This window comes from Cupressus sempervirens, chromosome 3 (assembly GCF_028749045.1).
Source record: "Cupressus sempervirens isolate cs-2001-9-10 chromosome 3, ASM2874904v1, whole genome shotgun sequence".
In the NCBI taxonomy this organism is placed as follows: domain Eukaryota; kingdom Viridiplantae; phylum Streptophyta; class Pinopsida; order Cupressales; family Cupressaceae; genus Cupressus; species Cupressus sempervirens.
This window is the reverse complement of record NC_143120.1, coordinates 797,354,937-797,427,025: the sequence shown is the minus strand read 5'-3', so window position 1 is coordinate 797,427,025 and position 72,089 is coordinate 797,354,937. Positions and strand designations below refer to the sequence as shown.

At 34.2% G+C, this 72,089-nt stretch overlaps 1 pseudogene; it reads left to right on the top strand.

Moving 5' to 3' along the window:
• The first annotated feature begins 38,038 nt into the window (after positions 1-38,038).
• Positions 38,039-55,795, top strand: LOC149569197 (uncharacterized; annotated as a pseudogene).
• Positions 55,796-72,089: the final 16,294 nt, after the last annotated feature.

Below are 72,089 nucleotides of genomic sequence, written 5' to 3'. Positions count from 1 at the left end.
CATGAAGTGCGAAGATTGTTGTCAAAACTTTGTGGAAATATCAGCTTATTCTCTCTCCTGAGTGACCAAAGTTATGAGCAATCTTATGATTCCTCAGATTGTGGCCAAGAGTATGGAGAAACATCATCAATTGTTCTTCTAGCAGTAAGTGCATCATATTTTTGATGCTTCCTTCTTACCTAAGAATATCAGCTAGATGAAAGAAGGCTTGTTTACTCATTCAAATTTGATCATGACAATCAGTCTCATTCAAATAGATAATACATTTATAAAATGGAATCTCACCTCTTTTTTGCTAACATATTTCTCTTCTACCTTCTTATGCAGTCACTACTATAGATGCAACAAAGGCTGCAAGGCCAACTAGAAGAGCACAAATGACTCTTCTCTTCCTAGCAATGTGCCCTAGAATTTTTTTAATCTTTCATTAGATCCATTAGTAACCTAAAACCATTGTAGAGACACATTTCATTAGATCCATGGATTTGGTAAAATATGATGATGAACAACTTTTTGAATATATGTCTATTCATTAGAAGAAACATAAATAGATCTAAGAAGATGATAAAGACCTATACAATGAATAAGATTAGACATAATAGAGATAAACAAAAATCAGAAATAATGACTATTTCCTGGGCAATAAAAGACACATTGTGAAGATAGATGAATGGTGATTATTGATATGGTCAAAAACTGATTCAAGAAAATACAGAGAGAACAAATTGTAAATTTCAACACACCATGAAGTAAAGAGTGCTAGCATACGCTAAAAGAAAGTAATCAACTAGGACATCAAAAAATGTTCAATGAGAAAGAGGCATGTAACTATTACACTATGCAATAAAAGGCATATTCTAAAACTAGGATGAGTGGTGATTATTGATATGGTCAAAAAATAATGCTAGCAAATACAGTGAGAACAAATTGTAAATTTCCACACACCATGAATTCAAGAGTTTTAGCAAGCATAATAATATAATTCTCCATTCCAAAAAATAAACTAGATCGATAAGATCAAGCACATAAATCATGCATCTCATAATCCAGTAATAATGTAGGCTAAAATCAAAACCTTTTGAATGTAGAAATCAATCAAATTAATTTTATATTTGATGGGAACACAACCCAAGAACAGAATGGAAACAACAGAAAAGGGAAATTATATTAATTGAGAAAATAAGCTAGTATAACCAGTACAGGAAAATAAACTTCAAAACATGCCCTAAGGGCTTACAATAGCATAAATTTGGAGATAATTTCTCCTTATGGTACCTCCTCTCAAACTCCACTCTGAATTGCCTTTTACAATGCCAAAAATCTCCTTAAATAGACCCCGGAGGGTTAAGGACTTGGAGTACATTCTAGAAAGTGCTAGTAGGCATCCACCGACGAAATAGAAGGTTCCGGAAGCTGCGTTAGAAGTCGGTGCAAATCTAGAAGAATCCAGAAACGGTAACCAAACTTCCAGGAGGCAGAACTTTTGAACCGTAGCTCCGATTGACGAATCGTTTACATTTTTAGAAAGCTCTCAAAGTGCTCTATAGCCCTATGGACAAGCTTTTCTCATCCCCCATTTTTGGACCCTTTTTGAGGTCATTTAATGCCCCAAACCTGACTTTGAAGCATTCTTAGGAGGTCTCCAAAACTCGAAAAACTGCAATAACTTTCAAATCGTGGGGCCTATTGACCTGATTCTTTATTTGGAATGCTCTAAATCATGATTACATTCATCTGGCCAATTCACACCTTCTAGTTTATCGAAATGATGGCCCAAATAAATGCTCCTATTTTTTTGGGATTTTCAAATGCACCGATAGTTGAACTATGAGAGTTGAAACCTTTATTTGAGCCAAATGGGTATCCAAAAATGTAAAGATATGAAATAGAAACTAAGTCTAAGTATATTTTTTTTTGGGTGACACAGGATTGCCCTTATACCTCTAGATGCTCTTGCATCAATATTTATTTATTTTGCATTGAAATGGAAATGAAAGGATATTTACAGATACTATTATCACATCAGAGTTTGATATATCTCAACAAGAATAGTAACTATTTACTAGGCAATAAAAGACACATTGTGAAAGTAGGATGAATGGTGATTACTGATATGGTCAAAAACTGATTCGAGAAAATATAGAGAGAAAAAATTGTAAATTTCAACATACCATTAAGTAAAGAGTGCTAGCATATGCTAAAAGAAAGTAACAGATCGAGACATCAAAAAATCTTCAATGAGAAAGAGGCATGTAACTCTTACACTGCGTAATAAAAGGCACATGCTAAAACTAGGATGAGTGGTGATTACTGATATGGTCAGAAACTAATGCTAGCAAATACAATGAGAACAAATTGTAAATTTCCATGCACCATGAATTCAAGAGTTTTAGCAAGCATAATAATATGATTCTCCATTCCAAAAAAAAACTAGATCAATAAGATCAAGCACATAAATCATGCATCTCATAATCCAGTAATAATGTAGGCTAAAATCGAAACCTTTTGAATGTAGAAATTAATCAAATTAATTTTATATTTATTTATTTTTCATTGAAATGGGAATGAAAGGCTATTTAGAGATACTATTATCATATCAGAGTTTGATATATCTCAACATGAATTTTACCTCGTAAGACCCCCAATGTGAAGGAAAAAATAGTCACTTTGGTAATAGCAATGCACCTTGAATATACTTCTTCATTGATGGAAATATGCCTCTAATGATTGTCTTGTGCCATATTCCTTAGACACATCTAATATTCATTTCATAATTTCAGCCATAACTTTGTTATGCTGTCAGAAAACACAATCATTCCTGCCTGTTACTACAACAAGTATACTTCTTTCTATTCATATCAATGATCATATTCCCTTTTTTCCCTAGAATTACTTATTCAACCATATTTCCGTTTCATCTTTAGCTATTCTTAGGAAGCTAGATCTTGAAGATTGAAGCTAGATCTAGAAATATCATCTACTAACCATAAATGGATGGCTAACATAGCATAAAACTCTACAGAATGTAACGCTTACTCAGGAAAATGAGCATTCCCATGAAGCCTTTACTAGAGAGAGAAAAAATAATTATTAAAACTCTTGCTTGATGTATAATTAAAATGTTAACATTCATGTCTCTTTGTAAAACAATACATTGAAATTGCTTCTAATTATTAAAACTCTTGCTTGATGTATAATGAAAATGTTAACATTCACGTCTCTTTGTAAAACAATACATTGAAATTGCTTCCAATTTCAAAAAGCTATGCTTATACCTTTCAAAATAGTTGTGTGACAATATTTATAAAAGTGTATGTAAAACTTTCAGACTTGATGAAAAATGCATAACTTTTATAAAATTGTGTTTTGGCATTTCAAAATATTGCAGTGCCAATATTTACAGAACTTTGTTTAAAGCTTCCAAACTATTAGAAAGGAAAAATATATAAATTTACTCTCAAGAGACATGTTCAAACCTTTTGAAACTAGATGTGAAGAAGGAAAACTACATAAATCTACTAGAAAACTATGTTCAAACCTTTCAAATTGCAGCCAACAATATTTATAAAACTATATTTAAGCCTTTGAACCTAGATGAAAAATAAAATACATAAACTAATCATTATAAAGCCATGTTGAAAAACTTCAAACTAGCATAGTGACACTATTTATCAAATTGTGCTTAAATATTTCAATCTAGATGGAAAATACATAAACTTACTAGAAAATAGTGCTTAAACATTTCAAAGTAGGGCAGTAATAGCTTACTTGGACACTTGAGGAACAATGCAACAATGATGAGATGTCTTAAGAGGAGAACACTAGGGTTTGAACTCGTGACCAGAACAAATGGACAATGATTGTGTAGAAGTGCACAAGGAGAAACAACATATATAAGTAGTGCAGATTGATGAGTAGTGAAAATAACCTCGGTGAAATGTGCAAAGGCAGGGTAAGCACAAGAAAGAAGCCATAGAAAATTACTGAATCTACATTAGAAGGCTCCTCTGTAAGCAATGCATATGCCTTTGCGTAGCTCCTCACAACTAAAAATAGCAACACCATGATGAACAAAAAAAGGAGTGCCTCATATTTAGAGAAAAATCTATAAAAAAATATAAACCCTAGCAAAATACAATCGTACCTGTTTGTAGAGCAACACAACAACGTTGAGAAACCAGAGAAAATGGAGAGCAAAATGTTTGGCAGAGATAAAATGGATCTGCAAACAACAACATTGAGAAACCAGAGAAAATGGAGAGCAAAATGTTTGGCAAAGATAAAATGGAGTGCAAATAGCAATATAATTTGGCAAACAACAAGTTTGAGCGCCAAAAAAATAAGGTCTGTCAGACATAAAAAAATGTTTCTTTTGTATTAATTTGCAATGCTCATTTTTCAAAAAATTGAAATTAAAATAGGTATTTGAGCAATACCAACTATTTGGAAGGAATACTGAATCCTCAAATTGGGGGATAAATGAGGATACAAAATTCTAATTTTCTTGTATTCCAATTCTCATTTCATCGACCCAAATAGTGGATTACAATTTTTTTAGAGTTTGCAATTCTAATTCTAGTTGATATCCACAAACCAAATGAGCCCTAAGGGTTTTTTATGCCCAAGTCAAGTGGGAGGCAAAAAAAGGTGCTTTTCATAGTTATTAAATGCATGCTAAACTTTAATGTTTTCCCATTTCTCCTTGCCTAGCCCACTTGTCATGTCAAGTCTAGCATAGGGGCACGTGAGAGGTACATTTGCAGACCTTGGAGGCCCTACCAATGCCTAGCATGGTAGGGAAGAGAATTAGGAGCTCAGATTTAAAGTTTTATAAGTGTGGGTAAAGGTAAGAGACATAGGATACTTTAGATATTGTATATATATATATTTTTTATTTTTTTTCTTAAAAATAAAACAAGGATATTAAAAGAATCCCAAGAGAATATTCTCTGTTCTCATTTTTTTTTTTCAATACAAACTCCAAAGAGCTTTTTCTCTAAGAATGATAAAATTTTCTCAAGTCCCTTTATTTTTTGCTAAGTGTTGGATTTTTTTAAATACAATTAAATATATATGGTAAGGGGGATTTTTTTTTTATAGTTGGATTATAACATAGAGTTTAATGTTATGTTGATACAATAACGTAGGATTATTTCCCCTTCCAATCAAATATGAAAAATGCGAGATGAAATTTCATTCATGTAATTTTAAATTTTCTTAACATAATTCGAAATCAAATTGCATAACTTATATCTACCGTCATTTTTATACAGGAATAAAATTTTCACTATAATGTAAAGCAACATTTTAAACAACCATGTGTTGCATTTCCAATTAGAGATCAAAATTACAATGGAAGAACTTACTGAAACACATTTTAATAATATAATGAAACTTCTCTTAAGAAAGGAACTATCATTTTTATTAACAAACCGATTCAGAGACTCTATCAAGAAAGAACTAGGGAAGAAAATCTGACATCATGGTCATTTTGACATAAGTTTCACAATGAATTTTACAATAGGATCACTATCCTAAGGAGAAGTCTCCCAACACAATTTAATTGAAATAAAAACTTTGAATTTATGCTTGGCTCCATATCAAGGTAGCCACTACAAATCTGCAAATTTTATCAAGGTAACCATGGAGAAAACGAAACTAACTGGGAGACAAACAAATTTAACATGAAGACACATTGAACCCATTTACTCCCAACCCAGGTTTTTACAATAGGTTCATGATTGAACCAAACTAGGGAGAAGGTGGATTTTTTCAGATAGGAGAAGTCAGTCATAATACCATAACAGATGGCCTTTCAAGGCTATAATCATAAGAACTTTTGTTCTTTCATTTCTCAATTTCCAAACTACAAAACATGGTTTGTACTGATGAGTAGGGTTTTATAACACCCTACTCTCTCCCTCTCCTCATCATGAGGAGAGACTCTGCACTCTCAGAGTCCAACTGAAGCCCTCCTTTTGTACATGGCCACTTCTACCCTATTCGAGGGTGAGTAATGCCAACATAACCCTTACAATTCCCTCAAAAATCAAATGTAAAACATGAAGAAAAATATTTAAAGAAATCCCATTACAATCCCATCCCTAACATGTTCATCATACACACGAACACGCATATGCAAAAACCTACTTAAGAACTAAAACACGACATGAAGCTATGAAGTTGAAGGATTCCTACCTTCACAATAAGGTTATGGAAAAATAAAATTTGAGAAGAGCTTTCCTTCCTTGTCCTTCAATCCTGAGTTTACTCTCTAAATCTAGAGGTTGGGTGAACACTCTTCCACCCTCAAATCTGCCACTAAATAGGCTCCCAACTCAATCACTTACAAAATGCAATAACTCCCCCACTTGAGTAAGGTTTCTAGAGTCTTCTAACTTAACCTCACCACTAAAGCAAACTTCAAGGTGGAGTATAGCTTGACAACTCATGGTAAAACTCCAATTTTCGCACTAAAGCAAAAATGGGATATTTGGGTGCTCATAAAAGTAAACAAAAGGGGCTATACGGTGGAAAATGCCCCCAACCCATACATATACCCCCTAGGTAGTTAGTCTTCATAATTTTTGGCCTCTAGGACTATTTAGGGACCTATTAAATTGCTTGAAATATTTGGACCTTCTAAAAACCTTAAGAATGCAATTTTATCACTAAACCATGATTAGGGTAATTAATCTTGATTACTAATTGATTAGTATTAGGTCACTGACCTAGTCCAACTCAAATTTTTAGGTTGCTCGGTTAACCCTAATTATCATGTTGAAATGCATATACGAATCACGAGTGTTAAGTGACAATATAAAATTACTATTACAAAACATTAACACTTAATGATTACAAAATGATACACACATTCAATTTATGATACAAAAGAAATATGAAAAAATGGGGCCTACATCTTTCATTAGACTCAGCCCTAGTTTTCACAAACTATACATAGGGCCAAGTTCTAATTCTCTGTTAGATTTCCTGGCTAATAATCCTACACACTCATTTCACACATCAATAGCTCAAGAAAAATCACATGCATATATATAAAACTGATCAGGAAAATCACATAAATTAAAACATCAATCTTTCATATAAATAATTGTTTATCTTGTTTCTGCTCATATACTTAACCATAAAAAATTGCATAATCAAGGTGTTAATCATAGTCCTAATTTTGCATTCCCTTACTATACTACATCATCAATATACATGTTCATAAAACATTAAATACATAATTAAACATCTCAAAGTAAAACATCACACGACATAAAATAACATAATAATGTCCAATCTATCTGACAATGTCTCGAAATATTGAGTCATGAAGTATCAAAATAACAATGTATCAGTTGTAATATGATGGGTTGGGGTGAGGCCTCACAGGGAATATGCCCCCTCATGGAAGTCACGTGAGCCTTGGAAAGCCACATTTTGGGAAGGGGAAAAGGTTAGGTGATAGGGTGGGTGCTAGGAAAAAAGGTTAGATAGTATAGTATTTAGTTTAATTTTTTTTAAAGTGGTTTTGTGTAATGGTTAAGTTAGTAAAGTAAGAGTGACATGTAGTAGTTAGGCATTTGGGATTTAGTAATTTAAATTGGTATGATTGTGATTAGTGGTAAGGAAAGGTTAAGGGTAGATAATTTGGTGAATATTATTTAGTTAGTAGGATATGTTAGTACTTAGTTAGAATTTAAGATCAGTCTAGCTAATGGATAGCTAGAGTTAGCTTAGTTGGTATTTACTATTTAAGTTTAGTATATTAAATTTTAAATTGATTTTAGATTGTCCATTGATAATCAACAATGTTTATTACGATTTAATTAGTAGATAAAAATAAAATAGTAGTAGTATTTATAATTAAAGTAATTCATATTTTTCAATAATCTAGCTAGTAGTACATAGTTAGGTTAATATGGTTAGAATTTAATTAAATGATAAAGTGTAAGAGTCCATTTAGAAAAAAATTATATATATATATATATATATGTGTGTGTGTGTGTGTGTGTGTGTGTGTGTGTGTGTGTGTGTATATATATATACACACACACACACACACATGATAAGAGATATATAGTGTAAGATAACCAAAATAAATAGCACAAATATGCATATCTACACATTCTAGATTTCCAAGTTTATGAACCCTTAAAGACTTGGTGCTTCATATCTATAAGCATAACGTTTACTTATAGGTTAGGATGTGAAATTAAAAATAATACCTCATAATATTATCTAGCTTGTATTTTATCACTTTAACTTTAACAAATGTAAGCATTGTGAAATCTTATTGATCTCCATTGAATTTTGGAGACTAAAGTTCCAAATGAAATAAATCCTCCTACACCAACATCAACTAAAAAAATTTATATATCCCCAACTATATCATGGGATACTATCATTATACCCATGATACTTATGACCTGGTTGAAATGTTAATGCTTCTTAACTATTGTTAAGCATTACCTTCAACTTAATGATCGAATATATATGTTACCCTAATGTACTTAATCGTATCTCCAAAAACATGAGTTGATATATTTTAAACATCTTATAGTTTGATAGAGTATTCATAACATTCGTAGATATATATGTGATTTTCTATGGTTTACCTTTCAAAAAAAAATTTAACTTATGTTTTTGCCCTGCAATTTTTGGGCATGACAACATAGAATAACCTGAAGGATTTGTTGATCCAAACAACAAGAACATGGTATGTAGATTACACAAATCTTTATATGGTTTAAAGCAAGGCCCAAGAGCATGGTATGAAAGGCTTCACAATTATCTTGTGAAGATTGGTTTTGAGAAGGCTGATGATAACAAAAATTTGTATCTAAAGACAGAAGGAGGTAAAGGAATTTTACTAGCTGATTTTTTTGTTGATGATATCATGTTTGGAGGACAAAATGCATTGTGTAAAACATTTGCAAATGAAATGAAGAAAGAATTTGAGATGTCTATGTTTGGAGAGATAAAGTTCTTTGTTGGTTTGCAAGTATATTAGATGAAATATGGTATTTACATCACTCAGTCTAAGTATGTAAAGGAAATATTGAAAACTTTTGGTATGGAGGATTCAAAACTTGTTAGCACTCCTATGGTGACAGGACATAAACTTTTAAAAACTGATGATTTTTTTAAAGTGAATCAAACATTGTACATTTCTATGATTAGCAAGTTGCAATATGTAGTACATAGCATACCTAACATTGCATTAGCTATTGGGATTGTTGCAAGGTTTTTTGCAAATCCTAAGGAGAATCATTTGATGGTTGTTAAGAGAATTATGAGGAATCTAAAAGGAACATAATATTATGGTCTATACTACAAGAAGAATGATAAGTTTGAATTGGGAGCCTATATAGATGTTGATTGGACTAGAAACATTGATGATAGAAAAAGTACAAGTGGAGGAGCATTTTTCTTAGGAAAGAGATTGGTCACCCGGACCAATAAGAAACAAAATTGTATATCTCAATTTACTATTGAAGCTGAATATGTAGCTACTAAAGTAAATTGTACAAATTTGGTATGGATCAAACAGTCACTCAAGGGAATGAAACAAGAAATTACTAAACCTGTGGTACTTTATTGTGATAATACAAGTGCTATAAATATATCAAAGAGCCCTATGATGCACACATTTCCGTTAAGTATCATTACTTGAGATAATTGGTTTGAGACAAAGAAGTGAGAATGGAATATATGAATACAAAAGAACAAATAGCTAATATATTCACAAAAGCTTTACCTAAGGATGCACATGAATATCTTAGAGGTAAACTAGGGGTGATACCCCTATCCATAGCTACTTGAGAAGTGAGAGTAGTGCCTTCCATCAACTGAGATAAATGTTATACCTTACAACTTGGTGCAATGGATTTTCATTTAGGAGCTTCTTGAAGTAATGAAGGAGATAAATTAGAAGATTTATAGTCACATGCAAAGTGATGGAGGGAGAACCCAAATTGATTATATTTGCATGAAAAGATGATAAGTCCTTGGCATTAGTGTCAAAGAGGGAGATATAAGTAAGAAATAAGGAGAGATACTCTAAAGAGGGATATATAAGGTTAAGAGAGATATAAGTCATAGGGAGAAGATACATTGAAAGAGATAGAGGGAACAATTTCAAAGATATTAATTTTCTTTTTGGTATTGTTGTTGATATTGGTTTTTCATTAATGCCAAAGAGGGAGATTATTAAAAAGAGATTGTTTAAAGTATTGTTGTCAATGATGTCAAACCCACTACTTGCTGGTGACAATTTCTTTTTGGTTTGAATGATATCATTTGTTTGATTGATGAAGAGGAATTGAAAAGAGAAGATAATAGTAGAACCTAGAGAAAGGTTGAGTTATTTAGTGTATAAAAGGAGCACTAAGACTGAGTAAGACATTATAATATTATGTATTCTTGATATAATTAAGGCTAAAGTGAATGGTTACTTTTGCTAAGCCAAGAAGAGGTGTTTTCAAAAAGGTGTCTACCAAGCCTGGCTAAGAAAATAGTGCAAGCCAAGCAAAAAATAGTAGAAGTCGAGTGAAAATCAATAGGTGCCAAGAAAAGAAGAGAAATAATAGAATCTGAGTGGAAGTTGGTATATATCGAGTAAAGTTTAGTTGATGTCGAGCATCAATAAACTTTAGTTTGTGCTAAGTGAACTAGTGTTGGTTGAGTGACAGCATACTATAAGTATTGAGTGATAGCAAAAAGTGTTAAATATGTAAAGATTTGTTGAATATGATCTGACTAATTTTGTATCTTGAATTATGTAAAGTGTGTTGAAGATAACTATGATGAGCTAGTGGCACAGAATTCAAGGTAAATTATTTTGAGGTGAATTGAAGGAAGATTGTAGAAGAAGTTTCTAGAGGGACTAAAATGAAAAAGTGGGTAGATTCATTGAATCTTACCTAACCCTAAAATGGACCTGTGGTTAAGCAAAAAAAGATATAAATTCTTTATTTATAGAGATAGCAGGCCATAAGCAAAGATTGTCTTGTGTGAGAATCTAAGGAAGACAAGAAGTCTAGGGTATTGCTATTAGAAATAGTAGTCCACTAATATAATTGAGAGGGGGGTGTGAATTAGTTATATAAGAATCTAAAACATTTAACCTTTTAAACAATCTCAATCATTCAATCAAAGTAAATTGTAATCATAAATAGATGTGCATACACAATTACACCAGATTTGTTAACTACAGAAACCCTTGATCAAAGGGAAAACCTCAGTGGGAATGATGCCCACAAAATGATGTACTAATATGAATAGTCCTTGCTAGAGAATGGACCCTATTAGGAGTCTATTACAACACCTAGTATAAAGAGTCCTTGTTAGGAGACCTTGAATCCCTGTTAAGAGATTCCAACACTATTAGGAGTTGTAGAAGGTAGCTGAACCCACTATCCAAATAGCTTTAGGATCAGATCAACGAACCCACTATCCAATTGATCTCAGTACAATTCCTTTTGAAATAATAGATGTGAGACAATCTTTTGTTTCTACCTTTTTCTAGTATGTCAGACTTCTTCACCTTCATATCATGCAATCAGATCTGGAACTTAGTATCCATCAATGGTAACCCTTAAGGTCACTTACACGCATTAGCAAATCACTCTGCTCTACCTACTTCATAATTTTCAATTCTTCTCTACTTCTCAATCTCAATCTTGATATCTAAAACTCGAAAAACATCTTTCCTTTATACCACACTCAATATTAAATCCTTGAGTCGGCTTCACATTTTATCATATGTTAATTAAATGAAATGCACATTTAATTAATGTTGTCAGCTCATAGTTATACCCAAACTTTCACACATGTGACTTCTGTACCTATGCACTCGTTAACATCATTAGTGATCAGTGTACTACCTTCAATTAACTGTGCAACCCTTCATTCCACATACAATGCACTATATCAATTATACAATAGAAACTATTTTTCCAATGCTCTATTTCCATGTGGTTCTCTATAAATCATTAATATTTTCCATACTTTCTCAATTTAGGTTATGTGCACTTTTTCATGTGTCCAATACATACTATAGTATGTGTTGGTAGCTGTACATAAATAGATACGTAATGTAATGTCCTTAATACAAAGATCATAGTTTGTTGCTTTGTCAGTCTTTACAAACTCATTACTATGTTATCATCAATGAAAAACACAGTCATAACAATGTTTTGCAATGCTCCCCCATAGCATCAGCATTCATGTTAACAATCTCCCCCTTTGGCATTGATGGCAACATAGATGAAAAACATCTAGTTACAAGAATACCAATAAGTCTCTTCATTAATAAGATCTTGCTCCATGCAAATCATTTATTGCAACACTTCTCCCCCATAGTACAAACTCTCTCAAATATTTTTCATGTCACTATCTCCCCCATTGACATCAATGTCAAAGATAGTACATAAGTGGTTCAATTATTTGAACATATAATAATCTATCAGCATGACCACAAGCCAATCTATTGCTTTACAACTTTTTCATATATCTCTATAAACAATGCAAGTGTCTAAAGACACTATTGCATACCAATTACCTACTACCAAGAGTCCTTTTCTGACTCTATTCATCATATATACTCCCCCATTGAGGAAGCATCAACATTCAGTCCAGTCTAATAATGGTGTTATATACCTTGGACTAATGCACTTTTGCATCTTCTATTCTAAACTAGGTAGGGGCATAATCCCAAGAATACCTCTTAGGTACTCAAATGTATCCTTAGTAAGGCCTTTGTGAAAATGTCTACAATCTATTCCTTAGTGTTAATGTATTCCAATCTTATTTCTTTCTCAACAACTTTCTCTCTCAAAACATGATATTTAATGGCAATGTGTTTAGTCTTAGAATGCAAAATAGGATTCTTAGACATGTTAACTGTACTTTTTTTATCATAGTAAATGATAACAGGTTCTCTAATTGTAATTCCAATATTCTTCATCATCTACTTCATCCATATGACTTGATTATAGTTGTTTTCTACTGCAACATACTCTGCATCTGTTTGTGAGGTACAATCTTGCTTCTTTCTGAGCCAAGAAACTAATCTTCCTCCAAGGAAGAGTGCTCCTCCACTAGTGCTTTTTCTATCATCCCTATCTCCAGCCTAATTATCATCTGTATAAGTGCAAAGAGTAAAATAATTGCTTCTGTCATACCAAATGCCATAATCTAATGTCCCTTTTAGATATTTAAATATCCTCTTTATTGTTGCATAGTGATATTCTTTAGGGTCAGCTTGAAATCTTGCCACAATTCCAACTGCATTAGCTATATCTTGTCTGCTATGAGTTAGATACTACAATCCTCCAATCATAGATTTGTACTTCTTCTATTCAACAATAGGTGTCTCATCCTTGCTTGATAACTTGTGACCAGTTACCATAGGAGTTCCAATAGGTTTACAATCTTCTAGACTAAATCTTTTCAGAAAATCTTGTAAATACTTTGTCTATGAAATAAAGATACCTTCTTTGTTCTAAACAATTTGCAATCCTAAGAAACATTTCATTTCTCCTATCATGCTCATTTCAAACTCATTCTTCATGTCTTCTGAGAATTTTTTGTTGGCTCCATCATTTCCTCCAAAAATGATGTCATCAATGAATACAATGATTATTAACAAACCATTTTCTATTTCTTTTAAGTATAAGTTACTATCTATTGATCCTTTAGAAAATCCAAGCTTTGTTAAGTATTTATCCAATCTTGCATACCAGGTGCTAGGTGCTTGCTTTAATCCATACAAGGCTTTCTTTAATTTGCAAACCATATCCTTCTCTTTTGTCAAAGGAAAACCTTTTATTTTCTCAATATAAGCTTCTTCTTCAAGTTCTCCATTCAAGAATGCCGACTTAACATTCATCTGATATACCTTAAAATTCTTATTTGTTGCATATGCCAGGAACATTCTAATTGCTTTCATCCTTGCTACAGGTGCATATGTTTCCACATAATCAATTCCTTCTTGTTGAGAGTAGCCTTTGCATACAAGTCTTACTTTATTCCTTATTACTTCTCCTTCTTCATTCATTTTATTTCTAAATACCCATTCTGTGCCAATCACTTTTTTGTCCTTTGGTCTAGGAACTAATTCCCATGTGTCATTTTTAATTATCTATTGAAGTTCCTCATCCATTGCTTTTATCTAATGATCATCTTTGATTGCTTCATCTATGCTCTTTGGTTCTACTTGAGATATTAGACATAGTTCTTCATGAATTATGCTTCATGTCATTACCCCCTTTTCTTTACTTCCTATTATTTGATGAGCAAGATGATTTCTTATCAAATTCTTGTTTGGGGTAGGAATTGCTACTTCAACTCTTATTTTAGGTACTATTACTACTTCAGTTTGTACATTATTCTACAAATAATTTTTAGTTTTGAGAAATAGTTCATTACCTCTATTGGTCATCCTAGAATAGTCATCTCCATCAGAGTTATAATCTATCATCTTTTCCTTAGTGCCAAACTTTTCATCAATTTTAACATTTGCGCACTCTACTATAGTTTTTGTTCTATAGTTGAAACATATGTAAGCTTTACTTTTTAATGAATAGCCAAGAAACATACCTTCATCACTCCTTGGATCAAACTTACCAATATCATCATCTCTTTTGATGTAACATTTGGTTTCAAAAATACCGAAGTATTTGATTGATGGTGAGTGACCAAACCATAGCTCATAGGGTGTTTTTTCCATACTTTTTTTAATCTGCACTCTGTTCAATGTGTATACTATTGTATTGACTGCTTCTCTCTAAAGGGTTTTTGGCACATCATTCTTGAATAACATAGCTCTTGTTGCTTCAACAATTGATTTGTTTCTTCTTTCAGCAATCCCATTTTTCTTAGGTGTATGGGGTGAAGATAGTTGTCTCCTAATACCATCCTCTTCACGATAGATATTGAATTCTCTAGAAGTGAATTCTCCTCCTCTATCAGATCTTAGGCTCTTGATTTTAACTCCAAATTCATTCGCAACTTTATTCTTGAATATTTTGAATTTCTCAAATGTCTCTAATTTTTCTTTAAGAAAAGCTACCCACATCATTCTAGTAAAATCATCAACAAAAATCATAAAGTACTTTTCTCCATAGAATCCTCTTGTTCTTACAAGACCACTCAGATTTGTATGAACCAATTCTAGCTTTTGTGTAGTACAAAACTGCTTGCTAGGAAATGAGACTCTTTTTTGCTTAGCCAAGATACATTCCTTACAAATAATGTTAGTGGGTTTAGTGATCTTAGGTAAATCTCCCACAACAAAAGTATTACTAGCTTTCACAATGTTATCAAAGTTAATGTGACAAAATCTTCTATGCCATAACCAATCGTTGTCAATCTTAGCTACCAAACATGTTATTTTAGTGGAGTTTAACTAAAATACATTACCTCTAGTTCTTGTGCTAGTATCAGGTAGTTTTCCTTCCTTGTTTTTGATAATGCATGTGTCATTACCAAACTTCAATTGGTAACCTTTGTCCATAAGTTGTCCAACACTCAACAGGTTATGCTTTAGTCCATCAACAAAATAAACATCATCACTGTATGTTTTCCCATCTAGTGTGATAGATCCAATTCCTATAATGTGATAGGTTGCATTGTTCCCTACTCTAAAAATTCCTCCATCATGGCTTTTGATTTGAAAAACTTGCTCATATCACTAGTCATGTGATGTGAACAATCACTCAATGATCCAATCTTTCTTTTCAACTTGTGAGATCAGTGCACTTTCTTCTCTGATTTCTCTATCAAGATCATCCTCCTTTATAGCTATGAATCCTAAGTCATCTTCACTCAATTTTTGATTAGATTCTTCTTCCTCTTCTTCTTCATTAGCATATAAAAAAATTCTAGGTCTTCTAGACTTGAATCTTCCCTTAAACTTTCTTTCTCTTTAAGGACACTTAGGTGCATAATGACCATATTCATTACATGTCCAACATTTAAAGATATTCTTACCATCTTTTTCTCCTTCCACAAGAAGAGCCACTCCTTCCTAGATCTTTTCCTCAATAGACTTGCTACTACTAGCAATATCTCCCTACACTTTTGTGTTCTTTGGTAAACTAGGTTTGATAGTCCGTGCACTAAATGTTGTCTCAACCTTTGCTAATTCACCATATTGTTTTAGATTAAATTCTATAGCTTCCAGTCTACCAAGCAATGTTTCTTTGGTGAAATTAGTAGTATAAGGTATCATTAGCTGAATCATTTGTGCTACTATCTTGAAAGGTGGTGTGAAACTTTTCAAGATCTTCCATATCACTTCATCATCAGATTTCTTTCTATCAAGAGATGTGATTCCTGCAACAATCTTAGATATTCTGCCAACATAGCTTCTTACAGATTCATCTTCCATCATTCTAGCATCTTGGAATGCATAATACAAATTTTTCATTCAAACCCTTTTTGCATGTGTATCACCCTCATAATTAGTCTCTAAAGTTTTCCAAATTTCATTAGATGTTTTGAGTTGTTTTACCTAACTATACTCACCTTCAGGTAGAGCTAACAATATTGCTTCTCTTGGCCTTATGTTGCATATAAATACTCCTCTCTCTTCCTTAGTGCAAGTTTCAAGATTTTCTTCTTCTGCAATGTTCTTAGATGCCTTGGTTACAAGCCAATATCCTAGACCCATGCACAAGAGATGAGTCTTCATTTTATCCTTCTAGTTGTTGTAGTTTGTGCCAACAAATATAGGACTTTCCTTCTTGAAAAAATTCACCATGGATCTGCCAAAGTTTTTAAACTTCCCTTCAAGTACCTAATGTTTTAGATTCTTATATAACTAATGCACCCCCCTCTCGGTTATTCTAAATAATTCCACCATCTACTTGTTTAGAATAATACAATATTTCCACTTCAATTCAAAATTCCAACATTACTCGGGACCATCCAATTTTTTGGAATAATAAAAATATTTTCACTTCTATTTCAAAATTCTAAATTTATTTTATGATGTGAAGACATATTACCCATGCCCATCTACTCTTTTGGAATAATAAATTATTTCCATAATTAAACCCAAATGTGATTTGTGGAGTAAGACACTTCGTAACAAACTAGAACATGATGACATCAACATTGGAATTAATGACCTCGAGATCTAGAGAGAGTAACGAACACAACTATGGGCATACATTTTCTTATTTCATTTGGTCATTTATGCAAATTCCTTGCACAACATTGTGTCAATGTGTAATTGGATGAATTTTTTTCACAAAAGGTAGGGATTTGATCAAGCATCCATCTATCAATAAAATTTTGAGTGACTGAGACTCTACATAGAGTATGGTAGAATTTTATGTTTGGTACATAGAAGATTTCCAATATAGGTCAAAAAGATTCTTGGATGAAAAAATGTAGAGTTTGAAGTTGTCTCAAAGAACAAAAATCTCTAATAGAGCTAGCCAAAGATATGATTTTGTTATTCTACCATTTTAAAATAGATGTGCCCATTTTTAAAGACCTTTTAACACTTTTTTCATAGTAAATTCTTGGACCATGGATGGATATGTTCTTGATGCCCTATATCTCCTATTTTCTTTTGCCTACTTCTAAATCCATCTACATTCCTCTTGTGCTTTCTAAGGCATGGATCTTATCTTCTTTAGGAATAGGTCAACCCCAAGTTGACCTAGTCTAGAAGAGGTCAACCCAAGTTGACCTAGTCCAAAAGAGGTCACCCCAAGTTGACCTCTTCCCTGATAATTCCAATGTACGAGGCTCAAAAAGTCTCGAGGTTCCAAATTATTAACTCTCACTCTCTGGTCGGCTTGTATAATTTTGTCATTCAAAATGTAGTATATAAGGAGACTTGGAGGCCTAATTTTTCATCCTACACTTTCATGATATCTCACTTAAACTTTTAATTCAAGGCATTCAAGCATATCAAGGAATTTCAAGCATTTAAGCAATAGAGTTTTCATTGAGCATTGAAGGATTCTTTGTGAGCATTTCCTCTTCAAGATGTAGCATATTATTGGCCATCAAGGTAGGAGATCTATATTGATCCATTCATCAACATCTTCATTGATGCACATTTACATCCATGGCTCCAGTATGTGGTTATCATATATCCATTGCAACTTTTGGAGATATGCTACATTTTCATACTAAATTCAAGGTCCACATCATTTAATAAGGAAAAATTCTTATTGACAAGGATTTTAAAAACAAATTATAATGCTTACATTTATATTGTTTCAATTATATAAATTTGTATTTCTCTATTTAAGGTCGATTCCTCAATCTAGGGCATGACAAGGCAATCCCTCATCCACCCAACAACAAAAACCTCAAATTTATGTGTGGAGAACATGATAGCAAAATTTTTATTGAAAATATGGAAATAAATCTTTGAAATATTTTCAATGAATCTAGGTTAACATTCTTACGACACCCCAAAAACATGGTGACATCATGGGAATCATTCTAGAGAAATGACTACCAAGTCAACCTATTCTACTCCTTGGCCAAAAAATTAGTTCATAGGTTTTTATGGGTTTTTAATTATGTTAAGGGGTCTAAAGTCATATTTTTAGTTACATGTATCGATCCACAATTTTCAAAGAAAAGACACAACTCCTCTATGCATTCCAAGGTGAGTCTTCTATCTTTTAATTCCACTCATACTTTTTGGATAAATTTGTATCTAAATTGAGTTGATTGTTATATACACTTTACATGTTCATCTACATTTTAAAATCAATTAGTTCAATTTTTCATAAACATTATCACATAGGGGCTAAAGATTGCATTTCCTTATATCGCATTTCTTTTCATAATTCTAATTCACTATTGGCATCTATTTCCTATTTTGGGCCTTGCTAATCTAATTTTGATTCAAAGAGGAATCATATTTGGAGATTCTCTCTTTCCCTATACACATATCTTTGATTTTTTTTTGGGTACAAAGTGGAATCCTAAATCCTATTAAATCACTTCCTTTTTAACCCTAAATAGTTACAACCATCAATGGATAGATTTTACAAGTAGGACAAATGTCCAAAAAATGGTTAGAAAAGGCTCGAGGTTTTTGAAAAATGTGATTTCAATATTTTTCAAGGATGAAAAATCTCCAAGAGAGGCTAGAAAGCTTGTCAACAATGGAGCCCTGATGATTATCTTTTGTAGCCTCTTTAATTAACCTATGTTAATTGGCAGCTTCCTTGAATTATCTATATAATTTAAATAGATCTCTCTCAAGGATTTTTGATATAAAGAAGCAATTCTTCAAAATTTTGTCACATGTTGAGATTTATATACTCCAACCTTGTGATATTCTACAATGCATGTGATGTATGTATGAGAGAACTATAGGACACAAAATCAAGAAACTTCTTGCAAAATATTGAATCTAGGATTTGTAAATTTCTCAACCCACCCAAATGGATGGATAGTGTTAATAATTGACACTCAAATAATTACAAGTTCTCTAGAGATTGAATATGGAAAAATTATTCTAGGAGGATAACTAAAAATAAGCTACCTATGATTACTATATTTTTTTAACTTAAGAAGACATCCAATTAAATTTGTAAATATTTGGAAGTTTTATATTATGAAATGACCAACCCTAGTTGTATAGGAGTGTGTAAATATATAAAATTTGGATATTGATAAGAAGCACATATTTTCCATCACAAATCAAATTGTGATATTGCTACCAATATTTAAAAGTGTAATTTTTGAGTCAAATTTAGTGATCTATAATTCATGAGTACTGGTTGAAAAGAACCCATCTCTCATGAAAATGAATAGAACACTTCATGCTAATTGCATCTAGGTTATACATAGAGGGGTGAAGATGTTGGATACAATTGTTCAATTGTGTGTTGTCTTTGATGTCACACAAATGTCATATCAATCATCACACAGAGCCTACCAAGCTCAGTTGGTTAGCAAGGGAAAGGACAGAGTCTATCGAGCTCAATTGGTCAGCAAGGAAAAGGATAGAGTCTACCAAGCTCAAAAGTTTAGAAAGTAGACAGTTCTTACTGAGATTTCAAGGAATTTAGTTGTTACTGAGCTCACTCGATCATCAAAGGGAAATATGGAAGAAACAGTTATTACCGAGCTCTCATGAACAGTGAAGGAATTTAGTTCTTACCAAGTCAACTCAGTAATCAAAGGATTTTGCAAAATTTGTAATGTTAACCAAGTCAAGACGGTTAACTCAGGAAATGTTTAAAAGCAGTATCTACTGAGCAGGGTCAGCCAGTGAAGGATTTTATTGATTTTTGAAATAACATCTATTTGTCTAAAGTAATATTTATAGCTGATTGATGTATGGATTATTGGTAAATGTAACATGTGAATAAGCCAAATTGATCATGTGAATGAGCCAACTTGATAATCTGAATGGTATAAATAAGAAGTCAAGTTGCAAATTTTAACTATGTGTGATGGACTTGATATGAGATGAAGACTGATTATTATGGAAGCGAATTTTGAAGAATAATTAGAGATCATTGAGGAACAACAAAGTTATAATTGATCAAGGAGGATATAATGATGATGAACAGAGACATGGAATTGGAAAAATCAGTTGCATCTTAGTTTAGGTCAATTCATTGTTACTTTCTAACAATTGTAGCAGTGATTTCAAATTTCTTAACAGAGTTGGTTTAACAGCCATTTTGTAAATCCTCTAACAAGGTGATAGTTTAGTTGAATTATTCTATAGACCTCTAGCAAGGCCACTCCTAACAAGGTGATTAAATCCTCTAATAGGGTCACACCTAATAGTGTGTATTGTAACCTTTAACAGGGTTGGCTCCTAATAGGGCTCACTTCAAAAGAGTGAAAAATTGGTAGCTAGTTACTTGGTGGTTTTTCCCATATTGGGTTTCCACGTTGAATCTGGTGTCTCTTGTGTTCATTTTATTTTTGCATGCATAATAATAATTATCAATGCTAGATGATTAGTAACTAGTTAATCTATCGAGTTACAACATTCTTACAGTGTTTACCGAGTATCAACAGTAAATTAGCATTAAAGACATCTAAGGGATCTATGGATTTCTTTTGTAGTAACTAATTCACCCCCCCTCTCAGTTACTCTATCTATAATTCCAACAATTGGTATCAAAGCTTTTGGTGTTTGCAGGAAAAGATTTCAAGGATCTAAGCCAAAGGTCAGGATGTCTTATAAGAGGGAAATTCCAAGACTTATTAGGGATAAATTCTTAGCATGGCAAGGGTTGATGAGACTTCATCTAGCTTCTATTGGATATACAAGACTGAAGTACCTTGATGAAAAATATGCAGAACCTACTGGTACATTATCTGTTAATGAAATTATTGAAAAGAAGACCCACAACAACATGATGATAGATATAGCATCTGCTCTGAGTTATGAAGAATTTGATAACATCAAGGACTACAAAACTACCTTTGAAATGTGGAACAAGCTAAAAGAAATCTATGGACGAGATAATAATGTGAGAAGAGCCAAAGCAAAAAGTTTGAGAGGACAATTTGATCAAATTAGGACGAGAGAGGATGAAAACATTGCAAAATATGTTGAAAGAGTTAAAGCATGTATTAGTGCAATCAAAGTATTTGGAGGAGATATCAAGGAGGAGATAGTTATAAGTAAAGTTCTTAGAACTGTACTTCTCATTTATGCAGTCAGAGTCTCTACAATTCAAGAAAGAAGATGTGAAGCAAGTCATAAAATAAATCTAGAGGCCATAGTTGTAAGATTGACTGCATTTGAGCTAGAGAACTATGATAATTATGTTTCAGCTGCCATAAAACATTGAATTAGCATTTGAAGCCAAGCTTTCACTCAAAGAAAAAGGAAAAAAGTTAAAAGATCCTCAATCAGCTAGTGATGAAGAATCAAAAAAGAGTTTAGACAGTGATCTAGAAGTGGTTGAAGCTCTGTTAGCAAGGAAATATTCAAGAGGAAAAGGAAAATACAAAGGTAAGGTTCCTCTAATCTATTTTTCTTGTGAAGAAGTTGGACATATTGTTGCTAGGTGCCCAAATAAGCAAAACAAGGATGAGAAAAAAGGGTCACAAGTGTAATGGCAAGAAAGACTTCAAATCATTCAAGGACAAAGGTAAGAAAACATGTTTAATGGATAAATATTCTAATGATTCTAATGATGAAGAAGAAAATGAAATTGTTTACATAGTTGTAAAAGATGAATCTGATAGTGACGAAGAAATGTCACTCATTTCTCATGTGAGAAAAAATGATACATGGATTATAGATAGTGGTTGTTCTCATCACATGACTAGTGATAAAACTAAGTTTGAACACTTTAAAGACCATGATGGTGATAGTGTAAGATTTGGTAACAATGAACCTTGTTGTATAAGAGGAAAAGGAAGAATCTCACTGACCAAGGAACTTGCATGTGATAATGCATATTGGGTAGAAGGACTAAAGCATAACTTGTTGAGTGTCGCACAGCTACTCAATAATGGATTCAAAGTGGAATTTATGCATGGAAAAGCAAGACTTCTAGATGGGAAAGGAAAACTGATTGGATTAGGCACTCAAACTAAAGGTAACTTGTTTTATCTTGAACTTGGTGAATGTTCATGTTTTATTGCTCAAGTTGAAGAAAGTTGGTTATGTCATAGAAGGTTATGTCATGTAAACTTTGACAACTTGGTAAAGATAAGTAAATTCAAGAAAGTAAGAGGCATTCCTAACATCAAGAAACCTGAGGTTGGTCTATGCAAAAATTGTCAAATTGGCAAAATGAGAAAAACTAGTTTTAAAAGCAAGAACTATCAGTCTGAAGAAGTTCTAGAAATTATGCATACTGATTTGTGTGAACCTATTGGCATTAAAAGTTATACTGGTGAAAAATACTTCATTCTTTTTGTTGATGATTATTCAAGAATGATGACTATCATGTACCTAAGAGAAAAATCAGAAGCATTTGAAAAATTCAAATGGTATCTGGCCAGAGTGGAAAAGGAAACAAGCAAAAGATTGAAATGTTTAAGGTCTGACTGTGGTGGTGAATTTATTTAACATGAATTCAATAAATTTTGCATTGAAAGGGGAATCAAAAGATAGGTTTCAGCACCAGGAACTCCTAAACAAAATGGAATAGCTAAAAGAAGGAACAGATCTATCATGGATTGTGCAACAACCTTAATGATTGAAAAGAGCATTGCTATCAAATACTGGAAGGAAGCTATTAGCACTACAGTTCATACCTTGAACCAAGTATAGCTTAAAAAGGACTCATTCAAGACTCCCTATGAGTTATGGTATTACTATAAACCCAATGTAAGTTACCTAAAAGTATTTGAAAGAAAATGTTACATTTTGAAAGAATCTAGAAAAGGTAAATTTGATGTAAAGGGTGATGAAGGAATATTTTTGGGATATTCTTGCAAAAGTAAAGCATATAGATTTTTGAATCTGTCTACTCACAAAGTCATAGAAAGTGCACATGTGAAAGTTGATGAGTTTGCAGAAACATCTAAAGAAGAAAGAAAAAGGGAACCTAAAGACTATAAGAGATTTGTTTACATTGAACTTGATACAATGCCAAGTATTACTATTAATTAGGAATCCTCAACTCCAGAGTCTTCAATAACTGAGTCACAGGAAGTTCAAACTGAGTTAATGTCTACCGACTTGCAAAAACTTGAGTTGCAAATAGAAGCTACCAAATCAACATCTACCTAGCTTGAGCAACTAGAAGTTGAGACACAAAAGGATAAAAATGGTAGTCATTCAAAAGGCAAGGAGCCTATGTTAGCCAAGTATGTCAAGAAGCATCATGCACTAGATCAGATCATTGGAGATAAATCAAAAGGAACAATGACAAGAAGTAAGTTGAAAGGCACTTTTTTCCTTGCTGATTTTGAACCTAGAAATGTCAAAGATGCATTAGAAAATGAAAGTTGGATTGAAGCCATGAATGAATAAATAGAACAAATAAAGAAAAAAAAAACAAAACATGGACTCTTGTACCTAGACCTAAAGACAAAAATGTGATTGGAACTAAGTGGGTATTCAGAAACAAGTTAAATGAAGATGGTAAGGTGTCAAGGAACAAAACTAGACTGGTATGCAAAGGATACTCTCAAGAAGGAGGTGTAGACTATGGAGAAACTTTTGCTCATGTTGCAAGATTGGAAGGTGTCAGAACCTTACTTACATATGTTGCATACAAAGGATTCAAAGTTTATCAAATGGATGTTAAGTCAGTATTTCTCAATGGCATATTGGATGAAGAGGTTTACATTGAAAAACCTAAAGGTTTTGTTGATCAAAACAAGAAAGACATGGTATGTAAACTACATAAAGCATTATATGGTCTGAAACAAGCCGCGAGAGCATGGTATGAAAGATTGAATAACTATCTTATTCAAATTGGTTTTCAAAGAACTAATGATAACAATAGTTTGTATATAAAGGAAGGACCAGATAATAAGATTATTTTAGCAGAGATATTTGTAAATGATACTTTGTTCACAGGAAATGATGATCTTTGCAAAGAATTTTTAGAACAAATCAACAAGGAATTTGAAATGTCAATGTTTGGTGAAATCAAATTCTTTGTTGGTCTTCAAATTCAACAAAGTAAGAATGGCATCTACATCACTCAATCTAAATAAATCAAGGAGATACTGAAAAAGTTTGGTGTGGAAGACTGCAAACTAATTGGGACTCCTATGTGTACTAGATTGAAACTTACCAAAGATGATGAATCAAAGGTAGTTTTTCCTATGTTACTTGGTAGTTTTTCCCATATTGGGTTTCCATGTTAAATCTGATGTCTCTTGTGTTCATTTAATTTTTGCATACATAGTAATAATTATGAATGCTAGATGATTAGTAACTAGTTAATATATTGAGTTACAACATTCTTACAGTGTTTACCGAGTATCAGCAGTAAATTAGTATTAAAGACATCTAACGGATCTGTGGATTTTTTTTGTAGTAACTGATTCACCCCCCCTCTTAGTTACTCCATCTATAATTCCAACAGAAGATTCAAAACTTTCTAGGAGATCACCTATCTCATTAGTTTTGGTTCAAACACTTTTAACTACAAAATTTCTTCTATAATTAAGTTTAATTTACTTATAACCTCATTTGTAATTAGTTTTAAAAAATCATAGTTAAAAAAATTATATTATAAATTTACTACAGTTGAAAGAGAAAATACATATCATTATCAGCCTCCCACAACTCTTCTATGTACTTTTCCCTGTATTCTTGTTCATAGATTTCTGAAACCCTCAAATTATTGAAAGGAAGCCACAAAGGAAGAGTTCTCTGCATAAATTCAAAATAGTGAAACCAGACCAACATTCTAGATACTTCATTGATTGTTTTATTAAAATAATATCCTTTAATCACAAAAATCTTTGGTCCTATCAGATGGTGTGCAAGTGATCGATTTTGTCCAACGATATTAGCCTTGTGTTCCTCCAAGATGATCTCGAGGGAAGGGTTCATTATTGCATACAAATTTCTAGGATATATAGAAAATACATCAAATAATACAAAAGAAGGCACAAGAGAAACACTAGAGAAATAAAGCACACAAACAAAAAATGCCTTATTAGTTCTTAAGTTTGTATCATGACAAAAACTATGTTACCCCACTTTTATAGTATTCTATAAATTTGATATTTGGACATTATTTGATATAATAATTAATTAATTGCTTGATGTTTAAAATCAATTAATAGTCTATGATAGATGACTGTGCAATTTAATAATGATGTTATATTTTATGTTGATTCTAATTGGAGAATTATATATATATATATATATATATGTATATATATATATATATATGTATGTATATATATATATATATATATATATATATATATATGTATATATATATATATATATATGTATGTATATATATATGTATGTATGTATATATATATATATGTATGTATGTATATATATATGTATGTATATATATATGTATGTATATATATATATATATGTATGTATGTATATATATATATATGTATGTATGTATATATATATATATGTATGTATGTATATATATATATATGTATGTATATATATATATATATGTATGTATGTATATATATATATATATATATATATATACATACATATATATATATATACATACATACATATATATATATACATACATACATATATATATATATACATACATACATATATATATATATATACATACATATATATATACATACATATATATATACATACATACATATATATATATATACATACATACATATATATATACATACATATATATATATATATATGTATATATATATATACATATATATATATGTATGTATGTACATATATATATACATATATATATATATATATGTATGTATATATATATGTAGGTATGTATATATATATGTATGTATATATATATGTATGTATGTATATATATATATATGTATGTATGTATATATATATATATGTATGTATATATATATGTATGTATATATATATATGTATGTATATATATATATATATGTATGTATATATATATATGTATGTATATATATATATATGTATGTATATATATATATGTATGTATATATATATATGTATGTATGTATATATATATATGTATGTATGTATATATATATATATGTATGTATGTATATATATATATGTATGTATGTATATATATATATATATATGTATGTATGTATATATATATATGTATGTATGTATGTATGTGTGTATATATATATATATATATATATATAAGGAAATGAAAAAAAACTATTATTTTTATTTGATTATAATTATTTGGGACACTAAAATATTTATATGGGTTTCTCACATATATGAGATATTCAATTTTTTTGATGGGATGTAGAAAGTAGAACAAATAGCTTATATTATTATCTTCATATTTTAAAAATATCATTACATGGTTAGGTTCTAATGGAATCAATGTATATTACTTTTACATGATGTGGTTATTAAACATCAAAATTTCTCATTAGTAAAAAAATGTAAGAACACAAAAATTATCAATTGATGAGAATACTAGGATGAAGAATTTGAATTACGCAACAAGCAAGAAAAATGAAAATGGCATTTAGGGTCCTAGTGTTGCATCCCTGTAGGTGAATACATGCATATTATTAGATAGGCATGTCCAAATTGGCAAGGATCATGGTGGGGCAAAAAATTTGGGAGGTGTTGTAAGGAAAGACGATGAAGCAAATGAGGATCAAGGTGACCCCCCTATGGTGCTTGAGGATCTATAGGTTGATGTTACAGGTGAGACAAACTCTCAAGATGCTCTTTAGGTGCCCTAGAAATGGTTTTCTAGAGCACTCATTTCTATAATGGAATTGATGCTTGTGGCTAAATTTCTTGGGCTTGGGCCAAACATCAAAGTGGTTCAAACTATGATGAAAGGGAAATGGAGGATAAAGGAGCATGTGGATATTGCTTCTATTCCTCATTGTTTCCTTTAATTCAGTTTCACCAACAAGAAAGATTTGGAATATGCTCTTTGTGGTGCTCTATGGATGTTTAGAAGAAACTTTTGGCTCTTAAAAAAAGGGAACCAACTATGGATGTTTATAATTCTTTCTTCCACGTAGATCCTATTTGGGTGTGCTTCCAAAGCCATCCTCTATAGTTTTGGCATGGAGATGTTTTTAAGGGTTTATCCCCCTCTTTTAGGGAGCTTCTTTCCATAGATCCAATGACTACTTCCAAATCAATGCTTGTATTTATCATGGTCTATGTGAATGTAGACTGGCTCTCAAATCTGCTAGAGAAGATTAACATTGTGTCCAAACTAGGGAAATCAAAATAGGAAGTTGTCTATGAAGACCTTCCTTTCACCTTTTTTTTTTAATTTGTAAGAAATTAGAGCACTAGGCTAAACTTTTCCCCAAAAAATACCAGAAATAAGGAAAAAAAAGGTGTTTTACAGAGAAAACAAGAGGAGAAAAAAGTTTGGAAAGTCAAGGATTCCAAAATGATGAATGGGGAGAAATCCCTAAACAAGGAGGATGGTAGTGAAGAAGCTAAGGCTCATGACAATATTTCCCATGTTGATTCTCAAGAGAAAGATAAAGATGGTTGTTCTGAGGAGGGATTTTAAGGGGAAAAGGCCCAAGGAGAGGAAATTGTCAGATAGGGTGATTTCCTCTAAGTTCTTGATATATAAGAATGAGGATGAAAATCCCTTGGTAATAGAGTAGGAAAGAGAAGACCAAGGTATTTTAAACAAGAAAGATGTTTCTTAAGGAGAGGGAAAAATTTTTCCTCCTTTGGAGGGAGAATGAATAAGAGAAAGTTAAATATGTTTTCTTGAATGAGGGAATGGTGAGAAGTCATCTTTTGTCTAGGACTCAAACAAGAAAGAAGGAAAAAATAATCAAACCCCCCTTGTCCATCCCTCAAGGTTGGAAGATTCTCTCACCATTATGGATAGGAGTCCTTTCTTCTAGGATGCTCAACAATATCCTATTTTAGGAGAAAGAGATCTCAAAATTTTGGTTTGATTTGGAGGATGCTAAATATGTGAAATTGAGTTTTCTAGAAGATATTTTATCTTCTAAAAAAAAGAAGGATATACCCAAAGGCATTGTGTTTAAAGGATGTGAGAACACCCAAAAAAGGAATAGGAAGAAGGTGGACAAGGAAATTAAGTATTCCATCTCCACAAGAAGGTCCACCTATGGATCACATAAAGAGGATGTGGGATACCCAAAGAACTCTATTGGAAGAAGGATTGTGAGGTAGACTAGAGATATGGAAAGTGTATAGAACATTGCAGATAGTAAACAATCTACCATCTAGAATTTTAGTCCCAAAAAATGAAGATTCTTTCTTGGAATGTTCAGGGTTTAAATAACCCTCATAAGGAGGATTTTTTGAGAAAAATAGTAAGAGATCATAAGAAAAATATGGTGGCACTTCAAGAGACCTAAATGCCCAAAGACCATGCAAGAAAAATCAAACTCTATAAAAATTATGGAGTGTTTGGAGGTAGTGTTAAAGGAGGTTCTATAGATACTATGATTTTTTAGAATCAAAATATTATTTTTAAAACTCCTATTTATTATGATGGAAATATTATAAGTTTAACATGTAAAAACTTGAAGGATGATTTCTCTTGGGTTTTATCTAATATTTATGCTCCAAAACACAAATTTATGAGGAAGGTTTTTTGGAATAGAATAGTGGATGTAAAATTCTTATTAAATGATGCAACCTAGATAACTATAGGAGACTTTAGTATCATGTTAAATGATGGGGATAAATTTAGGAGATTCCCTAGCTACCAAGATGGTCGTCTTGACCTCCTGGATCTAATTTCTAGACAAGCACTTATGGAATTGGAACTCAAAGGTACAAAATTCACTTGGTCTAATATAAGAGCGAGGGTGGATCTCATTCAAGTTAAGATGGAAATAGATCTTATATCTAATGAATGGGTATAAAGGTACTATTTCTCTCCCTCTCTTCTTTCCCTAAGATTAGATCAGACATTTTCCTATTATTTTTACTATTGGTCCTATTTTTAGTAAAAAGAACTTTCCCTTTAGATTTGAAAAATTGTGGATGACTCATCCCAATTTTGAATATCTTTTAAAGAATGGTGGGATGTCAAAGTTGAAGGCACTGCCATATTTAGAGTGGCTAAGAAACTTAGTAATGTGAAGAAGTGTGTCAGAGTATGGAATAAGGCCATCTTTCGTGACATTTTTGAAAAGAAGAAAAAGGATATCCAATAAAACTTAAAGTAATGTCAAGACAAGATCCAGGAGGAAGGATACTCCCTTGACCTCTTTGATAAAGAAAATGATCTCTTGGTCAAATATAATGACATTATTGATAGGCAAGAATGTTTTGGAAACAAAGATCTCAGTCTACTTGGTTGGTTGAGGGTGATAATAATACTAAATATTTCCATGCCACAACCCTAAGACATAGGGCTGCCAATAGCATTTCAGATCTCAATACCATCAGAGGCATAATCAACAAAGAGGAGGAAATATCTATGGAAATGTGTATTCATTTTGCATCCCTCTCGACTATTGAGAATAATCTCAATGATCATGATCAAGGGAAAATTCTCTTTGGCAAGAGAAAAATAAGGACCTTGTAGGGTGGAATAGTTACGAACTCCAATGGTAACTACATTGATGTTGGGGCTTGTCCACTTGGCACCCAAACTAGCCATGTGACTGAGGCTAGTGGAGTCTTCCTCATTATCAAACTTGTCAAAGCTATGAAATGCAACTATATTTGGGTCGAAGGTGACTTAGAAAATATAATCAATTGCCTCAATGAGGAACCCAACCCATGTGGATAATTGTAGTGATTATTAAAGATGCTAGATCAATTTAAAATACATTTGAGAAAGTAATTATTTCTCTATGTAGATCACATTGCCAACTTGGGAGTATGGGTTTAAGGAAAGATGTCATGGCAAGATAATCTAATGAAAGATTATGTCGTAAAAGGAAATATATATGAAGACAAGTCATATTGCCTCATCAAAAATTTACTCAAACATGATGTTTACCTTAAATATATACATTAATAATTATAATTTATTGTGGCATATGTAGAGCACTAAAAAAAGTGATTATAGGCACACTTTATGGGTTATTTTGGTTGTTCTTATCCTTATCCTCAATAGTTTATAGATTCATTTGGTCTGTGAAGGTAAAAAGACTATTGGTAACATAATGGGTGCTGAAACTAAAAGGTAGAGCCTAGTAGCGATAATAAATGGAGGGATGATCCACAGATCTAGTAGCAATTAGTAAAGGTGGAGTGACTCCATATGTAGAATATCTTTATGGATTTCAACCATAAGAAACAATAGAGTTTTTCATGGATAAAAGGAGTATAATGTTACAATGTATGGGGTATCTTTCCCTCAATGATAAGATTATCTCTGAAATCATGGGATTGTCGAATGATGGAACAATTTTGTTTAAGGAAATGAAAACTATGGATGAGACGCTGAAGAAATTCCCAAAGGATAAAATGGAGAAAAAAGCTCTAGTTAAGGTGGTAGTTCCTTTTCTAATAATAAAATCAAACCCTTATGGTATTTTGTACTAATTTTTAGTGTGAGGGCTTACTTCACCCTAGATGGCAAGAAAAAGATGGTGCATTGTTTTAATTTTGTGATCTTGAATCATTTCTAGTATAGGGATAGAATTTCATATCCCTATTACATTATGCATTCCTTGAAAAGGAGGACTTCCAGTCACAAGAAGAAAGCTTCCTAGTATCCTTTATGAAGGCCTCATTCCTCTTTTTGTTGAGCATTGTAAAGACAAAACCCTTGCCATAAGCTCTAATTTGAAATTTGAAAGTGCGTCATGGAGTTAAAACAAATCCTCTACCAGCATGAAAAAAGACGTGGAGAGCAATGATTCTAAAAGGAAATGGATGACGAGGAAGAGTCTATGGACACTCAAAGGATAGTTTTTGAAAGATTTGTGAAGTGAAGAAGGTTAGGGAATGGAAACAAGGGAAAAATTTGATAATTTTCCTCCCACCAAGAGAATTGAAAACCCCTTCATTTCTCCCACTAACAGGAAGACCTCTAAAGAAGAGAGAAATGAAAAGTAGGCTAGGAATATTGCTAAAGATAAAATTATGGAGAGGGTAGATTCTCCTATTTACAACATTGTTGGCTACTAGGTATCATATTTTGAAGATGATCTTGTAGAAAATAATGTGAAGGAAAAGGAAGATATTTCTTCCATTCCTAACTAGGAAGCCCTTGACAATGTTGGTAAGGTTAAGGATAAAGAGGAAGCTTCCACTACCTTCAATAATTTGGTTATATATGAAATTAATGTCATTAAAGAGGTGATGGCTAAAATGGTATGTGTACGATCATGGTCAACCAAACTATGGCCTTAAGTGGCAGTGAAAAACTAGCAAATCAGGGTTATGTCAAATTGACACATAATTTTAAAGTGGTTCTAAACTTTATATCAAAAAGTTGTAAGAAAATAATCTGTAAGAAATTGAATGTAGTTTCTAAACTACTAGGCCTTATCTAGAGAAAAAAAAATTGATTGGTCAAAAGTTTTGATTTTAATGTAGTACTATGAAAATTTCAAGGTGAAAATAAAAAGTAGGTGTATATCTAACCACCTTAATCAAAATCAAATGATAATATTTTTTTAATATAATTATAGATATAAAAAGTAGACTCATGCCCGGATGTGATTCATATTTTTGGGTATTTTTATTCCAAATAAATAATTAAATATGAATTTTCTACTAAAACTTTTTTAGAAAAAAAACCTCCCGTGTCTGACCACCTTAGCTAATGGAAAACTTTACCAAATTAATTTTTTTTTTCCTTATACTAGGTGAAGCATAGAATATGACACAACTTTTGGATTTAAAAAATGTTACACCATTTGAAAGTCATAGCTATTTTTCAATCAGTATGTCAATCATCACTTTACAACCATCTTCATTGAAAATTAACTAATAAATACTTATCGAACTCAGAATTTGATAGCAATTATATCAATGCAATCTCGAGAGTGCTATAAAAAAATCCTTTTCATTTCATTCAGTTTTGATGAAAATAACATTGTTAGATGGCTACCCAAAGTCTGAGTGTTAGTGAAACCCTTCTCAAACACATTTTTTGGGTTGACCAAATAGGCTTGGTACATACCGAGCCTAATTGGATACCTGAAATCAAATTGGGTATCCGATATGCAATCAGATACCCGATATGAAATCCAGTATTCAATCACTGCGTGATTTTTCCATTGCAATTTTGGAGGGAAATTTGAGAGGAAAGATTTTCCAATTGCAATTTTGGAGGGAGCAAAATTTGAGAGGAAAGAAATTTTCCAATTGCAATTTTGGAGAGAAATTTGAGAGGGAAACTTTAGAGGGTTTTAGAGGGAAATTTATTTGGGGGAAGTGTGGACATTGATATTATTATCACATATGATTATGATTATTATTATTAACTATTATTATTAACTATTATTATTATTATTATATATAGTAATATGTATGAATATTATTATTAAATATAATATAGTTATAAGTATAATATAGTAATATATATATGATAAATATTATTATTATTATATTAAAATATATAGTATTATATTATTATTAAATATAATATTGTCATAAAATGTATCGAAAGGGATCATAGGTCAACCTATGACCCCTTTTGATGCATTGCCAATGGCTCCCTAGGGATCCTAGGGCCCCTAGGGACATGCATTCTCATGAAATGCATTGAGAGGGGTCATAGGTTAACCTATGACCCCTCTCAATGCATTATAACCAACCAAATGCATCCCTAGGGGTCTTAGAGCCCCTAGGGACATACATTGTCATGAAATGTGTTTATAGGGGTTAACATATGACCCCTCTAGATGCATTGAAACCAACCAAATGCATCCCTAGGGGCCCTAGGACCCTTAGGGACATAGGTTGTCATGAAATGCATTGAGAGGGGTCATAGTTTAACCTATGACCACTCTCAATGCATTGGAAACAACCACATGCATCCCTAGGGGCCCTAGGGCCCCTAGGGATATACATTGTCACAAAATTCATCGACCTATGACCCCTCTCGAAGCATTAGAACCAACCACATGTGTCCTTAGGGGTCCTAGGGGCCCTAAGGACATATGTTGTAATTAAAGGCATCGAGAGGGATCATAGGTTAGCCTATGACCACTCTTGAAGCATTGAAACCAACCACATGCATCCCTAGGGGTCCTAGGGCACCAAAGGACATAGGTTGTCATGAAACACATTGATTGGGGTCATAGGTTAACCTATGACCCCTCTCAACACATTAGAACCAACCACATGCATCACTAGGGGTCTTAGGGCCCCTAGGGACATAGGTTGTCATGAATTGCATCAAGAGGGGTCATAGGTTAACCTATGATGCCTCTCAACACATTAGAACCAACCACATGTGTCCCTAAGGGTCCTAGGGCCCCTAGGGACATACGTTATCATGAAATGCGTCAAGAGGGGTCATAGGTTAAGCTATGACCCCTCTCAACGCATTATAACCAACCAAATGCATCCCTAGGGGTCTTAGGGCCCCTAGGGACATACATTGTCATAAAATGTGTTGAAAGGGGTCATAGGTTAACCTATGACCCTCTCGATCCATTATAACCAACCAAATAGGTCCCTAGGGGTCCTAGGGCCCCTAGGGACATACATTGTCATGAAATGCATCGATAATGGTCATAAGATAACCTATGACTACTCTTGATGCATTGGAACCAACCAAATGTGTCTCTAGGGTCCCTAGTTGAAAAATTTCAAGAGGGGTCATAGGTTCTTGATGCATTAGACCCAACCAAATGTGTCCCTAGGGGTCCTAGGGCCCCTAGGGACATACATTGTTATGAAATGCATTGATAGGGGTCATAGGATAACCTATGACCCCTCTTGATACATTGGAACCAACCAAATGCGTCCCTAGGGGTCCTGGGGCCCTTAGGGACATAGGTTGTCATGAAATGCATTGATAAGGGTCATAGGTCAACCTATCACCTCGCTCGACGAATTAGAACAAACCACATGCATCCCTAGGGGTCCTAGGGCCCCTATGGACATAAGTTATCATGAATTGTGTCAAGAGGAGTCATAGGTTAACCTATGATGCCTCTTGACGCATTAGAACCAACCACATGCATCCCTAGGGGTCCCAGGGCCCCTATGGACATAAGTTGTTATTAAATGCATTGTGAAGGGTCATAGGATTACCTATCACACCTCTTAATGCATTGGAACCAACCACATGCGTCTCTAGGGGTCCTAGGGCTACTAGGTACATAGGTTGTCATGAAATGTATCGATAAGGGTTATAGGTTAACCTATGACCCATGTCAATGCATTAGAACCAACCATATGCATCACTACAGGTCCTAGGGCCCCTAGGGATGTAGGTTGTCATGAATTGCATTGAGCGGGGTCGTAGGTTAACCTATGACCCCTCTTGACACATTATAACCAACCAAATGTGTCCCTAGGGACATACATTGTCATGAAATGTGTTGATAGGAGTCATAGGTTAACCTATGATGCCTCTCGACACATTAAAACCAACCACATGTGTCCCTAGGAGTCCTAGGGCCCCTAGAGACATAAGTTGTCATGAAATGCATTCTTGACGCATTAGAACCAACCAAATGCATCCCTAGGGGTCCTACAACCCCTAGGGACATAAATTGTCATGAAATGTGTCAATAGCTTATGACCCCTCTTGATGCATTAGAGCCAACCAAATGCGTCCCTCGGGGCCTTAGGACCCCTAGAGATATAGGTTGTCATAAAATGCATCGAGAGGGGTCATAGGTTAACCTATGACCCCTCTTGACGCATTAAAACCAACCAAATGCATCCCTAGGTGTCCTAGGGCCCCTAAGGACATACATTTTCATGAAATGCATTGATAAAGGTCATAGGTTAACCTATGACCCCTATTAATGCATTGGAACCAACCAAATGCATCCCTAGGGGTCCTGGGGCCCCTAGAGACATACATTGTCATGAAATGCATCAATAGGGGTCATAGGTTAACCTATGACTCCTCTCACAACATTGGAACCAACCACATACATCCCTAGGGGTCCTAGGGCCCCTAGGGACATAGGTTGTCATGAATTGCATTGAGAGGGGTCATAGGCTAACCTATGATGCCTCTTGATGCATTAGAACCAACCACATGCATCCCTAGGGTTCCTAGGGCCCCTATGGACATACGTTGTCATGAAATGCATTGAGAGGGGTCATAAGTTAACCTATGACACCTCTCAATGAATTAGAACCAACCACATGTGTCCCTAGGGGTCCTAGGGCCCCTAGGGACATACATTGTCATGAAATGCATCGAGATGGGTCATAGGTTAACCTATGGCCCCTCTAGATGCATTATAACCAACCAAATGCATCCTTAGGGGTCCTAGGGCCTTTAGAGACATACATTGTCATGAAATATGCTGATAGGGATCATAGGTTAACCTATGACCCCTCTTGACGTATTATAACCAACCAAATGCATCCCTAGGGGTCTTAGGGCCCCTAAGGACATAGGTTGTTGTAAAATGCATTGAGAGGGGTCATAGGTTAACCTATGACCCCTCCTAACACATTAGAACCAACCAAATGCATCCCTAGGGGTCCTAGGCAACCTAGGGACAAACATTGTTATGAAATGCATCGATAGGGGTCATAGGTTAACCTATGACCCCTCTCGATGCATTAGAACCAACCACATGCCTCCCTAGGGGTCCTAGGGCCCCTAGGGATATACATTGTCACGAAATATGTCGATAGGGGTCATAGGCTAACCTATTACCCCTCTCAAAGTATTAGAACCAACCACATGTGTCCCTAGGGGTCCTAGGGCCCCTAGGGACATAGGTTGTCATAAATTGTGTTGGTTGATGCATTGGAACCAACCACATGCATCCCTAGGGGTCTAGGGCCCTTAGGGACATAGGTTGTCATAAAATGTGTCGATAGGGGTCATAGGTTAACCTCTGACTCCTCTTGACGCATTGGAACCAATCACATGTGTCCCTAGGGGTCCTAGAGCCCCTAGGGACATAATTTGTCATGAATTGCATCGAGAGGGGTCATAGGTTAACCTATGACACCTTTCAACACATTAGAACTAACCACATGCATCCCTAGGGACATAAGTTGTTATGAAATGCATCGAGAGGGGTCATAGGTTAACCTATGATGCCTCTCGACACATTAGAATGAACCACATGTGTCGTTAGGGGTCCTAGGGCCCCTAGGGACATTTGTTGTCACAAAATGCGTCGAGAGGGGTCATTGGTTAACCTATGAAGCCTCTTGACACATTTGAACCAACCACATGCATCCATAGGGGTCCTAGGGCCCCTATAGACATACGTGTTCATGAAATGTGTCGAGAGGGGTCATAGGATCGATGCATTATAACCAATCAAATGCATTCCTAGGGGTCATAGGGCCCCTAGGGACATACATTGTCATGAAATGTATCGATAGGGGTCATAGGTTAACCTATGATGCCTCTTGATGCATTAGAAACAACCAAATGCATCCCTAGGAGTCCTAGGGCCCCTAGGGACATAGGTTGTCATGAAAATGTTTCGAGAGGGGTCATAGGTTAACCTATGACCCCTCTTGATTCATTAGAACCAACCAAATGCATCCCTAGGGGTCCTAGGGCCCCTAGGGACATACATTGTCATGAAATACGTTGATAGGGGTCATAGGTTAACCTATGACCCCTCTTAATGCATCAGAACCAACCACATGCATCCCTAGGGGTCCTAGGGCCCCTAGGGACATACGTTGTGATGAAATACATTGATAGGGGTCATAGGTTAACCTTTGACCCCTCTTGAAGCATTAGAACCAGCCGCATGCGTCTTAGGGGTCCTAGGGCCCCTAGGAACATAAGTTGTCATGAATTGCATCGAGAGGGGTCATAGGTTAACCTATGACTGGAACAACCACTTGTGTCCCTAGGGGTCCTAGGGCCCCTAGGGACATAGGTTGTCATGAAATGTGTCGATAGGGGTCATAAGTTAACCTATGACCCCTTTCAATGCATTTGAATCAATTACGTGCATCTCTAGGCGCACTAGGGCCCCTAGGGACATAGGTTCTCATGAATTGCATTGGGCATGTGGTTGGCTCCAATACGTTGAGAGGGGTCATAAGTTAACCTATGACCCCTCTCGATGCATTTCAAAACCAACCAAATGGATCATAGGTCATAATAATAATAATAATATCTTTGAGGAAGAGGATGGTACGGATGTTGGGGATTTTAGCTCAAATTTGGAAGGATATTCGGAGACCAAAGGAAAAATTGATAAAGTGAATGAGAAAGACATAAGTAAAGGAAATTCAAAATAGAGCAACCCTGAGAAGGAGGACATTCAGACTATTTCTGGTGGAGGGGTTAAAGAAAAAGATATTCCTATTGTGAATCCTGTTGAGATGAGAGAGGAGGATCAAATGGTTAAACCTACCTTACCTGCTGCAGAGACTAGAGGTCATGACAAGGAGGACCTTGTTCAGAATGAGAATCCTATTGAGAATAGGGAGGAGGAACAGAGGGATAGGGAGGAACATGTAGATATGGTTGGCTCCCCTCCTCATGAGTTTTCAGATGGTACCATTGATTCTCCACAGAGGGAAACCAAGCTCTCCTTCCTACATTTTGCCAAGCTCAAAGTTGACTCCATTCTCCATGGTTATTCTTGGATTTATAATGAATTGATGGGGCTAAAGAAGAAAGTGGAAACTCTGCAACACATCTAGGATACTGACCATGCCAAAATAAGTCATTTGGAAGAGCAAATGGGAGATATCCCTAATAAACTCAAAAACTATGAGCAAAATCTTAGAATGCTTATCAAGGAAAGTGGAACAAGGATGGAACAGGTCACATCTAGTATCTGTGCTACTGCTGCAAGCCTTGACAAAAGAGTCAATGAAGAAATTATATCTCCTGAGGGTCCAAGTAAAAGAACAAGGCAGAGCTCGAGGAAGAAACCCCTGAAAGATGTTGTTGCTTTAGCTATTGATTCCATCCAGGATACTGTTGTGATTGGTAAAGAGGCTGTCAAGATGATTACTTAGCTACAATAGTTGCCTTGGGTTTTTTTTCTTTGGGTTTGTCCTATTATGGTCCTACAATAGTTGCCTTGGGTTTTTGTTCTTTGGTTTTGTCCTGTTCTGGTCCTATTTTCTAGATGTGGTACTTGGTACTAGTTTTTGGTCTTGTTTACTGATTTTTGGTCTAAACTATGTTAGTGGTTCCAAGTCCCTATAAAACCTGGGTTCTCTTTTTTTGGACTATGTTTGTGGTTTCAGGTCCCTGTAAAACCTAATTTTGTTGTTGGTTTCAGGACTTCTTTCTTGGTGGTTTTATTGCTATATCTTTTCTCTAGTTGTCAAAGGGTTTCGGGGTCCCTTCAAAACCTACTTTTACCATAATCTAAAAAAAACAATAATATTATATGTTGTTATATTTAATAATAATAATATATTAATAACATATATAATATATTACATTATTATATTTAATAATAATAGGTCATAATAATATATAATACATAACTCATTATACATTATACATTATACATTATACATTATAACTCATAACTCATTATACATTATAATCTTAATCTTAACCTTATTTCCCTCTAAAATTTTTTCATGAATATCAGATATCTGATCTCAGATCAGATACCCGATTATACTGGCATGATTTTCCCAAAATATTCCCTGTGACTACAAACTCGACAGCATTGCTTTTTGTGGGCCATTTTCACGGGTTTTGGGAAAAGTCACGTTTTGGGGCCCAAACAATCAAAAAAAGTTTGTTAATATATCATTAGGTGTCCAATATTGTCATCTGAATGGGTAGCAACAGTCATCAAAAGTCTAAACGCAAAAGGAAGGTATCCAATGACAACACTGCGACATGTAGGGAAAGGGACAAAGTAAATCACCGAAGGAAAAGACAAGGTATGTTAAATGTGAGTGAAGTTGACGATGAATTAGTCAAAAGTGAAATCATAGAGTGAGATAATGAATATGTGCAATTGGGGAATGAAAATATACCAAATGAAAACGATAATGTCAGGAATGAAAATTTAGAGAATAAAAATTTGGAGGATGAAATGCTACCAGGTCATAATGTAAATTGCATGATTGACCATGCCAAACATGACAATGCATAGGAACCTTACATATCTCCTAATTATAATCAACATGAAGGTTCTAGAACAAAAAAATAGATAATTGAAATTGGTGAAATGATTATTTCCAATTTGGAAGGGAAAGAAATCAGAAAGAACCATTTAGTTATGGGCTTCAAGACTATATAAGATACTTTTCGGCAACAAGACAATGGTGGAGCAATGTCATCTTTTTATGCACTTATTAAAGATGCAAAAGATGAGACCTATGCTTTCCAAATTGAAGATTCATGTCAATAAAAAATTGGAAAGATATGCCATTATTGTGAAGAATCTTTTTAGTGCTCTCAATAACATTGAGAAAAATAGTAGGGAGAAGGATAAGAGAGCTGCTTGAAGGGTTATTACAACCTCTTTAGTAAGTCATCATTTGAGAAAGGGTAGATATATGAGACAAACTTATATTGACTTGAACCTAAATCATACTACTTTGAGAAGAGCACTTAGTAGATGAGAGAGAATTGATGATCCTCTTCAAAATGAAATATGGGCTTTTGGTGGGAGACTTCCACATTTTGATAAGAAGCTATCTGTTGATATGAAGGAAGAAATTACACAATTTTGGCACTCTAGCTCACAAGTATCACCCAATGATAAAGATGTGTTAAAGTTGAGAATTGACATCAGAGACCGCATGCCACATCCTAAACACTATTTGGAGGTAAGTCAAACTATGTTGTTCAAACAATTTAGAGAGAGTCATCCAAGTCTTCATATATCACAAAGGGCTTTTGAATCTTTGAAGCCATTTTATTGTGTGCCACTTAAAATTCAAAATACATGTTGTTGCAAATATCATGTTGAGTTTTCTATGCACCATGAACTATTTTGCTCCATCTGTTCTACTTTGCATGGTAAAGAAATGTTGGAGAATTGTGGTGCTAGTGGGCTTCCAAAATCATCAAGAGACTTGCTAGATCAATTTTTATGTCATAGAGTTTATGGTTGTTTCTTTTATAGAAATCCTTGCTTAAATGAGAAGTGTTCAGAATGTGGTGGCTTATCCAAGTTTGGCACATGTTTCCATGTGGGGTACAAACAAGATCCTGAAAAGACAATAGTAAAAAAAAGGCATATGAAATGGTGAAATACACATTGAAGAGTGGGGGTGAGGGCTCTAGATGTGAATTGGTTGCAAAAGAAATCAATGTGGCTAGTTTTATTTTAGACTTCAAGGCAAATATTTTTTACAAGTATGCAAGACATAGTCATAGGTCTCAATGGTTGGATCAAAAATCTAGAATGTGTAAGGAGACTTTTCCCATTGGCACTATTATATTAGTTGTTGACTTTGCTGAGAACTACACATTGCAACCTCAAAATGAGACACAATCTCAGTATTACAACTCCAATCAGATTGCCATTTTCATCCACATAACATATAGACATGTCTTGTATAGTGTGGAAGATAATTGGAAGATTATTAGAGAGTATCATTTTTTATATGAGTGATGATAGATCTCACTATCATGAGTTTGTGCAACATTGTTTCAAGAATTATTTTTAGTTCTTAGAAGAGCATGCAATTGCTATGGATAGACATATCATTTGGTCAAATAACTGTACAGGTCAATTCAAGAATGCTCGCATGTTTTATTGGTTGTGTAGGATGCATGTAGAGAGGGGGGTGCCTCATATTTGGAGATTTTTTGAGTTCGGCCATGGGAAAGGGGAACATGATGGAGCAAGGGCATGTGCGAAGAGAGCTCTAGCTAAGAAGCAATTGAAGATTTCAATAGCAAAGCTTCTTGATGCTCATAGCATTGTTGATTGGTGTATTTGAGCATTATCATAGGGGGGAACTCTTGATTCAATGGTATGCAAGTTATTTTGGTTGGTTGAGGAAGGGTCCATAGGTGATAGATCAGATTGTGCTACAGTGAGAGACTCATCAAAAATGCATTCATTCCGAAGCTCCGATTCTAGTACATGGACCATTTGGACATGACAGCTAGCTTGCTTTTGTCCTAGTTGTTTTCAGTGTGATTGAGATCACTGTGAGTTGAGTGAGTGGGTGGACACATGGGCTCCACATTATCTTACTCCATTTTCTATCATACCCTCTATCAAAAATGATGACATGGAAAGTTCACTTTAGCATAACCATCTATCATATCTTCTTCAACCAAGACATGTCTTTGCATTGGTTGAACCATAGGGGAATGATGAGAAATCTGATTATTGGTTAGCATGTTGTGTAAGAGGTAAAAAAAAGATTCCACAACTAATCACAGATGATGATGGATTCACATATCCTACTAGTTTAGTAGTTGTCGCTAGAACATGGTTACAGATATACATGCTTAGAAGGAATCAAATTCCTACATTCGAAGACTATTAGAAGCATAAAATAATTCTCCTATATTCACATCTTATTATAGCAACAAATGTAAAGTTTTTGAAGCATCAAGGAAGACCAAAAGTTAAAAGAACTTTTTACTATTACTAATGCTGATCATGAAGCCCTATTGGAGACCCTAAAATAGAGAGAGGACCCTACTAGAACACTCGACTAGCTATATTTACTTCTTATGTTATTTTCTTCATAATGATTTAGTGAACTGATGTTTATCTTGTTTAATACAATAAGTTAATAATATTTTTTATGATATTGGAATGTAGGTACATCATAAAGAGTAGCCAAGCATAAAGATAAAAAGCTAAATAGGGAGCAAAATGAAGAAAAAACTATTCTATTTTTGACACTACGATTTTTACAATACTTTTATTGATACTACAATTTTTGACACTAATATTTATGACACAATGATTTTTGGTAGTTGTGTATTGATCTAATAATGATGAAACACTTGATACATTATAAATGTGAACTTTTTGGTTTAATGTAAGAAACAAAGATGATTTTACTTAATGCAATTTATGTGGTGGGACCTAAAAAATGATGATTTTAATACATATTAACACCAAACTTGCTGGTGCAGGAGAACCTATCAAGACAATGAAGAATACCTTGGTACCAGATAAAGACAATGGAGAAAGGACCTCTTTGAAGATTAATTGGAACATTCTAAGGCCAATAATGGCATATTGTAATGGACAAAGTGCATTGAAGGTCAAAGGTCCTGATAAAGCCCTATGGGCAACATAATGTAATAAAATGGCCAAATGAGCCATAAGTGATAGTTGGGAGTAGTTTCTTGTTTTAGGCATTTAATAAGGTCATAGGAACAATTCCAAGTTAGTACCATAAGTTAGAAGGTTAGAAAATGCATAGAAACCATAGTTTTCAATTTGAATTTTAAATCCAAACGGTTACATAGTGTTTTGGAGAAAAAAATAGTAACTTGTTATTTGTTTGATTAAATAAACATTTCCAACCAACTTGGTCAGTTGAGCAGGTATTCTAAGGTTTATTTAAGATGTCTCAGCCATATGGAAAAGGAAGAAACATTGGTATGTACGGAAAAGCACAAGAATTGTACGGACAGCCAAGAATTGAATAAGATTTCTGAGTTTTTCTTGCTTAACTGAAGTATATTTGATGGTGTAACCTTTCTTTTATGATGATAGGGTTATATTGTGAGGTTTTGCATCCATCTTGAGACATTTTTTTATCAAATTACAGTTATTATTGCTACTGTCACGCTCAAACTGTGAGTTTTGCTTTGATTTTTCAAAAGGAAATGAGGGTACCATCCTAGTTTTGTACATCTAACCCATGGGATGGACCCTAAATTCCCTAACATGTCTAACTAATTATGAAAATGCAAGAAAAGTGAAGATTTGCAGGTTATTGTGAAAGAAATGCAAAGTTGAGTGCTAGAAGGATTAATTTGGGTACCCAAATGAGTGCTAGGTGTTATGCAGTCGTACATATGGCTTAACAAGGCATATTTTTTATTTTATATTCTTTGAATACATGATGAGTGGATGGTGAATCCTAATTTTTAGATCCTAGAAGTGTGTGGTTGACCTAGATTGGTGATACCCTTGATTTTGAGGGTTTTAAGGCTTGAATTTGGGGGTTTCATATCAAAAGTCCTCATAGGATGAAATTGATGATGGATTTTTCTAATTAGGCACAACATATGATGAATCTATGAATGTGGTGGAGTTGGGATAAGTATTTTGCATAGTTACTTTGTAAAACCTCATGTTTTACCCTTGAAAAATAGTGACAGTCATGATTTTTGGCATATTTTTCCAAAGGAGTCCCTATTAATTTTTGAGTATGTTATAGAACTCTAAAAAGGGTATCTGAAAAGCCTATTTATTTTCTTGGTGTTTTGGAAAAATTTTGAGAAAAATCAAGAAAACAGGGTCTACTAATCCAAAGAAGAGAATAGCCTAGTAAAGGGCAAAACTGGTCCTTTTTGTATCTACTGAAGATTTGTGGGTTTGGAAACCTTAGAAACATGTTGGTTGAAGTTTTTTAAGGTGTGTAGAGGTGGAGAAAACACTTGGTGAAGGTAAATCCAAGTTTGGAGTCTTTGGTGGCATTGTGTGCTTTTGGGAACACCATTGAAACATAGGGGGTTTGGGTCCATATTGTGTTTGAATTTGCAAGTTTGCGGGTAGTTCCTTCAACCTTTGCATCACTCGCATTGTTCCAAATGCCAAAAAATTAAGAGAGGTAAAAAGTAATATTTTTTCTTTTAATACTACCCCTAGTGACACCCTTGTTCTGGCCATGGAGACCATACATTATCTGCAGCCACCCCGTACCAAGGAGTCTTCGAGGTACTATAAGTGCGTTTTGAGGTCAATCTTCTGAGGGTTGTAACTCAGAGCTCATGAGGGATATAAATGAAATGTCAAATTCTATTTGATGGTGATGCCGATGCCTAAAATAACCTATCTCATTTTTGAGAGATCACATTCCATTTGGATTCAGCACAACGATCTCGCTCAATGCCAAAACTCATAGTGTGCCTGAGTTCATAGGTGCACCATAGTGTAACTTTGAAACCACTGATCTTGGCACCAAATAATTAGTGCCATTAGCTCTAGATGGGTGGGTGAACCCCAGTGACACCCTTTTTTTGGCCATGGAGACCCTCCATCATCCACAGCCACCCTGTACCGAGGAGTTTCCAAGGTGCTTTAAGTGCGTTTTGAGGTTGATATTTTGAGGGTCCTAACTAAGAGCTCATCAAGGATATTGATGAAATGTTGAATGTTATAGGATGGTGATGTTGAGGCCTTAAATAACCTATCTCATTTTTGAAAGATCACATTCCATTTGGGTTCGACACAACAATCTCACTCGATGCCAAAACTCCCAGTATACCTCAATTCATAGGTGCACCATAGTGTAACTTTGAAACCATTGATCTTGGTATCGATACATCAGCACCATTAGCTCTGGATGGGTGGGTGAACCCTAGTGAAACCCTTTTTCTAGCTACGTAGATCATCCATCCTCCGTGGCCACCCTGTACCGAGGAGTCTCCAAGGTGCTCTAAGTGTGTTTCGAGGTCGATCTTCTGAGGGTCGTAACTTGGAGTTTTTCAAGGCTATTGATGAAATGTCAAATGTTGTAGGATGGTGATGCTAAAGCCTAAAATAACCTATCTCATTTTTGAGAGATCACATTCTATTTGGATTCGACACAACGATCTCGCTCAATGCCAAAACTTGTAGTATGCCTCAGTTCATAGGTGCACCACAACATAACTTTGAAATCGCTGATCTTGGCATCGAATCATCAGTGCCATTAACTTCAAATGGGTGGGTGAAACCTAGTGACACCATTATTCTGGCCATGAAGACCATCCATCATCCACGGCCACCCCATACCAAGGAGTCTCCAAAGTGTTCTAAGTGCATTTCAAGGTCGATCTTCCAAGGGCCATAACTTAGAACTCATGAGGTCTATCGATGAACTATTAAATGCTACAAGATGGTGACATTGAGGCCTAAAATAACCTATCTCATTTTCAAGAGATCACATTCTGTTTGGATTTGGCGCAACAATCTCGCTCGATGCCAAAACTCACAGTGTGCCTTAGTTCATAGGTGCACCGCAATGTAACTTTGAAACTATTGATCTTGGCATCAAATCATTAGCGCCATTAACTCCAGATGGGTGGGTGAACCCTAGTGACACCCTTGTTCTAGTCATGGAGACCATCCATCATCCACAGCCACCCCGTACCGAGGAGTCTCCAATGTGCTTTAAGTGCGTTTCAAGGTCGATCTTTTGAGGGTCGTAACTCAAAGCTCATGAGGCCTATCAATGAATCATTGAATGCTACAAGACAGTATTGCAAAGGCCTAAAATAACCTATCTCTCTTTTAAGAGATCATGTTTCATTTGGATTCGGCACAACAATCTCGCTCAATGCCAAAACTCACAATGTGCCTCAGTTCATAGGTGCACCATAGCATAACTTTAAAACCACTAATCTTGGAATCAAATCTTCAGCACCATTAGCTCCATATGGGTGGGTGAACCCTAGTGACACCCTTGTTTCAGCTGCAGGGACCATCCATCATCTGTGGCCACCCCGTACCGAGGAGTCTCCAAAGGTGATCTAAGTGTGTTTCAAAGTCGATCTTCTAAGGGTCGTAACTCGAAGCTCATGACGGATATCGATGAACCATCAAACACTATAGGACAGTGATGCTAAGGCCTAAAATAACCTATCTCATTTTTGAGAGATCACGTTCTGTTTGGATTCGGCATAGTGATCTTGATCAATGCCAAAACTCATAGTGTGTCTCAGTTCATAGGTGCACCACAGCGTAACTTTGAAACCACTGATCTTGGCATCAAATCATCAGTGCCATTAGCTCCAAATGGGCAGGTGAACCCTAGTTACACCCTTGTTCCAGCCGCGGAGACCATCCATCGTCCACGGCCGCCCTATACCAAGGAGTCTCCAAGGTGCTCTAAGTGTGTTTTGAGGTTGATCTTCTGAGGGTCATAACTCAAAGCTCGTGAGAGCTATCGATGAACTATCAAATACTACAAAATAGTGATGTAGAGGCCTAAAATAACATATCTCATTTTTGAGAGATCACGTTCCATTTGGATTCAGCACAGCGATCTCACTTGATGCCAAAACTCTTAGTGTGCCTCAGTTCATAGGTGCACACAACGTAACTTTGAAATTGCTGATCTTGGCATCAAATCATTAGCGCCATTAGCTCCAGATGGGTAGGTGAACCCTAGTAAAACCTTGTTTCAGGTACGGAGACCCTCCATCATCCACAGCCACCCTGTACTGAGGAGTCTCCAAGGTGCTCTACGTGTGTTTTGAGGTCGATCTTCTGAGGGTCGTAACTCAGAGCTCGTGCAAGCTATCGATGAAATATTGAATGCTACAGGATGGTGATTCCAAGGCCTAAAATAACCTATCTCATTTTTGAGAGATCACATTCTATTTGGATTCGACACAGTTATCTCGCTCAATGCCAAAACTCGCAGTGTGCTTCAATTCATAGGTGCACCATAGTGTAACTTTGAAAGCACTGATCTTGGCATCGAATCGTCGTCGCCATTAGCTCCAAATGGGTAGGTGAACCCTAGTGACACCCTTGTTCCAACTGTGGAGACCATCCATCATTTGTGGCCACCCCGTACGGAGGAGACTCCAAGGTGCTCTAAGTGTGTTTCAAGGTCAATCTTTCGGGGGTCGTAACTTGAAGCTCATGCAAGCTATCGATAACCCCTTACAAAGTTTGGTGAACTCATCTAATTAAGAATTTAAAGTTATAGAAAAAATTGCTCAAAATTGTAAATGTTGCAAGGGTTGCAAAATTACAATTTTGCAACTTCTGCAACTTTTGCAACTTTTTCTTGCAAAGTGGAGATGAGTGAAAAGAGTCAATTAGGGGTTTGAGCATGACCATACAAGGTTGGAAACACCTATATAAGGTGTGAAATTATAACATGCATTAATGAAGCCAATTTTGTTAAGTGGATCAATATGGTTAATCTGATCAATGTAAGAAATGTATAGATGTTATTCATATGGATATGGTATTGGGGAACCAAGTTAAAAATGTTTGATCCAATCAAGTCTCTTAAGTTGGGATATTTTAAGGTTATGTTGAAATTGAAAAGTTGTAGTATGAGGATAGTCACAAAGTGAAGGGCTAGTTATCAAAGATTATGAGTCTAGGAATGAGTTCATGGTTGAGAATAGAATCCATGGTTGAGGAGTGGAATCCTTAAGTGTGTTGAGATTAGATTTGAAGCCAAGAATTAGTTTCAAGGTTGAAGGTGGAGTTTAAAATCAGATTTGGGGTTATGTGAACCTTGTGTAGGAGGTTAACAAGTGTGTTTATGTCATGATAGCACTTCAAATTAAACATTGCATCCAAATTTGATAATAAAGGTTGTTAAAATGTTATTCAAAAATTGTTGCGTTTGAATCAAATATAACAGACATGATCATAATTAATGATATTCCATAAACATGAATAATACACATGATTCACGATCAATTAAGCAATACTAGATACTAAATTAATATCACTAGTACATATGACCCCATTTTTAGACCATCTATTAAAATGTTTTAGATTGGTTAGAATATGCAAGGAAAAATATCTTTTTTTTTAAATCCATGATTGTGTTGGCAAAATTTTGACCAACACGGGCTTCATATGTTAAAATGAAAAAGGTCGATTTCATGCCCTATTTCATTGTTATGAGAAACTTGTACAAAAATATGACCGAGGGATGCTCGAGACTTGGGAATCTATTGTGTATGGTCATTGTGGATGAGCCAAAATATGGTAAGGGTAGAGATGATGGTTTGCTTTGTTGATGTTGGGATCTCTTCTGGTTGTTTCGGTGCCAATTTTTGTGGCTATACTGGATATTATTGTTGCATCTATTTTGATTAGGGTTTTCAAATCATGCCATGGATTGAAGGTGGACTGGAATACCTACAATTTTTTTTCTTCTTTGGTTGACATTCCTTTTATTTCTCTGATTCAGTCCATCATTATAATCTATAACTTTGTCTCGGCATTTCTCGTACAAGTCCTCACAAGAAATGTGTATCTCTTCATTTAGTTGTGATTCCATGTATACCCTTTATCTTCTTCTTTTTTTATTGCCTTGGTTCCATGGTATTTTTTAATCCTTTGTAGCTTGCACTAGCTATCTTTTACCCATAGGCATTCCTAGACATGGGTCACTCCTATCCGTGGTGAAATCTTTAATTACTAGCAGTTGTTTACAACATTGAACCATTTCGCTAGATTCACTTATAAAGTGAGGAAGCATCACATATCCATTTGGACATGGCTCTTAATTATTAACTATGGTGCTAAGTAGTATCTCAACCAAGTTCCATGGAGTGATTGAACACAAAGGCATAATATGGGTGAATGAAAAAATTGGGAAGTGCCTATCTAGTGCCATAATATTTTGTTACAAGATGTTTATAGCATTTAGACCAAGACTTGTCAATCCATTTCAATAAAGATTTATGCAATTGAATAAAAAATAGTCCAATTCAAAATCGAGATTTTCCAATCAATTCATTTTTTTTAACTTAGATTTATCTGTTATCCAGCTTACTTGGGTTATATTCTTGTGTAATGTATAAGCTCAATAGTTATGGAATGTATGAAGCTGCCTGGAATTGCAATATATTTTGACATTACACTAGAAAAAAATTATTGTGCATTCCACAAGGGAATGAGGATCATTTTCTTTTCTCCTATTAGTCAATACTTCTTTTTATGCACATCTCCCCTATCAGTTGTTAATGTAGTATCTATGTTTTATAAGTTTGTAGAAATGACCTATAATGGAGTGTACTTATGGGATTAAATTTGGTTCTATTGAAAGTGAATGACATATGTAATTTATGTGTTGAGAATGATGAATTTGGTTTTGAAGCAATCCACTCATCTCTCAATGTCTAGGAATCTTTTACTTACAAGTTCTATATGTTATTTAAAGGCGGTATTTTTGCTAAGTTGTAAGAAGAAATCTGAGTAACAATGCTGATTTTTATTTTTTGTACTAGATATAGATGAAGTCCATAACAATATCAAGCTCATCAAGTTAAGAGACTAGATCAGCTGATATATCTCACAAAAAAATCCAAAATATGTTAGTATAGATTACATCATGATCAATATATAAATAACATCTCTGACTTTCTACAATAGCAAATCAACAAAAAAACATCACCAACTATCTGAAACTATCCATCAAAGCTTAGTTTTATCTTTCATTGTAATCCTCCCAAATCTAATTTCCATGAGGAGGGGAAACAATTGACAACTTCTCATTAGATTGCACTTCCTCAATATCAGAATACCTTTTTCTATTGAGGAAGATCTTGTTTCCATGCTTCTTCTTATATCCTTCTTAGATTTTTCCTCTGTTTCCATTTCTTTTTCATTGGATTGGTTCTGGCATTCCATTGTTTGATTATGGAAGGTGGGATTCATTTGTTTGTTGTATGATCATGTATGATCATATCTCATCTCCCGCTTGTAACTCTTACAATTCCATCTACAAGTAGCTTCAAGAACTTAATATAGGAGATTTTCATTGTCATAGTTACTTGTGAAGCAACATTAAAGTACATGAGTCTTTTGTATGACTTAGTAAGCATTCTCCTCACCCATTAAAAAGCTCACCATTTGTAGCCTTCCATATTTGTTGCAAAATTTCTAGTAGAAAGAGAGCCAAAATATTTTGTAAATCTTCTTCATGATTATAATATTACCAAATAACATTTCTAACCAACTATTGTCATTATTAGTGTTCCAACTGTTAAAACCATTGCAAAACATGTACCACTTTTTCCTTAACAAATAAACAAGCAAAGAAAATATGCCTGATAGAATCTGTCTTCCTGCAAATTGAGCATAGACCCACTTAATAATAGCAATCTTGACCCACTTCTTAGTAGAACAACCTTGCAGTAGGGAAAGTTGTTTCCCCTATACTTGAGGTTTCACTTGATTGATCTTGTCCCTTAAACTTTATCCCTATCTTGGAAGAAATTACAATTAATGACCCCTCATCTTTGATAAGTTCTTAAGCTTTTTATAAACTTTGAAGACCTTGGACCCAATTAGGGTAATGTACTACCTATAGGTAAGGAGATCATTGAAAGACTAACTATAGGGTAACGCCCTACCTTTGATAAGTTTTTAGTGTTTTGCACCCTTAGGAATGGTAAGAGCAATCTTATTTCTCATCAACACTTTCTAAGGTTCACTGCCATCAAGCACTTTGATAATCCATTTAATAGAAAAAGAAATTACTTGCTTTCTTAGGTCTTTAAGACCTAGACACCCTAATCTTCTATCCATGCAACACTGATCCCACTTCACAAATTACCTTTTCTTTTTGCCTTTTCCATTAAACCAAAGGAAATTTCTAATTTATTTTTTTCTAAATATCATTCACCTGACTACTACCAAAGAACCAAACATATGCGTAATACAGACTAAAGGATGATAAAATCTCTTGATGAACTTGAATAAAAGAGAGACACTCCCTATTCTAGCCTTCCATGTTTTTTCTCCACATTATTCTTAACCCCTAGCCACATATCCTTTTAGTTTTGGTTAACTGCAAATGAAAATTCCAATTATCTCATCTATTTATGAGGCCCACACACTAGAAATCACACTTTTTGCACCAGCTTGGGGGGACCTTCTCATCAACCTAACATATTAGATTATGTCTTAGATATTCTAGCACTAGAGGCAAGATAGAGGAGGTCCAATTTATTAATCAAGTTATTAATATTCTCTTCATCTAGCTACACAAGCAAGGCTATATCATCGAAAAACTAGATATTTAGGAGGTCTTTGTATTTTGGTTGCATAATACTTTTGATTATAGGAGATCTCACATCATCCCTAAGGAGATGATGTACAGCATCAGCTGCAGTAACAAAAAGAGCAGGAGCTAGGGGTCAGCCTTATCTAATAGATCTTTCCAAGGGGAAAGCCTATAATAAGACCTCATTAGCTTCCACTTGAGCAGAAGCATCTTTTAGTAAGATACTAACCATCCTACAGGTTTGCTTAGGAAAGCCAAACCATCATCAAGAAAGTGTACTCCACCCTATCTTATGCTTTTTTAAAATCTAATAGAATAACATATGTTTATCAATGTTGTAGGGCTTACAGTATAATATCGGTATATAAGGCTGGGGCCTAGAAGTATATCACTTTTACATGTAGAGAATATTATGGTTTAGTAGGTAGGTTTATATTAGAATTATAGTTTATAAAATATCTTAATATCATATGTTTGTACTCCAAAATTGAGTCCCAAACATCTTTCTTGGTATTTGTGCTTTTGAAGTTTTCTTGTGTTCATTTTGCGCTGTATTAGTTGGTTTTATAAATAAAAATAGGTTCCCATATTTAACTTTATGAACTCACTAGTGTTGTTATTCCAAGGAGTTTTAGGTAGGAATTGTAACAAAGAAAGCATGTGTTGAATCAATTTTATCACTTTCTATTGAGTTCTATACTGATCTGAATTACAATGTTCATGAGAATCCAAAATGTTTGTAGTTTTTTTTAACTGAATTTCTATAAAATGTGCTCGAGAAAAGTACTTTCAAGGATGAAGGTGATGATGATATAGATCTAGATGAACAGTTTGGTACTTCGAGCACTGCACCAAAAGTGCCAGAAGAAAATGTTAGTGGTGATGAGATTGTTGAATCGGACATTGAACTTGACAATGAAGGAGTTGTTGAACTAGATAATGATCCCCCATAGAAAGTAAGGCTTGGATTTATAATATTTTCCATTGAAAACTAAAATATGAATGTCATTATACATTCTGAGTCCAACTTAGTATTACTTTTGGAGCTTCTACGAGATTGATGTTGTTAACATCAACTCTTTAATTAACATATGTAGTTACTAACAGATGGGAGATCCCTCTATTGAAGTAACTGAAGAGCAATGAGTTTCTACCCAAGTAGCCAAGGGTAAAGCAATGGAGGCAATGTCAAATGGTATAAACTCTTTGCTAATAGAATCCCTAGAGTGGTTGTCATATATTATTTCTAGAAAGGTATCACATAGATTGCCTTTTGCATTTGTTCTAATCTTGAAGTTTCTCAAGTGATTTGCAAGAGGCTATAAGCCATCTTACAGAAGCCATTATGTGCAATCCCACATCTGCAATCCTCTATACTAACCGAGGTGAAGGCAGAGCTGCTAATTTAGCAATTCTTTAGTCTACTATATTGGCATAATTCTTAGACGGCGTGAGAGATCGTACGAGAACAAGTTACTGATATGAGACAACATAATGATTTTATAGCTGGTGTATATGTTAAGATGAGGAAGCCCAATGCAGCCATTTGGGATGCCAATGCTACTATTAATGTTTGTACAACTTTTTAATAAGGCTTATGAATTTTATTTTTTATCCTACCACTTTGTTAAGGCATTAATGCACTTCACCATTCCTCGGTTTTGCCTGCAAACCATATCAAAGTCTAGGGGAATGTGCTCTATTACTTCAAACAATCTAATCCAATGTTTATAACAGTAGAGTTCTGTTTATAAGAATATGATACATTTTCTATTTTGGTATGTCCAGGTTACATACTCCATATTCTTAATATATGGTTCAGTTTCTTTTTGTACTGGTCTAGTTTTAATTGTTTTAAAATTGTAAATGGCTATTGTTTGGAATTATCAAGTATAGATTAACCCAGACTCTGCCAAAGGCCATAAAGCGCAAGGAATAGCAAGAGCAATGCTTGGTAACTGAGAAGAAGCTACCAAGGATCTGCATCGGCATCAAGTCTTGACTATGATGAGGAAATTGCAATTGTTTCAAAGAAGGTGATAAGGCATTTGCAATTGTTTTAGTTAAGGTAATGAACAATCTATATCCATAGGAAAAAACATTTAGAGATGCTGGGTGATGATCATTTGATATGTACACATAGGTCGAACCAAATGCACATAAAATTGAAGAACGTCACAGAAAATATGAGCGACTATGCAAGGAAAGGGATGATAGAAAGAAAGAACATGATAGGCAATGTCGTCGAGCTAAAGCTCAGGTAATATGCTATAAAGTCTACACTATTATCCTTTTTTTTAACTTTCATAATGCACATAGCTAATAATGGCCCTAATTCATTTTAAGGCTGCCTATGAACAAGCCAAGAAACAAGAATAGTCTTCAACAGGTAGGAAATCAAGTGGAATGCCTGGGGGCTTTCTAGGTGGAATGTCGGGGGCTTCCCAAGTGGAATGTCTGGTAGCTTCTCTGGTGGAAAGCCGGGTGGAATGCCAGGTGGAATGTCGGTGGAATGCCAGGTGGAATGCCTGATATGAGCAAGATCTTGAATGTAAGTTGTTGAAATTCTTGTTGTTCTTGCTGGCTTTTTATTTTGGATGATTTCTCTTTATCTTAGTTGATGATATATGCCTTGTCAATATACAAAGCTTAGGTTCTATGCACATTTGAGTCAATGCTCTTGCTGCATATTGTTGATTTCTTTTGTTACCTAGGAACATTGTGCTTCACTTGTTCCTATTATCATAGACCTGTTCTTCCCGCCTTTAGAAAAAGGGCATGTAATAATAGGGGAAAATGGTGTAATTGCTTTATTTAGGATTATAGGACACATGTAACACTTTCCTCTGAAACAGGAATCACAGATGATGGCTACTTTCAAAGATCCAGAAGTAATGGCTGCTCTTCAAGATGGTATATCAATATGGTTTACTTGTATCTTTTTCCTCATATGATCATATGTCATTTGAATGTTTCTTGGATACCTAACTAGAGAAGTTACAGTATTCTTTTTTCCCCTTCATTATTATAGCATCAGGGGTTATACATTACCAGTAAGACAAAACTGTAATGTTGTGATATCGAAAGTAAAAACTAAAATAGAACCAACAGATATTATTAGAGAAAAAGAAGCTATCATTTTAAAATTTAAATATATAGTAGGCAACATAAATACATGAACCATAAACTATAACTATAGCTAACAAATTTAGCTCTGCAATGATTTCATTTGTATAAATGTATGCATCTATAAGTCCGCTATAAAAAGAGCTTAAATAAAGAGGTGAAATCCACCTCTTTATTTAAGCTCTTTTTATAGCGGACTTATAGATGCATACAACTATAAAATCATTGCAGAGCTAACAATCTTAAATACACACACATATTGTTGCTTATGCTTAGTAAATATATAAATACTCTGATTTTGTTAATGCTTAGTAAATATATAAATAGTCTGATTTTGTTAGATTAAATTTTTTTTAAATTGACATGATATTAAAATTTATGAATTGTTATCTTGATTAATATTTATCAATAGTAATTGCAAACAATGAAGTATTAAAATATTGTAAAACATGGATATAATAGAGATATCTCTAAAATACCATGAACTTAAAGTTGCACGCTTATGGGCCTCTAGACTGCATAAATGAATAATATAAAAGCTTACTTCTAGGAGAATAGAGATGTGTATATTGTGCATTGAAGGATGATTGAAGACCACTACAATACAGTAGAATGATGGGATGTTGAGGAGTGGGTTGCACATATAGATATATGTTGTCAATCATATAAAATTGAGGTTAGTTTTACATTTATTATAGAAAAAGTTTTTTAAGGTCCACGCATTTCGATGCCACTACCAAATTATGTATATTTTGATTTCATATATCTACTAATGACGGTAATAAATGTTGTTTTCAGCACCCCTTTCTTAACTATTTTGTATATTTCCATAAACTTGTCTATGTAATCTTTTTAATTTTATTTATTGTGTTCTATTAGGCCACTCGAATTGCTTGTGGTCCAGACAAAGAGTTCAGACATGTGGTCACATTGGATGGTGCAATTTTTGAGAAGTCTGGTACAATGAGTGGTCGCGGTGGAAAACCACAAGGTGGTAGAATGGGAATGTCCATAAAAGCTTCTAGTGTTTCTAGGGAAGCTATTGCGAGTGCTGAAAAGGAACTTGAAAACTTAGTTGAACAACTTAGAAACATACAGCAAAGGATAAGTGTTGTTGTTAAGTAGTATCAAGGAGCAGAGAAGACCATGTCACATTTGGAACTAGAATTAGCCAAGACATGCTTGGAGGTCTAGAAACTGAACAACAGTATTTCCAATCTGTTATTTGTAGACATCATTGCCACTTTTTTAGCCATGGAAATGGTTTACCTTATCTTACCATTGTTCTGATTATAAATAGAAGGACTCAATGGTCAACATGTTGACATCGAGAAGCAACTTGGTTCTTTGAAGTCTATAGCACAAGCATCAAATAGTGAACTAGATAGGCTAAAAGAACTTGACCAAGTCGTCACAAATGAAGAAAAAGAGCTTGCATGTCTTGTAAAAGGCTCTAAAAAGCTCAAGGAGAAGGTTGGAAACATAGGTTTGGAGCCATTCATGTGAAATTCTATAAGCTATACTTTCCAATTAATACTATTATTCTCTTTAGGCATATGAGCTTCAAACCAAGATGGAGAATGCAAGAGGAGAAAAACCACAAAAGAAAAAATCTCAAGTTGGAAAATTGCAAAGTGTAAGTACTATTTGTGTGTTTTTTGGCTATGCTAAATTTACTAAATTTTTTTGTTTGATTTGCCAAATTTTGTATTGTCTACATCAATTTGAGCAGGATATTGACAAGTCAAGCACATAAATAAATCGTCATAAGGTTTAGATTACCATGAGCAAGAAAACTATACATAAATTATAGAAAGCTATTGAGGAGTCTACAAAAGAAAAAGAAAGCTTATGATTAGTTTGCACAAATTAATACTTGTAGTCAGAAAAAAAGTAACTCCATGTTGTTTTCTATGTTTTTTTGATTCTGATGAGCAGCTGCTAGAGGGCTTAGCTTTCTCCAATATTGTAATCTAAATAGTTTTAGGGCAATTTTTATCCTAGGTTTCTCTTTATTTTTGGGCTTATCTGTACCTCAATATTTCAATGAGTTCACAGTTGCTACTGGGCATGGTCCAGTCCACACTGGATCTTGATGGGTAGGATTTCTATTCCTCTTTTCGAGGAGCTAGAGAAAGTTGATATCACATTTATTTTGGTGATATTGAGTTGAACTATGACATTTTGGAACTAAATTGTTTTTCTAACTGGATTATCTTGCAGTTCAATGACATTCTAAATGTGGTTTTCCCATCATTGGCAATAGTTGCTAGATTTGTAGCAATAGTACTGGATAGCACTTTGCATGTACATGAGAGTTCAATAAGGAAAGACCAGGTTTGACATTGGTGGGAGAAGTCACATAAATTCAAAACTGACCCTAGAAGTGAAGAATTTTATGCTCTTCCTTTCAGAGTAAATAAGTTTTTCCCATCTGTCTAAATAATTAGCTCTATTATGTTAAGGTTGGGAATACCTCTGTTATGGGTAGGCATGCAAATAATAATTTTGTATTCATTGGATATAATTTCATAGTAAGAAAGCCTTAGGTGTTAATATTTTACTACTTTTCCCCATATAGGGCAAAGTTTTGAGAATTGCCTTAAATAAGTCTATGCCCTAGTCAACAATCATTTAGATCTTTTTGATGGCATGTGCTTCATACAGAGAAAAACAAATTTTTGAATAGATAGGATGCTTTATAGAGTATTTTTAGATGTCATCTTGATTCAAAACTCTCAAGATGCACATGTTCTGCACATCTAGCTTAATTTGGAAAGTGTAATTATAAAGCTACAAAGATAAATCTTTAATTGTTCATGCTTTTAATAGAATTGAACTAATGAGCATTTATTTTGAAACCCTCCTGAAAGAGGGATCAATTTAGTTTTTCGAATCTCTCCTTTTCTTAGATAGAGGAGTGCAGTAAAAAATATTGTATTTTTTACTAGAAAGTAAAAATTGTGAAAACTTTAACTTATTTTTAATATTTACTTGCTTTTTGTTCAAAATGATAATCTTTGCAATATTCTTGTTTGTTGGAATGGTACTGAATATTTTTTTAGATTGGGTAGTGATAAATTTACTTGTAGTGTAGTCTTTTCTTCTAGAATCCATTCATGGAAAGAGTAATTGTTTTCTTAAAAATTGATTCTGGCTTATACATGGGGGAGCTAGTTTGTCCCATCATCAATAACAATATGTTGTAAATATATTACTATTAAGGTCCTAAAGTTGTATAATTGGTTGCTTGTGAGTTTGCCATTTGTGAATGCATGTTACAACTATTTTGGTGGTGAAAAGGTAATTGTATAAAACAGTTCATGGCTTGCAAAGAGACCACATTTCTTTGCGGCATCTATAAAATATTTCACATGCCTTGCCTATGATTTGACATTTTTCATGCATCCTGCACTCTCTCATCCTAATGATGGATTAAAGAGAGTGATCTAAAATGATGATGCTAAAAAACTCACACAATCAAATCCTTGCCTATATATGTTTAAGTTGTGATTGTCCTGGTAGACATGCATGCAAAATTAACAATGTCAAATTTCCACAATCCATTTGTAATGCAAGTTCATTTTGGATTTGATTGTGTGTGTTTTTTAGCATCATCATTTTAGATAACTCTCTGTAATCCATCATCAGGATGAGAGAGTGAAGGATGCATACAAAATGTCAAATCATAGGCAAGGCATGTGAACTATTTTATAGAATGCCTCAAAAAAAAATTGACCAAGCATTGGTCAAAATTTTGACCAATGCTTGCAAGTTTTAGACCAAGTAATCCCTGGCACAATTTCTACCAAGCATTGGTCAAAATTTCAACCAATGCCTGGAAGTTTTCGACCAAGTATTGGTCAAAATTTCAACCAATGCCCTAGTGCAATTTCTACCAAGCATTGGTCAAAATTTTGACCAATGCTTGGCAGTTTTTGACTAAGCATTGGTGAAAATTTTGATGAATGGCTAGTAGAAATTGTGCCAGAGATTTGGAAAAAAATTGACCAACAACTAAGTTGGACAAAATTTTGATGAGAAAAACTTTGACCAATTGGTTGGTCCAAATTTTGACCAACCTGGGTCAAAATTTTGACCAATATTGGTCAAAAAATGAGGTCAAATGTACTAGTGTATGTATATCATTATGCACATAAATGACAAAAATATATATCAAAATACTTGTATCCATAGACAAATTACACAAGTATATATTAAAGTTCATGTATCCATAGACAAATTACACAAATATATATCAAAATACATAGATCCATATACAAAATGTGGCTAATCATGCCATCAGAATGTGTATAATATCAATGTTTCTATAAACAATGTGGCATATGCCATCTCAAAATGTCTCATGACACATCCTATGACAACTATACTATCTGAGGGTGCTGGTGGATGATCAAAATGTAGCCTCTTTACTGCACTAGGTGGATTGGATGCCTCCTACATAAACAAAAAGGGAAAACCCAAAGTTAGACTACTAAATTTATATGATTCTTTGTATCTAACATTGAATTACTCAAATGCATAATGATCTTTTTTTAATTATATTTTATACTATTAAACTTTCATAATAAATACCTCTCTCATTGACCTCCTGCGCTAGTCAGGAGTCCTCTTGTATGCCCTCAGCAATGCTTGTACCTCACTAATTGTGGCCTGTGTATGTTCAAATATTTTTGTTAGATGAATCTACAACTTAAACTATAACATTATAATTCATAGCATGCTAAATTTATAACATATTTAATAGAGAATTCAAACTACAACTTACTAGTGTAGGCTCCTCCTCAGGAAATAGTGGATGCATCATCAAAGATGCAAAACTCTCATGTCCAACCTCATGTGCACTAGGAGTTTCATATGAGATACAAAATAGTAGTTAATATCATGGAAATTAGTTTTCAATTTATTTATGAAGATAAGGAAAATAAAAAATAAATGATACTTATACATATAATGGGGCTCTTAGTGTGAATAGAAATGCTTGAGCATCTACGACGTAGAATCTGCATGGGTTCATCACCAGTAGTCACACTCTATAAAATAAAGAATGAAATTAAATTTCATTACCACAAACATTTTACAAGAATGCATCAATATTTAATCAAATAGAAAGCACCTAATTACCTTTCCTTTGTCAATCAATCCTGGCTCATCCCCTGCACTTTGTCCCCCAAGGACAGGTGGTACTTGTAAGATAAAAGAAAGATTAGAAACCATATATGCTACAATATCAAATAGAAAAATCAATGACAACACAACATAATGTATTGTGGATGTCTCAAGGCCAAATGAAATAACCGAGAGTTTGGCATCATCAAACTGTCTCAGCTCCTCCTCAGTCATCAACTAAACATGAATGAAGATCACATATATGTATAAGTCAATATGGCTTAAAAATTAAAATTACTCTATTATAAAAATTAAATTTAAATTGCATATGTCATAACAAAAAAATGTATACACATACTGACACAAAAGGAGTCCATGCCTCTACATGCCCCTACTCTCTTGCTTCAGGGTCTATAGCCTCTGCACATGCATCTATTGTATCCTTGTCTAATACAAATTGATACTCAAGAAGATCACCTATGGGACCCAGAAAAATATTCTTGCATGTAATGCAAGTATGAGGCACACAAACGTGTGATGAGCTAGCCGATGATGAACTCACACCAACATCATCAACATGGGGAGGCAGGACTGACCTAGCCTAAGATATCAATAGGCTACTCAGTTTATGGATGGCTCTAATGGTCTGAGAGCTAGCCTCTGTGATAATATTAAGATGTTGCACTCGATGAGGGGGGGAGACATCAGTAGGGGGGACAAAAGTGTCAGCTTTCTTTCGCTATCAAGAGAGTCTATCCTGAGGAGCTCCTAGTCCTACACCCATATTGGGCTTCATGCTCCAATAGTTCACTTTGAGTTTCAACACAAATTCTGCATACAATTTTCTAAGGAAATAAAATGGCACCTCCAAATTGCTATGTGGAGGGATGTCAAAAATCATCCACCAATGATCCCAAAAGTTCACACATATGGCATCATTTGTGCATGATTTAATTGATAGTTTGGGCTTTTTGCAGTTGACTGGTAAACTAATTTTTGGGTTTGCAAAAAGGGCAACCAAATCAAATTTACTTATATTGAAGGTTGCAACCTCATCATAGTCCAACCCATCATCAAACATTTAATGTATTTCATCATGCTAGCAAAGAGCGGCATTTTGTTCCTCAATAAGTGTTTTATTGTTATCTACTGTGGTGTTTAACATGGATAACATAGGAGCCAATGCAAGTATATTATTATATTTTGTTCGCAAAACTCTCAATTCGGTGATATTTTCAAATACCAAATCCTCAATTTGAGGAGGGTTTTGAGGGGGTAAAGGACCATTTGGTGGACAATTTTGTGGGGGCACTAGATTATTTGGTGGGGGGTTATGAGGAACTGTTGGCATTAAGTTATGTTTCTCATTAGTGACAACACTTATTCATAATTATGTACAGTTATTGAGTTCATCACTTAGTCCCCAGTGTCTGCCAAGAAATTTAGTGGTTACCAGGTTTCATAGTTCATACTGAGCATTCCAATGGTTACCAAGTGAGTTTAGCAGTGCAGTAGTTCAGACCAAGCAGTTAGTGGTTACCAAGCTTCATAGTATTCACTGAGTCATTAGTTTATGTGATGTGAAGTCAGTATCTACCAAGTAATGGGATGAGCAGTGTTTGTTGAGTGAAAGCAAGGTAAACATAGTATTCAGTTCTTACTGAGTTACACTATATCTACCAAGTCTCCAATGTTCACTAAGTTGAAGCTACATTGAGTGACTAGTATGGACCAAGCCTCTACTTCTATTGAATGCATGACAATGTCGAGTAATGTAGTGGACACCAAGTCAGCTATTCATAACCTGAGTTTCCACATTTGGGCCGACTCAATAATATTTGTGTTAACTTATGTTTTGGCTAACCTTGTAAATATGAAAATTGGGATGGTATATATGTAATGTATTGTATCATTTTTAGATAGGGTGATAGTAATGTTTTGAGAAGAGTGAATGCAAATCAGCAGTAGAGCAAAGTATTCAACAAGGTCTATAAGGAGCAATCAAGTTACATTTGTCACAAGAGGTGATCAGCATTTAAAGGATCTAATCAACAATCAAGTTGTAAGTTAGATCTATTGTTTCATCCTAATAGGTGAATCAAATTCAAATCCTTTAACAAGGTATACTTAACAGTCTTTTTCTCTAAATCTCCTAATAGAGTGCATACTTCATTGTATGTTTGTAAAACCTCTAACAAAGTGGACCTAGCAATCCTAATTGCTCCTAATAGGGCAGGTCATTAGAAGTGATCATTGTAAGCCTTAACAGACCAACTTTATATTGTAGTATTGAAGTTTTGTGGGTATCATCCCCACCCTAGTTTTACTTTCTATTTGGAAGGTTTTTGGGTCACCAAATATTGTGTTCATGTGATATGAATGTTTATCTTTCAATTTCTCATGCATGCAGTAGATTAGATCAATTAATGGTGAATGGATTATTTTGATTAAGTGTTGGATTTGTTTAAAGTTTTGAGGTTATTGATTCACCCCTCCCCTCTTAGTAACCCAACTAGTCCTGACTATTTCCAACAATTGGTATTAGAGATCTTGGTGCTTACAGGAAGGATTTCAAGGATCTAAGCTAAAGATCAGGATGTCTTACAAGAGGGAAATTTCAAGGCTCAACAGGGATAACTTTTCAGCATGACAAGGTCTCATGAGACTCCATCTAGCCAGGAGATACATGATTGAAATATCTTGATGATGAATATATAACTCCTGCTAGTACATTATCTATTAATGACATTGCTGAGAAGAAGACTCATAACACCATGATGATAGACATTGCATCAGCCCTAATCTATGAAGAATTTGATGATATCAAGGACTGCAAAACTACCTTTTTTATGTGGAACAAGCTGAAAGATATCTATGGAGGTGATGACAATGTGAAAAGATTCAAAGCAGAAAGTCTAAGAGGACAATTTGATCAGATGAGGATGAGAGAGGATGAAAACAATGCCAAATATGTTGAAAGAGTCAAAGCAAGCGTCAGTGCAATCAAGGCTTTTGGAGGAGATATCAAAAAGGAAATAGTTGTAAGTAAAGTTCTTAGAACATTGCTTCCCATTTATGCAATTAGAGTTTCTCCAATTCAAGAAAGAAGATGTGAAGCAAATCATAAGATAAATTTAGAGGCCATATTAGGAAGATTGACTGCATTTGAGCTAGATAACTATGACAACTATGTTCCAGCTTCCAAGAACATTGAATCAGCATTTGAAGCCAAGCTTTCACTCAAAGAAAAGGGCAAGAAGATAAAGGATAGTCAGTCAAAAAGTGAAGAAGAATCAAAAGAAAGTTCTGATAGTGATCTTGAGGTGGTTGAAGCTCTACTTGCATGAAAATATTCTAGAGGCAAAGGAAAATACAAAGGTAAAGTTCCTTTTATTTGTTTTTCATGTGAGAAAATTGGTCATATTGTTGCTAGGTGCCCAAACAAGCAAAACAAGGATGAATAGAAAGGTCATAAGTGCAATGGAAAGAAAGACTTCAAATCATTCAAGGACAAAGGTAAGAAAACATGTTTCATGTCTAAGTATTCTAAGGATCCTGATAATAGTGAAGATGAAATTGTTTACATTGTTGTGAAAGATGAATCTGATAATGATGAGGAAGATAAGATGGCACTTATCTCTCGTGTGAGAAAAAATGATATATGGATCATAGACATGGTTGTTCTTATCATATGAATGGTGACAAAACAAAGTTTGAACATTTTAAAGACTATGATGGTAGTAGTGTAAGATTTGGTAATAATGAACCTTGTTGCATAAAAGGAAGAGGAAGAATCTCACTAACCAAAGAGCTTGTATGTGATAATGCCAATTGGGTTAAAGGACTAAAACATAATCTGTTGAGTGTGGCATAGCTAATCAATGTTGGGTTCAAGGTGGAATTCATGCATGGAAAAGCAAGACTGTTGGATGACAAAGGAAAGTTGATTGGATCAGGCATACAAACAAAAGGTAACTTGTTTTATATTGAACTTGGTGAATGCTCATGTTTTATTGCTCAAGTTGAAGAAAGTTGGTTACGGTATAGAAGGTTATGTCATGTGAATTTTGATAATCTAGTGAAAATAAGCAAATTTAGGAAAGTAAGAGGCATTCCTAGTATAAAGAAACTTGATGATGATCTATGCAAAGAATTTTCAGAAAAAATGAACAAGGAATTTGAAATGTCTATGTTTGGTGAGATCAAATTCTTTGTTGGTCTTTAGATTCAACAAAACAAGAATGGTATCTACATTACTCAATCTAAGTACATCAAGGAGATACTCAAGAAGTTTGGTATGGAAGATTCAAAACCAGTTGGAACTCTCATGTGTACTAGTCTAAAGCTTACCAAGGATGATGAATCAAAGAAGTAGATCAGGCCTTATATAGATCAATGATTGGAAAATTGTAGTATGTAGTTCACACAAGGCTTGATATTGCTCTTGCAATTGGTATAGTGGCAAGATTTTCAGCAAAACCTAGAGAAAAACACATGATGGAAATCAAAAGGATCATGAGATACTTGAAACGAACTGAAGATTATGGATTGTGGTACAAATTTGGAGGAAATTTGGACTTGAAAGTGTTTACTGATGCTGATTGGGAAGGAAACATTGATGACAAAATGAGTACAAGTGGTGGAGCATTCTCTCTTGAAAAGAGGTTGGTTTCTTAGACAAGTAAAAGGCAAAATTGTACATCCCAATCTATAGTTGAAGTAGAATATATTGTTGTAGTAGTGAACTATTCAAATTTTTTTTGGTTTAAACAGTTGTTGGAAGGCCTGAAGGTTGAAATCAAAGAACTAGTTGTTATGTTTTGTGATAACACAAGTACAATCAACATATCAAAGAATCTAGTAATGCATTCAAAAACCAAGCACATTGCAATAACGTATCACTTTTGTCAGAGAATTGGTGCAGGAGAAGGAAATCAAACTGGAATATGTCCATACAAAAGAACAAATTGCTGACATTTTTGCCAAGCCATTACCCAAGAATGCATTCTTGTATCTAAGAGGTAAGCTAGGGGTCATTCCCCTATCTGAAGCTCACTAAAATAAAGTTTTAGTGATGCATCAACATGAACTAAGTTGAAGATCTATCAGTTGATGCAGCATAGTCATGCAAACATTGCATATGAATTAGTACTTAAGGTGCATTGTTAATCATTTGGTATGTGTTTTCTTTGGCATGCATTGTCAAAGAGAGAGAGTTAACTGTCATATCTTTCTGAAATTTGAATTTGTTTGAAGGAGAGTTTGCGATGTAATTTCTTCATAGAGGGAGATTACTACATTAGAGAAGTTTGTGGCATAAAATCTAAGAGGGAGAAATGTTCTATTAGGAAAAGACTTATTTTCAAATTTCATTGTGCTATGACATGTTGTGTTGCCATCAATGCCAAAGAGGGAGATTGTTGGATACAATGGTCCAGTTGTGTGTTGTCTTTGATGTTACACAAATATCATATTAGTTGGCAAATAGAGTCTACCAAGCTCAATTGATCAGAAAAGAAAATTTTAGAGTCTACTAAGCATTCTTAGAAATCACTCTGTGGAAATAGTGTCTACCAAGCTCACTTGGGCATTGAAGGATTTTGTGGTAGAAGTCAGTGCTAATCGAGCTCACAAAGTTAGCAAAGGAAAGTCAATGTTTATCAAGTTCACTCAGTCTCCAAAGGATTTTACAGAGTTTGCAATGTTCACCAAGCTTCAGTTGGTTAACACTAGAAATCATTTGCAGAATAGTGTTTACCGAGCAAGGTCAACCAATGAAGGATTTCATTATTTTGAGGAATAAAGTTTAATTGTTTCACGTAATGATTGTAGCTAACTGAGGTAATGATTATTGGTAATTGTAACTTGTAAATGAGTCGACTTGACAATTTGTAAGGTATAAATAAAAGGTCAAGTTGAGAATTCTAAATTGTAATGAGCAAGCATGCACATGTGGTGATTGTGAAAAGAGGAAAGGCTTGACCCACATTCCACACCTACCAAGAAATTTCCAAATTAAGTGGATTAGGTATATTTTGAGCTGAGTGCACAATGGTTAGCTATGGTTAGAGCAGCCTGTCTTGATAATAAAGATGATGATTCATAGAATTACAGGTCTCCCTATGCTCAACAAGGTTAAGGATACCAAAACCCTAGGTCGGGATGAGCTACAAAGAAAACCCTAGTTGAATGGGATAGTAGAGGATTGAAGATCAGTAATGTATCTAATGTGGAACTTAGGTTTTGTATTCATATCATTGACCATAAGATATATAGTTCCAGCAGATTGAATAGTGTGTTGTGTGAGGCTATGGACTTAGCTTACAAAGTTGTGAAGAAGAATTTGGAGTATGATTTGGCAGATTTGATGTTGAAATAGTTGAACAAGAACATGGAAAGTACAAGGACATCAAAGAATAATCTGTGTAAATTTGGTTCTTTCTTAACTTGTTGGGTCTTTTATGTACAAAATTTTTTCCCATCCAAAGGATCAGTGGTATGGAGAAAGGATACTCCAGTTTTGTACCAAATCAATAAGTTTATTACAAAAATGGGTGAGAATTTTGACAGTATTATGGATAACTACTTTGAAGTTTTTAAGGAGAAAATGAATAACAGATTCTAGATTCCACCAAAACTAGTTGAAAACTACAAGGATGATGTTTGTTTCATGGTTGACTGTGACAAAGTGTACATTCAAGTAGTTAGGCCTAGAATTGTATGGGTGCAACCTCTTCCCTATGAGGTTAATATTGATGAAACCAAGGAAATAATTGAAGCCTTGGTGAATGAACCTATAGATCCAAAGTTACCCATCTTTGGAACTTATGAAGAAGCAAAGGCCAGAATAAAGGTTGAGATCAAGCTACCTTAGGTAGTGAACAAAGGTAAGAGGAAGATAGCAAAGCTTAAAATTGCAAGTGCTCCTCTTATGCTTAATGAGGGCAAAGAAGAAGATAATGAAGAATCTAAGGATGAAGAGCAAGAATCTAAAAAGGAGGAAGAGCTTGTAAGAAAGAAAGGCAAGGTGACTATCACCAAGCCACCTAAGGCCTCAATAGTTGTGTTTACCAGGAGATCTAAAAAGAAAGGAGAGAGTGAAATTGTGTATAATAAGCCTCCTCCCACTTTTCAAGAAAGACTCAACCAATTAAGAGTAGGAGCTAGAATCAATAACTTCAAAGCACTCAAATATGAAACCAGGACTCCAGTAGAATAGAAAGAGGTTGAAGATCTGATCATGGACAAGTTAGGAAGATGGAAATTCTCTCCTGATCAGTTTGCTTTACAAATCCCTACAGTTTTGTTAGACAAGGTCAAGGTTAGATGGGAATTAGCTATGCAAACTACAAAGGATATATTTGAGTAATCTCTGAGACAATTGCTACTGAATCTTACAAATGCAAAAGTTAAGGAAGCAATGAAGAAAAATGAAGAAAAGATGATGATGAGATTTCATACTTGTTTGATTTTGGTCAAAGAAATTGAGCATGTAGTTAACGATGCTAAAAAAATGTGGAAAAATGTTTATCATTTGCACAAGCCTAGTGAGGATCTAGTGGAGATCAAAGATGATGAGGATGATAGTGACAATGAAGAAGATAACATACCTTTTGTCACTATTGATGCTAAGGATTATCAGGTAGTGATGAAGGATGGTGAAGAAGAGGAGGAAGAAGTTGAAGAGGAAGATAAGGAAGGAGAAGAAGAAGAGAATGATCCAATAAGGATAGCTACACAAGTTATAGCCTCTCTTCCTCACTCTCCACCAAAGACTGCTACATCATCTGGCATGGAGATAGCTTTAGCAAGTGTGATTGCAACTACAATAGATACATCATCTGCTCAATCACTATTTGCTACCTCTCAGCTCTAGGTATCAGTAATGGAAGTGTCTACCACTTCATCTACCGAGTTGTAGCCCTCCTCTTCTTCAGCTCTTGAGTCAGGGACATCAATATTGAGTACAACATCAAGTTCTACATTTTTTTCTACTTAAATTTTGCATGCTCCTATAAGTACTTCATTTGTAAATACTTCTACCAATACTCCTATTGTATGTACTTCAGTCAATGTTCCACCTATTATTACTTCAATTTTGGGTAGCACTTCAGTTTTGGATTCTATTAGCACTCTTGTTAGTATTCCTTTAGTAGGCCCTATTTAAGTTTTCACAAAAAGCCCTACTATTTCTACAATTGTTTCTATTTCTAAGTCCAAAGTAGTAATATTAGAAGTAGAACCAAGGACACCCCTTAAACTTTTGATTACTAGAAAAGAAATTGATGAAGATATATATTTGGAAAAAGAGATTAAAATTCCTAAGTTGGATCTTGATAATGCTACTGTAGAAAAAATGAGATTGGTTAGTCATCTTCTAGAACAAAAAGCCAGATAGAAGCAACTCAGAGAGGAAAGGGACAGAGAATTCAGGATAATTGAAAGTGCAAAGAACATTCTGACTGAGGCTATAGGCATATATGTTGATTCATCTCAACACATTTTGCTATAGTTGGAGGAAGTAGTGAATAAATTCAATGAGGACACAACTGGTCAAGAAAAGTTGTTAGAGAAAGCTAAGAAAAAGTTTCATAATAAGGTGCTTGAGCACATTTCTTAGCACATTCCTATTCATTAGGTAGAGCTTTCCTCAATTTTGGTGAATCTAGAAAATTCTTTTTCAAATGTAACATCTCTTTTTGCCAAACTTTGTGATTTTATTGAGTACATAAATGAAATCAAAGAAAAACAGAATAAAATTGATGAGGATCTAAAGGCCAGCACCCAAAAGTTGTAGCTTGACCCGAGTTCAAGCTCTGCACATCACATAAAGGTCAGATTTTTATTAGACATGCAAGTTGAATTTTTAAGAGAGGAAGCAAGGATCAGGTCTACATTAATAGACATCCAAAATATGATCCTGCCAATCATGGACACAATGCAAAAACATATTGAATATTCAAAAACATTGATCCATGATAACAATTTTTCAATTGCAAACCATATGATTGAACTTTTAGCAGAAATTCAAGTGGCACTTCACACCTACAAAATTTTGCAAGAGAACTGAGATAAAACATTAGCTCTAATTTTGAAGGTACATTCTAATTTTCTCTCACATTTTAGTGTCTCTGTATAAGTATGGTATGTATAAATATTTGGCATTATTTTCAAAAAGGGGGAGAAAGAGATATTTGTGAAGAAATATATGTATAGTATAGAATAACAAAGGAGAGAATTGTAATGAAGAAGAAATATTTGTATATACAGCATTATGATATGATATGTACAATGCATGAGGGAGATTTTTGAAATTGTATATATAGTAGGATTACAAATACAAATTTTGAAAAATCAAAAATTAGCTTGTTAATGTACATAAGTTTTGGCTAATAAGTGTTTTTGTCACTAATGCCAAAGGGGGAGATTGTTGGCATTAAGTTATGTTTGTCATCAGTGAAAACACTTATTCATAATTCTATATGGTTACTGAGTTCATCACTTAGTCTCCAGTGTTTTTCGAGAAATTTAGTGGTTACCAAGTTTCATAGTTCATATCGAGCATTCCAATGGTTACCAAGTGAGTTCAGCAGTGCAGCAGTTTAGACCGAGTAGGTAGTGGTTACTGAGCATTGCAGTATTCACTGAGCATTAGTTTCTATGATGTGAAGTTAGTATCTACCAAGTGATGGGATGAACAGTGTTTGCTGAGTGAAAGAAAGGTAAACATAGTATTTAGTTCTTACCGAGTTACGCTATATCTATTGAGTCTCCAATGTTCACCGAGTTTGAAGCTAAATTGAGTGACTAGTATGGACCAAGCCTCTACTTCTACTGAATGCATGACAATGCCGAGTAATGTAGTGGACGCCAAGTATCAGAAGGTCACCAAGTCATCTATTTAGAACCTGAATTTCTACATTTGGGCCAGCTCAGTAATATTTGTGTTAACTTATGTTTTGGTTGACCTTGTAAATATGAGAATTGGGATGGTATATATGTAATGTATTGTATCATTCTTAGATAGGATGATAAGTAATGTTTTAAGAAGAGTGAATGTGAATCGGTAGCAGAGAAAAGTATTCAACAAGGTCTATAAGGAGCAATCAAGTTACATTTATCACAAGAGGTGATCAGCATTTCAAGGATCTAATCAGCAATCAAGTTGTAAGTCAAATCTATTGTTTCATCCTAACAGGTGAATCAGATTCAAATCCTTTAACATGGTAGACTTAACAATCTTTTTCTCTAAACCTCCTAATAGAGTGCATACTTCATTGTATGTTTTTAAAACCTCTAACAAGGTGGACCCAGTAGTCTTAATTGCTCCTAACAGGGTAGATCATCAGAAGTGATCATTGTAAGACTTAACAAGCCAACTTTATACTGTAGTATTGAAGTTTTGTGGGTATCATCCCCACCCCAGTTTTATGTTCTATTTGGAAGGTTTCTAGGTCACCAAATATTGTGTTCATGTGATATGAATGTTTATCTTTTAGTTTCTCATGCATGTAGTGGATTAGATTAATTAATGGTGAATGGATTATGTTGATTAAGTGTTGAATTTGTTAAAAAAATTGAGGTTACTAATTCACCCCTCCCCTATCAGTAACCTAGCTAGTCTTGATTATTTCCAACAGGAACAACATTACTTGCCTCAGTATCATCATTTTGGTCTGCCATACCTATTAATTCACAAAACATAATTTATATTAAAAAAACCTGAATTCTAACAAATTCACCTAAAAATAAAAAATTTATAATAAAATTTAATAAATTTATACTAAAATTGATTTTATTTCATTTTTTAAAAAAACTTACCTCTTATTGCATATCTAATTGAAAAATGGATATCTAAGAAAGAAAACACAATATCACTGTGAAAACACAACTTGCGGGTTGTGTTTTTTTTTTTTAAATAACAGTGATAGTTGTCAGGTATCTGATATGATATCAGATACCCAATAATATCGAATATCTGATAATATTGGGTATCCGATATAAGGGTTGGGGGCCTACTTTCTAGGTTTGGTATTAGGATGGGTGGAAAAAAGTCAGAACGGATTTTGAAATGCTTTTAGACATTTTCAAACTCTATTTTTTACATCGCCACTTTTCGGCACACCATGATCTTGCATATACCCAAAATTCAAGGGTTGGTTCAAATACTCATCACTTGTAAAGGAAAAATGGATGTTGAGAGTATTGAGCTCAAGGTGGACTTTATTGGAGAGGACAAAGGTCATTGGGTTGAAGCAAAGGGTTGACTAGGTAAAAGGATGAGCGAAAACTTGAACAAGAAAGTGACTGTTACAGAAAAGAATACGGAGGAGGACCTTGAGGTTGTTGGGTTCCAGGAAACCAAGCCCCTGAAGGAGTTGGTTAAGTCTAGGTTCTCTGCCTACTTTTTTATTCTTTTGTTGGCCTAGTTTGTGTATTAGGTTTTGGTTTCATGCTAGTCTTTGGTTTTAGAATGCTAGAAATTACAATGTTCTATCTTTTGCGAACGCTATTGTAATTTTGGACTTCATTGTTTTTATCTTTGTACTTTGAAACTATTGGATTTTGAGTCCTTGTAAAACCTATTTTTACTTTAATCCAAAAAAAATGTAAGAAAAAAAATCATTTTACTAATCTATTAATAAACATAATTCAAAATCATAAATAAGAAAAATAAATAAGTATATAAGAAATTATACCTACAAAGTAATTAAACTTACAATTTTATATAAATGATAACAATAGAAGATTCATTTGAATGCCAATTGACTCAAATTAGTGGGAAATGGTTTTCTTATTCTTATGACTAATGGTGGATATCAATTTTTTGAGTAAAATCAATTACTAGTGCCATTAGAATTCCTAAACATGATATACATATTGGAAAATAATTTGAGAAAATGGAAAAAAGAGAGGAAATGACCTAGGAAGGGGATGACATGCACTAGAGGAAAAGAATCTACAATTTGAAAATTGTATTGATAGGGTTCCATTCGAGAGTTTTTGGACAAAGTTTTGTTGGGTGTCACAAAGAGTTGGGAGGATAAATATTGTGTCAACCTTGAGCTAGATGATTATTAAAAAAATACAAACACTTCTAGGTTCTTCTTTGGGATCTTGGTTATATTCTACATTATTTTATTTTATGTTTAGTTGAATTTAGAAAATTATAGGTACATCCTTTAATGGTTTGAATTTATCAAAATATGTAGAAAATGTTTTAAATGAAATTGTTCTTCCATATTCTTATTTTCTATTGTGATTGGATCTGTATTTTACACTTTCAACT